Here is a 57,252-nt window from a genome sequence, read left to right as displayed (position 1 = left end):
AGCAAAGAACAAAAAACATACAATAGAGAAAAGATAGTCCGTTCAATAATGTTCCATAAACAGTTGCGTGCAAAGAAATAAAACTAGACCTTTGTCTTACACAAAAATCAACTCAAAGTGGATTAAAGACTTGAATATAAGACCTGAAACCACAAAATTCCTAAAATAAAACATAGGCAGTACATTTCTTGACATCAGTCTTAGCAACATCTTTCTATATATGTCACTTCAGGCAAGGAAAACAAAAGCAAAAATAATTGGTATGGCAAATATTAAAAAACTTGTGCACAACAAAGGAAACTGTCAGCAAAAAGAAAAGACAACCAATTGAATGGGAGAAAATATTTGCAAATGATATATCCAATAGAGGTTAATATCCAAAATATATAAAGAACTCATACGACTCAAACTACAACAACAAAACACAAACAACCCAAAAGAGCTAGATAGATATTTTCCAAAAAAGATATACAGGTGACCAATAGGTACAAGAAAAGATGCTCATCATCACTAATTATTAGGAAAATGCAAATCAAAACCACAATGAGATATCCCCACACTGGTCAGAATAACTATTATAGGGGTTTCTCTGGTAGCTAAGTGGTAAAGAGTCTGCCTGCCAAAGCAGGGAACATGGGTTCAATCTCTGGTCCAGGAAGATCCCACATGCCCCGAAGCAGCTAAGCCTGTGGGCCACAACTACTGAGCCAATGTTCTAGGGCCCAAGAACCACAACTACTGAGCCCACGTGCCCTAGAGCCTATGTTCTGCAGCAGGAGAAGCCACCACAATGAGAGGCCCCCACCCTGCCACCAAGAGTAGCCCCCACTCTCTGCAACTAGAATAAAGCCCATGCAGCAACGAAGATCCAACATAGCCAAAAATAAATAAATAAATAAAAATGATTTTTAAAAAAGAATATTATAAAAAAAAAAACAAAAAAAAATAAGAAATAACACTTGTTGACAAGGAAGTAGAACAAAGCAAATCTTTGTACACTATTGGTGGGAATTAAATTGGTACAGCCACTTTGGGATGAAGAATAAGTGGTATATATACACAGTAGAGGAGAAGGAAATGGCAACCCACTCCAGTGTTCTTGCCTGGAGAATCCCAGGGATGGGGGAGCCTGGTGGGCTGCCGTCTATGGGGTCACACAGAGTCGGACATGACTGAAGTGATTTAGCAGCAGTAGCAGCAGAGTCTTCTGGGGAGAAGGCAATGGCACCCCACTCCAGTACTGTTGCCCGGAAAATCCCATGGATGGAGGAGCCTGGTAGGCTGCAGTCCATGGGGTCGCTAAGAGTCAGTCACGACGGAGCGATTTCGCTTTCACTTTCCACTTTTATGCATTGGAGAAGGAAATGGCAACCCACTTCAGTGTTCTTGCCTGGAGAATCCCATGGACGCATAAGCCTGGTAAGCTGCAGTCCATGGGGTCGCACAGAGTTGGACACGACTGAAGCGACTTAGCAGCAGCAGCATACACAGTAGAGGGCTTCCCGGGTGGTGCTAGTGGTAAAGAAACTTGCCTGCCTGTGCAGGAGATATAAGAGATGTGGTTATATCCCTTGGTCAGGAAGATGCCCTGGAGAAGGGAATGGCTACCCTCTCCAGTATTCTTGCCTGAAGAATCCGCCAGACAGAGGAGCCTGGCAGGCTACAGTCCATAGGGTCGCAAAAATCAGACATACCTGAAGCAAATTAGTACACACATGTGATATACAATGGAATACTACTAACCCACCAAAAAATATGAAATTTTGCCATTTGTGAGATGGACCTTGAGGATATTATACTAAGTAAAATAAGACAGAGAAAGACAAATACCCTATGATTTCACTTAATATATGGAATATAAAAAACTAATAAACAAAAACAAATGAACAAACCAAACTGGACAAAAAATACAAATGCATAGATACAGGGAAAAGATTAGTAGCTTCCAGTTGCAGGGTGGGGGGTGGGGAGGGCCAAATGGATCAACGGCTACAACTGTGTTAGGAAGAAAACCAAACTTTTGGTGGTGAGCGTGCTGTAGTATATAGAGAAGTAGAAACACTCTTGTACACATGAAACCTATATAATGTTTTAAATCATGTCACCTCAATCTAAAAATAATAATAATAAATAAAAGGGGTTATTAGAAATCCTATATACAGCAATAGGAAACAAAAGCACCTAGAAACAAGCTTTTTAAATGTACTATACCTGTGAAGAAAAATAAAGTCTGCTAAGAAGCATAAATTAAGACTTGCATTAGCAGTTATAATGCATGCTTTAGATTGGAAAACTCAGATTGTAAATATGACCATTTTGCCCAATATAATCTATCAATCAACTTAATCTCAGTAAAATGCCCAGCTGCATTTCAGCATTGGGGTGGGGAGTTAGAAGATTCTTAAAGTTATCAAGAGGAATTAATGCAGAGGAGGGGAATTAAAATATGAAAAAGGTAAAATGAGTGGCCCTTTCTATCAAGTGTTAAATATATTACATAATTAAAACAATTTGGTACTAGCATTAGAAAAGACTAACCAATGAAAATACAAAAACAGATCAGACTACAGAGAAATTTGATTAATATGATAAGAGAAACCTTTTAAATAGGGAAAAGATTATTCAATATATGGTGTTGGAAAAACTAGCTAGTCATTCTGAAAATGTATTAACAGTAATAAATTTTTGGTGCTGACCAAGTATTAAGCACTGTTCTAAATGCTGTACACATATTAACTCATTTAATCTTTCTAAAAATCCTCTGACATTGGTAGTACTAGTCTACTCACTTTATAGATGAGCAAAATAAGATACAGAAAGGTTAAGTGACTTGGCCAAGCTACACAGCTAGTCAGTGACAAAGCCAGGATTCTATTAAGAGTTAAAAATTAAATATTTAAAGGCAAAAATTAATAACCATTAAAAATGCATTTCTTTTCCAAAGAAGACATACAGATGGCCAACAGGCCCATGAAAATCTGTTCAACATCACTAATCATCAGAGAAATGCAGATCAAAACCACAATGAGATCTATCACCTCACACCTGTCAGAATAGCTATCATCAAAAAGACTGCCAATAACAAATGTTGGGACAATGTGGAGGAAAGGGAAGCCTTGTACACTTGATGGAAATGTAAAACTGTTGCAGGCGCTATGGAAGACAGTGTGGAGGTTCCTCAGAAAACTAAAAAAAAAAGAACTCCCAAATGATTCAGCAGTTCCTATCCTGAGTATATATCCAAAGAAAACAAAACACTAATTTGAAAAGATACATGCACCCCAATATTCACAGCAGCATTATTTACTATTACCAAGATATGGAAGCAACTTAAGTGTACATCAACAGATGAATGGATAAAGAAAATGTGTGTGTGTGTGTATATATATATATACATACATACAATGAATTATTAGTTATAAAAAAGGATAAAAATTTGCAGCAGCATGGATGAACCTGTAGGTTATTATGCTTATAAGGTGCAATGTCAGACAGAGAAAGACAAATACTGTACATTATCACTTATATGTGAAATCTAAAAGATGAAACAAAGGAATGAATATGACAAGCTCTGAGGAAACAAAGATATAGAGAACAAACTAATGGATATCAATGGCGGGAGGAGGAAGGACAAGATAGGGGGAGGGGACTAAGAGGTACAAACCACTATGTAGAAAATAAATAAGCTACAAGGACATATTGTACAGCACTGGGAATATAGCCAATACTTTATAGTAACTTTAGTTAGAGGATAATCTATAGAACTTTTGTATCACTATGTTGTACACCTAAAACTAATGTAATATTGTAAATCAACTATACATCAATTTAAAAACAAAGCTGCTCCATCCGCGCACTGGGAAGGTGATGGGACCCTCTGTAGAGCCACACCTGCATCCTGCAATCGAGCAGCACCTTGTTGGCTGGGCAGCCTCCATTGTGAGGTAGCTCTGATTTCCCCCTTACCAAAGAGAGACAAGTCCTGAGCCTAGCCCCACATCCAGGCACCAGGACCTCCAGTCCAATGGTGTCTTCTTCCTCCCAGCCACACGGTTCACTTTGCCCTAAAGCACTGAGGGCTGAACTGGAAGCAGCTGAAAGTCCAGGCAGGTCCTGTGTGGCCGGGCAGTCGCAAGGGGCACTGAGGACCATCCTGAGATGAGACTCTCATAAGTCCCCAAAGCCAGGCAAGGCCTGTCATCAACATCAGCTTCCCCCTGTCACCAGCGCCAGGACCAGCTCAGGAATTGGGAGCCAGCTTCTCAGGCCTGCAGCCTTGGTTTCTCTGGAGAAAAACCCATGGGAGACTGGTTCAAGGCTGTTACAAGCCTTAACCGTCAGCCATCACCACCCACCCACCATGCTGAAGATCTCATTGCTTGCAAGGGACAACACCAGCAAGCCCAAGTCCTTGGATGACCGGTCCAAGTCACTCTCGGAGAGCAGTAGTAGTATCACTTCAGAGAGGATCCATCCTGCAGAGGAAGCCAATGGATTGTCGTAAGCGGCCCCACTGCCCTTCCCCACCTGAGGTCCGGCACTGCTGCCTCACGGCGCTGGGCCACATTTAACCCCACTGAACAGGACACGCATGGACTAAAGACGAAACCTTTAGAATCTGAAAAGTTATACCCATGTCAAACTTTTTCACAGGTTTTGCAAAAAACAGGTACTCATCTCCTACATGAACTTGTGGATTCCAGAAACAGTTTTCTATACCAGGCTGACTACTCTTTCTTCAGCAGTTTCTATCTCAGGCTGGCTGCTTTCCACTCCTTCGACAACTGCTATTATTCATATCCTCTCTCCCTTCTTCTCTCTCTCTCCACCGCCCCCTCCCTTCCTCATACAAACCCATCCAGAAAATAAAAGTTCACCTCCTAGCCCTATGTCCCTACTTTTACTGCCCTAAACTCAGACACATGGCTCTTTTCCTTAAGGCTTTATTGTCAATTAAACTATTATTTAGTAATCAGATCAGATACTATCCATGGCATGAAGAGATTGTAAATGACAATACCCAGTGTTGGCTAAGGATGTCAGGAAATGCCCACTTTCATGTTGTTTTGGGAAGAATTAAATTGGTAGCTTTCTAGATGGCAATGCTGTGATGTATGTCAAGTCCTAACACATATTTATATAAAACATACAAATATTTGACGTATGCTTTTTTTTAAGTACACACACACACACAACTGGCCTTAGTGGTTGCTTCTGGCTAAGAGAATTGGGAGACTGAGAGGCAGATAGAAGAGACGTTTATGTTCAGTATATAAGGTTTTTTTGGTTCTTCTTTTGTTTGTTTTACCTTTTAAACTTCATACTGTGTTACTTAGGGTTTTTTAAATAACTATAAATAAAAGTCCTTTGATCAATAATACCATTCCAGGAATTTTTCCTAATGAAATAACACAGGTATGCATGATAATTTTATTGAAGCCAGATCTTGACTTCAGATCTGGCTGTGATATTATTGATAGCTCAGACGCAATGAGTGATTATTTAAATAAAGTATGATAACATAAGGGTTTGGAGGGGCCTTCCAGGTGGCGCTAGTGGTAAAGAATATACCTGCCAATACAGGAGACCCAAGAGATGCAGGTTCAATCCTTGGGTCAGGAAGATCCCCTGGAGTAGGGAATGGCAACCCACTCCAGTATTCTTGCCTGGAAAATTACATGGACAGAGAAGCCAGGCAGGTTACAGTTTTTCGGAAGCCCAGAGTTATCCAGGCTTCCCAGGTGACTCAAGTGGTAAAGAATCTGCCTGTTAGTGCAAGAGACACAAGAGATGTTGAGTTCAATTCCTGGGTCAGGAAGATCCCTTGAAGGAGGAAATACCCACTCCAGTATTCTTGCCTGGGAAATCCCATAGAGGAGCCTGACAGGCTACAGTCCAAGGGGTTTTGCAAAGAGTAAGACACAACTGAGCACAGCACAGCAGTAGCAGCAGCAGGAAGTTATCCAGGATGATAGCAATGGTTATTAACTTTTTATTTAGAGCCTAGTGTGTGGTAGGCTTCCCTAGTGGCTCGTATGGTAAAGAATCCACCTGCAATGCAGGAGACCTGGGTTCAGTCCCTGGGTTGGGAAGATCCCCTGGAGAAGGGAATGGCAGCCCACTCCAGTATTCTTGCCTGGGAAATCCCAAGGACAGAGGAGCCCGGCGGGCTGCAGTCCACGGGGTCACAAAGAGTCGAACACAACTGAGCAGCTAAGCAGAGCACAGCACAGTATATGGTATATATTTCTTGAGTCACCTGAACTAGCACCAGCTCTGGATCAAAGGTTGCAGAACAGATCCTGGGAACTATTTGGCAAAACTAATACAATTATGTAAAGTTTAAAAATAAAATAAAATTTAAAAAAAACTAAAAAAAAAAACCAGAGTAAAATGGAGAGTCCATTTCATCTGATTTTGTCCATCTTCCCACCAGAGGGTGCTGGAGAGACTGAAAGAAGCCCGAGCGCTGGGTCACATTTTTTTCCACTAACATACCCTTTTGTTGCCCTGTGCTCCCCCTACAGGATGATGCAAACCTTGATTCACTTACTGAAATGCAACATTGGCACAGGGCTCCTGGGACTTCCTCTGGCCATGAAAAATGCCGGCTTATTGGTAAGATGGACTTGTGGAATGGGAACCACGTCTCCCCATTTAAGGGAAAGGGTTGGCAGGCTCCTACAGCCTTAGCATTGTTTATCAATTGGCAATTTGGGAGCACTCTTTGCAATGGGAAATGAACCTATTGGCATCAATCCTCTGGAGCCAACCTGGAGCTAAATGGAACATACCTAGAGGGGACAGGCCATATTTCCCCCAATTTTATTGAAATATAATTGAAAACCACCTCTATATTAATTTAAGGTATACTGCATATCCTGGAGGAGGGCATGGCAACCCACTACAGTATTCTTGCCTGGGAAATCCCATGGACAGAGGAGCCTGGCTGGCTCTATGGTTGTCCACAGGATCACACAAGAGTCTGACACAACCAAAGTGACTTACCACACACACTGCATATACTGTAAAATGATTACCATAATAAGTTTAGTTAATATCTATCTCCTCATAGGATTATAGAAATAGGTATTGTTTTTGCTTGTGATGAGAACGTTTAGGATCTCCTCTCTTTGCACCTTTCAAATATACCATTAACAGTGTTAACTACTGTTGTCATGTTGTGCATTACGTCCCCGTTACCTATTTATGTCATATTTGGAAGTCTGTTACTTTTGACCACCTTCATCCAGTTCCCCCTCCCCACCATATTCTTAAGGATTCACCATAACTCACATACTAATTCAGAATCTACTTTGCCACAGTTCTCCCAACTTCCTAGGATTATATCCTTGCCATTTCGTTCATTGATGTCAGTAGCCTGGCACCTCCAGGCATTTCAGTGTGTAACTCCTGTTTCCATCCATTTGACTGTGAGAAGGTAATTTTGGAAGATGAGGGTGACCAAGGCTCCACCAATCCCATGCCACCTCCTGTGCCCTCCCTCCTCTGTCCTCTACCTTATGCTGTTCCCATCTCCCTTATTTCTGTCTTTTGAAATCCCCCTCCTCTGTAAAATTTTAAAAATCCTGATTCTTTGTTTCCCTTTCTGAAGTCCTCTGAAATCCCCTTCCTCTGTCTATTAAAATTCCTTCACCTTGTGTTTTTCTAGAACTTATAGCTGTCTAACCTGGAATTCTTACAGCACTTACAAAGATGGAACATGCTTCATTTTTTACATTCCCAGCTTCCTCACTTACCTGAAATCTCTGAGGGCAGGAACTCTCTGATTCATCTTTACACCCTCCTTTACACAGTACCTGCTTGTAGATACTGCCACACTGAAAGTTCCAGTTTGTTCTACAGAGTTGAATAGATAGATGATTTCAATTTAGTTGAAGCAAATTTCCCCCTCTCTCCAAGCCTGTAAATGGCCCTCGTGTCTAAAAAAGTCACATTGAGACCCTGGCTTCTGACATGACTTCCAATCTGTATCAGTTCCAACAGAGATGGGACGTTTCCCCCTTTAGAATTCTCAGGGTTCTAGAACTTTTGAAGAACATTATTAGCACATGGCCTTCAGCCAGGCTCTCTTTGCTGGTGCAGTCTTTGCATTTTAAGACAACTCCTTTATCCTTTGATTTTTGCTTCCTAAGAGTTATTAGGTGATTTCTTTATCCTCCAAGTCCCATCAGAACCTCTAATCATGATTCATTTGAGAAATATATATTGAGCATCTATTATTCTTAAGCTCTGGCAATATAGATGTATGCAAGACCAAAAAACAGTCTTCTGCTATATGGAGGCTACATTCCGGTGAACTCTAGCGGTGCTCTTCATCTCTCATTTGTTTCTTCATGATACTGTTAGCATAGGTCACATCTATAAAGTCACAGGTGTCCAACACAAAGAGGGTGAGAGAGTCCCTCTTTGCTCTCTGCCCTGTGATCACACTTGGGAGATAATGATTAATAATGAGGCCTGCTTGGACTTCCCTGGTGGTCCAGTGGTTAAGACTCTATGCTTCTACACTGTAGGGGGCACAGGTTTGATCCCTGGTCAGGGAACTAAGATCCCACATGCAGCATGGCCAAAATATAATAATAATGAGCCCTACTTTTTAATCTTGTGTCTGGGCCACCAGGGAAGCCCTACTTTATAATTTCATCACATATTTAAAAAATGAAGACCATGTGAGGAGAAGACTTGTTCATTAGCTCAATTCTAGTAATCATTTCTGTGTGTATGTATATCAAATCACGTTGTTCACTTTAAGTACATACAATTTTTAGTTAAAAAAAATAAAATGGAAGGACTTCCCTGGTGGTCCATTGGCTAAGACTCTGCACTCCCAATGCAGGGGCCCAGGTTCAATCCTGTTTGGGAAACTGGATCCCACATGCTGCAACTGAGAGTTTGTATGCCACAACTAGGACCTGGAGCAGCCAAATAAATAAATAAATATAAATACTTTAAAAATATGCAAGAGACACGGGTTCGATCCCTGGGTCAGGAAGATCTCCTGGAGAAGGAAATGGCAACCCATTCTAGTGTTCTTGCCTGGAGAATCCCATGGACAGAGGACCCTGGCAAGATACAGTCCATGAGGTTGCACAGAGTTCAATGCAACTGAGTGACTAATAGACCTTAAGACATTTACTATGTCTAGAACCACTCTTGGTTGTGACAAATTGGGATAGAAAGAGAGGGAATGCTTCTGAAATCCAGTGAGTAGAGGCCAGAGATGTTGCTAAATAGCCCACAATGTACAGGACAGCCCCCTGCAACAGAAACATCAGCTGGCCCAAAATGTCAATAGTGCCTCTTTTGATAACCCCGTACTAGAAGAAGAAAACTAGTCCTTAAGAGGAACCTTGGTATTCAAGCATCTTGGAGGAGGTAAGGACTGGGATATGAAAAGGAATGAGGGTTCTCAAGTGGAACTAAAGGTAGATGAGGAAAGGCATGGCCTGTCTGGGAGGTAATGAGCTCTTTGTTATCAGAAGTATTCTAGCACAGGTTGGACAGCCACTTTGCAGTGATGCTAAGAAGAACATTCAAGCCAGAGCATCTAGGGGTACAAGGACATTCAGGCGGGGGCTGTCATCCTAGGGTTCTCATCCAAAAATCTCTGTTATAAGAGGGACCCCAGCACCTAAGCAGGGAGAGGGCCAGGTGTGGGAGCATCCATTTGTGGTTCACTGTGCCCACCTCTCCATTCCCCTGCAGGTCGGTCCTTTCAGCCTGCTGGCCATCGGGATCCTCACCGTGCATTGCATGGTCATCCTGTTGCATTGTGCTCATCACCTAAGCCAGAGGTGAGAGTTCTGCTTCTCTGTCTCCATCATCTCTCTCACCAAATGGCACCAGGCTCCAACTGAGGGTGTGCTAAGTTTCCCGGGATCACTGACCCGATTCCCAATTAGCTGGCCACTTCTCCAGGCCAGTGCCCCTGCTGCTCTGAGGCGGTGAAGGGAGTGAATAAAATCCTACTGGAAACTCCAAGTTCCAGGCACAGGTCTGCTGCTAACTAGTTGGAGCACTTTGCCAAGCTCCTATGAGCCCAAGTATCCATTCCTAGAAAGATCAGAAGTAATAAGAAATGCAAATTTGCCCTATACACACCCATGTGTATTCGAGATACTTCCTCTTAATCTCTCCACCTCCTATCTCCTGGTCTTCCCCCAGCTCCAGTACACACACCTTGGAAGGGAAATTTATTCCAAGTAAGTCCTTTTGGGGACAATTTAGTAATAGTGAAAAAAAACATAGTTAGCAATGAGATGAATAATTCACAGTGATTTCAATCTCTAATAAAGCATATATACAACACAGTGTTTGTATATTTAAAACTTTAATGTAAAACAAAATTCCAGAAAAAAAGGCAAATGCCGTAGAAGACAAACAATGCTGAGAATTTCATATATATAAACTAGCAACTCACAGTAATTAGCAATGCCTTACAGCCACAGCCTGGAGATTTTCTCTCCGCAGGACTCAGCTGCTCCCAAGGCAGGCAAATCTAAATATGTCCTCCTCATTGTGCAGAAAGGCCTTGTGAGTCAAAGCAGAGATGTTAAATGAAGCTCCTCATAAAGTCAAATTATCATAACCCAAGTTGGTGCGTTTGGAGTATGTATCAGTCACACCTAACTTGTGTAGTACTTTCCAGCTCATGAAACACTGTTAAGAGCATTTACACATTTAGCAATTAAATTTATTGCACAATTACATTGTTCCAGGTACATAGCAAGAGTTTTGCAAGCCTTCTTTTATTTATTCCTTACAGTAAAATTTTATGGTAGGCACCATTATTCCCATTTTACACATGAGTAAACTGAGGCTTGGGAGAGTTAAATGCCTTGCTGAATGTCACACAGCTAGGAAGTGGCAAAGCTGGTATTCCAAGACCTGTCTGACTCTACCCCTTAACTTATCTGCAAATCTTTTTCTTCCCTCAAGCCTCCTGGGACCATTTTACCATCATACAGCCTTTTAATATATGTCATTTATTATAGCCTTTCCCTGACTTTTGTTTTTGTTGATTTGTTTTTTTCTTTTCTTTTTCTAATATAGGGTTACAGACTCATGGTAGTTTTTAGATATATTATGGAGGACTTCTACAGTTTTGGGGGGTTTTTGTTTTTAGCCAACATTTAAAAACCTGGAGATTTCACATTAAAAAAAAAAAAATCTACACCTTCTTGCCAGTTAGACATTCTGCTACCTCTGTGACTTCATTCCTGCATCATTCAGCTAGAGCCACATCCTGATCAACCCCTTTTGGAACAGGACATGTACTAGAGCCTTGACCTCTGTCTCCACGATTCCCTGTTTTGTCTTACACCCAGTCATTCTCACCACAATACTGATAGCTTTCTGGTCCCCATTGCTTTTGAATCTGCAATCTTCAGACTAATATACTTGCCAGTCCTATGCAATGTAACCTCATCTGTATTTCAAATGCCAGGCACATTGAATAATAATAAAAACAGAAGCATCGTGCCATATTCCCAGTGCATCACCATATCCATCTCTCACTGTCTTCTCCCCAAAACCCAGTGAAGAAAAAAAACTGAAGCCCCAAAGTATAAAAAGACTTGCTCAAGGTCTCCTGGCCATCTGAGGGGGACGTGTTGATACTTAAACTCTGGTTTCCTGACAAGTCTGGGTCTCTTTCTCTCTCCAAGTTACTCCCCTCAGTCATGCAATTAACTCCAGGGACGTAGGCAACTTGTTTCCACTTGCTTGTCAGCAGTGCTCCAGAGGGCCTCCGCCTTCCTTTGGAAAGGCCACCTGGAGAAGGAGAGATGGGGGAAGAGGGATGGGCTAGAACTGGGGTGTCACATCTGACAGGGGTGCTGGGCAGGAGGCTAAAAGATCACCTTTGCATGGGATCTGGTCCAGGGAAAGCATCTTAAATGTTCAGCACCCTCAGAAGTGAAGAAGTGAATGTCAGTTCAGAAAAGGTAGAACCACTCTCTTGGCCATACTTACACCTCATTCCCCTCTCTCCCCTCCCCCTGACTAGGTCTGCACACCTCACAGCTTCCACATCCTCACTGTCCTTGTTTGCTGACCTAATCAATTCCAAGCTACTGTCCACCTAAATAATAATACTATCCACTTAAAAATTAGTGTTAATAAAGACAACTACAAAAAATAAGAGGCAGAATTCTAAAACTTTTAAAAGTGTACCATTATAAAATAACTCAATGATACCATTGCTAGAAAATTACCAAAATGTTCCATGTTAATACATGAACATATAGTAATTACTCCCTTTGGGAATAAATTGTACTTAAAAAAAATTAAGGTATGCATTGTTTGTCCGTTCTTCAGGCTGCAGAAGACTTTTGTGAACTATGGAGAAGCCATGATGTACAGTCTCGAAACCTGCCCAAATGCCTGGCTGAGGACACACTCAGTGTGGGGAAGGTAGTCGTCATAGACATCACAAATGAGTGAATGAATGAAAGTCGCTCAGTCGTTTCCGACTCTTTGCAACCCCATGGACTGTACAGTCCATGGAATTCTCCAGGCCAGAATACTAGCATGGGTAACCTTTCTCTCCTCCAGGGGATCTTCCCAACCCAGGGATCGAACCCAGGTCTCTGGCATTGCAGGCGGATTCTTTACCAGCTGAGCCACAAGGGAAGCCCAGATATCACAGGAGTAATAGTAATAATAACAACAACAGCAATAAAAATGCTCACCTGTTCTTCCTTTACTGCTAGTACATTGCATGGGCATGCTCAGTTGTGTCCAGCTTCTTTTTGACCCCATGGACTGTAGCCCACCAGGCTCCTCTGTCTATGGGATTTCCCCAGCAAGAATACTGGAATGTGTTGCCATTCCCTTCTCCAGGGGATCTTCCTAACCCAGGGATTAAACCTGGGTTTTCGTCTTTTTTGTCTCCTGCATTGTCGGGTGGAGTCTTTACCACCGCACCACCTGAGTAACAAAAGTTTTAAATGAATATGTTTTTATTGAAAGCTATTGACCAATATAAAGAATCTCCTCTGATAGCTTCATCCCCCATCCCACTCTTCATTCAAGAAGTAATCTCCAGGACTTCCCTGGAGGTTCAGTGGCTAGGATTCTGCGCTCTCACTGCCAAGGGCCCAGGTTCAATCCCTGGTCAGGGAAGTAAGATCCCACAAGCTGTGCAGTGTGGCCCAAAATAAATAAATAAAATGAAGTCACTGATATATAGTTAGTAAATATTCCTCTAGACTTTCTCTCTGCATGAACAGGATATATCTGTGCAAGTGGAAATATATGTTTTGTATTTTCTTGTATATTAATTGGAGTATTTATTGGAAATTTGCTCTTTCATCTAACATTATGTCTCTAATTTCTTTCCATATTGGGACATACAAATTGACTTCATTGTTTTGTAAGTCTCACAATGTTCCCCATCCATATAGATGGATCCTGTGGTTTTATTTAATCGTCCTCCTAATAGTGAACATTACAATTTAGCTTGTTCACTGATTGGATAAAAACTCTATGGTATACAAAATGCTTTCCTGTATCTGATCGCCTCTGATCATTTCCATGACCTTGTGAGGTAGGTGGTGCATCTTTATTGGGAAGAAATACAGTGACCAAGGCTCACAGAGATAGAATAACATGTCTAGGATCAAAGACACAGATAGTGGAGAAGCAGAGCTTCAAGCAAGCACCTAACATGTTAGCCTTTCCCAACAGAGCCCTCAAGGAGTTGTCAGTCCCTCACCTGCCAAGATCCCTCCTGCAACTCCTCTCTCGAGAATGTCAGGAATCACTCTGATTGTCAGACGGGAGAGGCACGAGGCAGTAATAACAGAGATCTCACAACTGTCCATCCTTTCTCACCAAGTTATCAGCTTCTGATGACACCCTGAATAAAACTTTCAGGCAAGAAGGCTCCTTAAAGATCAGTATATCTATATCTATTCAAATGGAAGAAAATTAAGACCAGATAGAGTCATAAGTTTGGTTTAAGTTACCCAGGAGTCTAATGGCAGAGCACAGACTGAAATCTAGAACATTCAGCTCTCGCCCACTACACTACGCCGTTTCTCTGGGGCAATGAGAAAGAAGGCCAGTAACTGAGAAAGAATTAGGAAACTATTTTATTTAAACCAATAATTTGTCATCTTTAGTGTGTTAAGAGATACCTGGGGAGTTTGATTAAAAATTATCTATTCCATGTAAGCAACTACCCTCATTGTGAAAGGTCATTGGAAAATGATAAAGGAAGAACACACAGGCATCACCTGACCCCTTCTAGTCATCTCATGTTTGGACACTGGACAACCAGACACAATGTGTCTTATAATAGGATTCAACAGGGAGTACAGAGAGCCACCTCTGAAATACCCTTGCCCGAAACAGAAAGGAAGAACCTCAATCTTATCAAGCCACTAGATCTAATATCAGCTTATAGGAAATACAGGGGATAGAAGAACAAGATAAATGACATTATGAATTCATCCACTGAATATAGAAAGTTAAACATACTACAAGGAAATTTTCTGGCATCTTCAACACCAATCAAAAAAATTAAAATTCCAAGAGAAAAAAATAAACAAGGCAAGGGGAATATACCAGATTAAAAAACTTGAGACATAATAACACAATGCAATGTAGAGACTTGTTTAGAAACCAACTCTGAAATATTTTTGAAAAAAATTGGAAAAATTTGACTATGGTGGAATATTAAATGATATAAGAAATTATTGTGGGACTTCACTGGTGGTCCAGTAGCTTAGGCTCCACGCTCCCCATTCAGAGGATCCAGGTTCCATCCCTGGTCAGTTCGATCCCTAGATCAGATGTGGGATCTAGTTCCCACATGCCACAACTAAGATCGAAGATCCCTCATGCTGCAGCTAAGACCAGGTGCAGCCAAATAAATGAGTAAATATTTTTAAAAAGAAAGAAATTATTGTTAATTTTGTAAGGGGTGATTAAGGGCATGATGGTTATATTTTATTTAAATTCTTGTCCATTAGAACCACGTACTGAATTATTTACAGGTGGAATACTTCAAATACTTTAATTTGCTATATTCCCCTCACCTTGCTTATTTTTTTCCCTTAACTTCAAATACTCCAACAGAAGAAGCTTGTGTGCAGTGGGGGTGAAGGAATAGATGGAAGAAGATTGCCTAAAAGTTAATTGTTGAGGCTGGGATGAGCTCATGAGGAGTCATTGAATGATTATCATTGCTTTCTTGTATGCTTGAAAATCTTCATTATAAAGAGAAAAAAAAAATCTCCCTTCTGAAGTCTCACATGACACTGCCAAGCTTCTGACTCAACAGGCTGATATGAGAGCCAGGAATCACCAACCTCAGATGATTCTGATGCATTGGTTACTACAACCCAGTCTTGGAAAACATGGATCTAAACATTAGAACCTAAGTAGAGGAACATACTTTTGATCTTTTGAAAAAAATAAATGGTGGGATAGAGGGGTTGGTGGGAGGGAGGCTTAAGAGGGAGGAGATATGTGTATACTTTACAGTTGATCCATGATGTTACACATCAGAAACCAACACAACATTGTTAAGCAATTATCCTCCAATTAAAAAGTTTTTTAAATGTAGAACTCTCAAAATGTTCTCACAAAAAAGTAAATAAATACATCTCCAAATTCAGGACAATTTAAGAATCCAGAAGAATAATGACAATGGCAGAATATAATAAATAAAGAATAATTAATGTGAATTTATTGTGATAAAAAAGAGGAAGAGAATGCATTTTTCTTAGTTGCTAGCTAATAAACTTAGATAAAATGACAGAACACCTTGCAACCAACCAATGAAATAACTGATGCAACAAAGATTATCAATGAATGTTAAAACCTTTGGCTTGAGGAAGACAGGCTCTTCATGCCATCTCATAGTTTTACCTACAGGTTGCAAAGCAGGAAATGTGTACTTATAATGGAGAGGCCTAGAATTCACATCACAGTAGAACCACAGGACATCCTGTGCCTCCCAGTATGATGAAATATAAGTACAAAGTGTCACCTGTGTGGTAGGCTTGCTTTTCTGAATCACGAGGAAACAGTCACGTAAGTCCACACGGTGGGACATTCTACGAGACAGATGGCCTAGACTCTTCCCCAAAAGCCAATGTCACGGGAAACAAAAAGCGTAGATATGTATAGGGCTGCTCTACCTGAAAAGAAAGACTAGAGAAACATAGGCAAATGCAACATATGAAATGTAATTAGATCCTGAATCCAAAAAAGTTTAAAAACAGCTATAAAAGATACTTTGGAGAGAATCGGGTTATTTAAAATATTTGGGAATTCCCTGGCAGTCTGGTGGTTAGGATTCAGAGCTTTCACTCCTGAGGACCCAGGTTCAGTCCCTAGTCAGGGAACTAAGATCCCACAAGCCCAGCAGCACAGCAAAAAAAAAAAAAAAGAAGTAAAAATAAATAATAATAAAGTAAAACATAGACTATATATTTGAGGATATTGAAGTTGGATATCATAGTACTAAAGAAGGTATTACAGTTTTTATTGACATGTTATAACATCTGCAGTTAATTTTAAAGTAGTTCTGAAAAAATGCACACACACACGTGTGTGTGTGTGTGTGTGTGTGTGTGTGTGTGTGTGTATGGATGAACACATTCTTCCATCTATACATAATGCAGTTAGACCTAAAAGTTAACAATCAGTAAGTCTAGTGAAAGGATATATGATGTTAATTATACTAGTCTTTCAACTTCTACTGTGGACTTGAAATTTAAACTTGAAAGTTAAAAAATGGGGAAATAGTAAAAATAATAACAAAAGAAATAATTGTCTCAAAAATAAAAATAAATGCATTAAAAATAATTCATATCTCCTCTGTCTGCCTCTTCTTTTCTTTCTCAGGTACACTGTCAGCTTCTTATTAATCATCACCCAACTGGGCTTCTGCAGTGTTTATTTTATGTTTATGGCAGACAATTTACAACAGGTAAAGAGGTCTCTTCTGGGCAGAGTGGGGGAAAGCAGACCTCTTGCTGCTAGGGTTGCATTAGCAAAAGTAAAGCTTTTGGATCATGGTAGGAGAGGCTTTATTTCTACTCCCTAATCAGGCTTTGGTTGGGAGTTCTTTCTGTCCTGGAAATCACTCTTTAAACAGATCATAGGGAAGCCAAAGCAACATCTGAGGAATGCAGCCAGGATGGCTTACAGTCATGTACAATCAGAAATAATTGAGAATTTTTAGCCTGGAAGTGTTGATGAGATTTTCTTTACGTATCTCAAGGTTGTCATGTAGAAGATAACTAAAGCAAACAAGTTGCAATCTTGCCCTCATTGCATTCCTAACAGGCATTACAAGTCAATCATAGCATTCTTTCTTGGCTTCATGAAATAGAAGTAGTATACTTGTTTTTGTGCATTCAAATAGTCAAAACTATGACAAGCGTTATGGATAGAATATTCAAGCAGACAGATTTTGCTCAAATTCTAGCTTTCTAACTTTTAGCACTATCTAAAGTTGAAGAAGATACTCCTGTGTAATCATTTCCTGTTCTCTGGATATATGAAAGAGAACTATTTGGTACATAAGAAGAGGTTGGGCTAGATGACAGAATGATGTTTTAGCCTTGAGATTTGATGATTCTAAGGGTTCCCGGTTGTCACAATCATGGGTACTACAGTTTAGGATTACCAAATGTGACAAATAAAAGTATAGGAAACCCAATTAAGTTGAAATTTCAGATAAGCAGCAATTTGTTTTTACTACAAGTGTATCTTTGTATAATATTTGGGACATACTTTTACTAAAAAGTTATCTGTTAATTATCTGAAATTGAAACTTAACTGGGTTTCCTTTGTTAATGTAGCAACTATAATTATACTGCCTTTCATTGTGCTTCACATCAGATGGTGGAAGAAGTCCACGTGACCTCCAAAACCTGCGAACCCAGGAAGATCCTGGTGCTGACCCCCAACGTGGACATTCGGTTCTACATGCTGATGATCCTTCCCTTCCTGATCCTGCTGGTGTTTATCCAGAACCTCAGGGTGCTGTCCATCTTCTCCACGCTGGCCAACATCACCACCCTGGGCAGCATGGCTCTGATCTTTCAGTATATCATGCAGGTCTGTGCCCAAAACCACTGCAGAAGGGTCAAGGTCCAGGGCTTCTGAGACACTGTCATTATGGGCAGATGAAAGCGAGAAAGGTGACCTGCTCAAGTGATGTCTGTGAACTCTTCTGCCCCACAGGCTATAAAAGCTACTCATCATCATCATTGTCATCGTCACATTAGATAGCAATGGGTCTTTCAACAAATAGTTATTGATACCTTCTGTGATCCACTCCAGTACTATTGCCTGGAAAATCCCATGGACAGAGGAGCCTGGTAGGCTGCAGTCCATGGGGTCGCAAAGAGTCGGACACTACTGAGTGACTTTACTTTCACTTTCTGTGATCCAAGCAATGTACAGGGGACAAGAGATTCAGTGATAAGTAAAACTGACAAGCTGTCTGCTCTCATGGAGGCTACAATCACTTGGGGAGATAAACCTCAGCCAAGTAACCAATGAAAATTGTAATAGTGATAGGTTGACCAGAGATATATGGATGATAAAGGAATTCAATTTACTTTGTGCCAATTTCTTTATGTTGATTAATTCACTAAATCTTCACAATGATGTTGTTATGGAAGTAGTGCTACTTTATCCCCAGTTCACAGACAAGGAAACTGATAAACAGTAGATGTTCCCCTAAATACAGTCATTTTGCCTCATGCTTTGCTATCATTATAGGCCCTGAAATTCCCTATTGCAGTTTCATTTCTTTGAAAGTCTCTGGGGTTGTATTAGTTTTCTGCTGCTGCTGTGACAAATGATCACAAATCTAGTAACTTTACACAGAATTATCTCAGAACTCTTGAGGTCTCACTGGGCACGGCTGCATTTCTTTCTGGAAGCTTGTGGGGAGAATCTGTTTCTTTGCCTTCTCCAGCTTCTAGAAGCCGCCCTCAGGCCTTGGCTCACGGCCCACTTCCCTCTTCAAAACCAGCAGCGTCAGGCCGTGTCTTTCTCACGCTGCCATCTCTCTGGTTCTCTCTCCTGGTTCCCTCTTCCACTTTAAAAGACCCTTGTGATTACACCAAACCCACCCAGATAATCCAGGGTAATCTCCTACTAAATTTAGTTGATTAGCTACCTTAATTCAGTCTAGAAACTTAATTCTCCCATGCCAAGTAATGTAACATACTCAAAGTTCCAGGGATTATGATGTGGACATTATTCTGCCCACAGGAATCTTATTAAAATAATCATTCCTTCTAGATCAGTGGTAGCTGCTGTGCCAATACTTCACAGCTCTGAGAGAAGTGATGGGAAAGAGGTATTAGAGAACGGAAAACACAAGACCTGAATTCATATCTGGACTGTGCCACTGACGGGTAGAGTGGCCTTGGGCAATTCCTTCTCCTCCCTGGGTTCCTTTTTCCATGTAAAGATGTGGTAAATCAAAATTAAACATATATAATGTATTCCTTGGAAAGGAATAAAATTCTGATCCATGTTACAACATGGATGAAACTTGAGGGCACTATGCTTAGTGAAATAAGTCAGTCACAAAAAGAGAAGTATTATATGAGTTCACTTATATGAGGTACCTAGAACAATCACATTTATAGAGACAGAAAGTCAAATAGGCGTTTCCAGGGGGACTGGGTAATAGGGAGTTATTATTTAATGGGTGCACAGTTTCAGCTGGGAATGATAATAATGTTCTGGAGATGAAATTGGTGATGATTGTACAACAATGTGAATGTTCTTAATGCCACTGAATTGTACACTCAAGATGTTTAAAATGGTAAATCGTATGCTATGTGTAAAAGAAGTAACTTTTTTAAAAGTTGAGAAGGCTGACTCAGCTTTAGATGTCTCATGGGTGCTTCTAATACTGTCCCTGCTGACGTCAGGCAAGCCTAACTCTCTACCAGATTTGGGGTGACTTCTATGCCTTGGAAAAACCAATGCCCTTCTTCTTCCTTTTAGGAGATTCCAGATCCCAGGAACCTACCCTTGATGGCAAGCTGGAAGACCTTCTTATTGTTCTTCGGTACAGCCATCTTCACATTTGAAGGTGTCGGCATGGTAAGATGGGTGTGGAATTTGAGAGTCCTCAGTTCTCTCTATGGAAGCCAGTCTTTGTTCCAGGTGTCTAAATAGTAGTACTTATGAAAAGTGCAGAATATGATCTCGTGGGAGAAGGGAAAGTCAGTCTCCATTTGCAGGATGCCGCCTGCTCTGTACACCACACCAAACCTTGAAGATGGGGCACTCTTGGCTATAGAAAATGTGGGAGGAGACAAAAGGGCATGTGGACCCTTCCTGACTCTGGGCCACCTGGAGAAGGATGTCCAACCTTGAGAGGAAACCTGCTTTCTCTCCTTCTACCTTTTCTTTCTTAACCTCCTTTCACCTCCAGGTTCTACCTCTCAAAAACCAGATGAAGCATCCACAGCAGTTTTCCTTTGTTCTGTACTGGGGGATGTCCCTTGTCATCGTCCTCTACATCTGCCTGGGGACACTGGGCTACATGAAGTTTGGGTCGAACACCCAGGCCAGCATCACCCTCAACTTGCCCAATTGCTGGTATGTCCCTGCCCATCTGGGACTGGGGGGAAGAGGAGGGGAGTCACAGAGTCTGAGTCTCAGCAGCAGAATGGGGCATCCTTGATTCATGATCAACAACAAAATATTGACTGCTAGTATCTGTGTTATAATAACAAGTACATTTAATAATCCAGGCATTGTGTATCATCTCATTTAATTCTCTCAACAGCCCTATGGGTTAGCATTATTATTATCAACTCCATTGAATTAGATCAGGAAGTTGATATGTGAAAAGGCTGTAAGTAACTTTCCCATTTCATGTTGTTCATGAAAAGTTGAAACTGAATTCTGTCTGACTCTGTGGTTCAAAGGCTTTCAAACAGGAACGATCTGGGAGAGCTTAGGGAACAGAAACAGCAACAACAAAAAGTATAACTCTGAAGTAGTGATTGAGAGTCCTGCGTGTGGACAACTACTCAGGTCCCCAGTTCCAGAAATGGGCCTAGACTGCCATTGCTGTACCCCACCTGGAAATTTGACTGAAGTTCTTGCATTAATCATTCATTCATTTACTCATTCATTCATTCATCCAGGAAACATTTGGGGCACTGCCATATAGCGTTCATCAAGTATTAGCCATTGCCTTTATTCTGGCAGTAGTACGTGCAGAATGACTAAGCTGCCAGTAGAACCAAGAGCACAGATTCTACATCTGAGCAATGGGATTTGATCCTGGTTCTCATGTGACCTTGGACAAGCTACCTAATCTTGCAGACCTCATTTCCACCCTCGGTAAAATAAGGATATTACTCTTGCCTATTTGTATCAGTCACGATTGGTTATGCTCTGGTAATAAACAAAATAAGCCACTCCTGAATCTCAGTGGCTGAACACACACAAATGTTTAATTGTATGCTCATGCTACATGTCCATTATGGGATGGCTGGGGCTCAGCTCTGCACCATCCCAACTTCCAAGACCCAAACTGATCAGCCAGCCACCCCTGAAACTTCGTTAGCTGCCATGGCAAAGAGCACATTGAATCACACCCTTCACCATGAAGGCCCTAAAATTTCTCTAGGAAGTAACCTGTCTCTTCTGTTCACACTTAATCAATCAAAGCAAGTGACCATGCCTCACTGCAGAGGACACGGAAGTGAAATTCTGCCACATGTCTGGAAGACTCAGAGGTGTTTGGTGAGCAGCTGAGCAGCACAAATGACTGCCACACTGTCTCTTAGGGAGTGACTGTGAGGGCAAATTGGCTTCAAATACATAAAACGCTTAGACAAGTGTCTGGTATGCAGTAAGTGCTCACCGAGTATTAGCTATTATCATTGTTAGTCTCCCCCACAGCCTTGGTCTTTTGGAAGTCAGTAGAACACAGGAGGTGGGGGGGTCGGGGCGGGTGGGAGGCGGGGGAGGGTGGGGGGGGTCGGGGAGGAGGGTGTTCATTTCCCATGAAGCCACAGCTATAACGTGAGAAAAATATCACCAGTCCTACCCATTTCACTGTGTTGTAATGACCGGATGAGATAATTCATGTGGAATTTCCTTGAAATTGTGACTTATTTTATACCAGTAAGATATCAACTTAATATGCTGTTCTTATTCTGGGGAATTCGGGTTGCCACTACCTTGGGCAGGGCACTTTCCTTCTGGGATATCAGCTGGAAAAAATGGGCATCAGGTGCCATAAGGACCTCACACCTTCTCTGAGCCTGGCTGGTGATGAAATTCTCCAGCCTTAAAGAAGGAATAAGCAAAAGACCAAGAAGAAATGGATGTGAACAATAGTTCGCAGGCAAATTAAAACAAAAATAACAATTTATATATTTGAAAAATTGCTCTGTCTCACTCCTAATAATAGAAATGTCAGTTTTACAAAACACAATGGCACAAACCAACATGTGTTCACACACTGTGTTTTTCCAAGGATGGAGCACTCCACTGTACTCGGACAACAAATGAGCAGTATGTCAAGAGCTATCAAAATTTTATTTTTTATTTCTTTTTATTGAGGTATAGTTGATGTACAATGTTGCATAAGTTTCCAGTGTATAACATAGTGAGTCACAATTTTTATTAATAAATGTTATGTTCCATTTATAGTTATTATATAATATTGGCTATATTCCCTGTGTTGTACCATATATTCTGTAGCTCACTTATTTTATACACAGTAGTTTGTACCTGTTAGTTCCCTGCAACTATCTTGCCCTTCCCTCCACCCCTCTCCTCACTGGTAACCACTAGTTGGTTCTCTGTATCTGTGAATGTGCTTCTTTTTTGTTATATTCACTAGTTATTTTTTTTATTCCACATATAAGTGATGCTATACAGTATTTGTCTTTGTCTAACTTACTTCACTTTAGCGTAATACCCTCCAAGTCCGTCCACACTGTTGCAAATGGCAAAATTTCATTCTTCTTTATGGCTGAGTAGCATTTCATTATGGGCTTCCCTGGTAGCTCAGCTGGTAAAGAATCCGCCTTCAATGCAGGAGGCCCTGGATGGATTCCTGGGTCAGAAGATCCCCTGGAGAACAGATAGGATACCCACTCCAGTATTGTTGGGCTTCACTGGTGGCTCAGATCCACCTGCAGTGCAAGAGACCTGGATTCAATCCTTGGTTTGGGAAGATCCACTGTAGGAGAGCATGGCAACCCACTCCAGTATTCTTGTCTGGAGAATCCCATGTACAGAGGTGCCTGACAGGCTACAGTTCATGGGGTCACAAAGAGTCAGACACGACTGAGCAGCTAAGCACAGCACAGCATTCCATTATATACATAAACCATGTCTTCTTTATCTTTTCATTTGGTGCTTCCATATCTTGGCAATTGTAAATAATGCTGTGATGAACATAGGGGTTTCCCTTGTGGCTCAGCTGGTAAAGAATCTTCCAGCAATGCAAGAGACCTGGGTTTGATCCCTGGTTTGGGAAGGGAAAGGCTACCCACCGCAGTATTCTGGCCTGTATAGTCCATGGGGTTGCAAAGAGTTGGACACAACTGAGCAACTTTCACACAAACATGGGAGTGCATGTATCTTTTTGAATCAGAGTTTTAATTTTTTTCAGTTACATACCCAGGACTGGAATTACTGAGTGATATGGTAGTTCTGTTTTTAGTTTTTTAAGGAACCGGTATACTGTTTTCCACAGTAGCTGCACTAATTTACAACAGTGTGTGAGGGTTCCCTTTAATGAGAGTTATCAAAATGTGAAATCACATATAATTTTACTCAGCATTTTTACATCTGGGGTTGTATAGTATATGTGCATAGGTATATGTACAAGCATATTCTCTGCTGCATTGTTTACTGACAGAAGACTAGGAATAATCTAAATGTCTATTAATTGGGGAGCAGTTAAAGATTATAAAAATAGATAACTAGCAAGAACTTGCTTTATAGCACAGGGAACGTAATTCAGTACTCTGTAATGGCCTATATGGGAAAAGAATCTTAAAAAAAAGAGGGGATATGTGTGTGTGTATATATATATATATATCTGATCCACTTTGCTATATACCTGAAACTAAAACAACATTGTAAATCAACTACACTCCAATAAAAATATCTTTAAAATTAAACAAATCATAGTATATCCATGCAATTGGAATATCAGCAGCTATTAAATAGAAGAGCCAGATCTATGTGTACTGATGGGGAACAATATCTAAGAAATATTTAATGAACAAAAACAAATCAGTGGTACGTAAAGGGTGCTTCTGTATGTGTACCTACTTTCTGTATAAGTTTGTGTCTACAGTATTTCTGGAGGGCCGTCAAGAAAACTTAGAGGAGTTGCTTGTGGAAGGAGGAACTGGAGACTGGGAATCAAAGGTGGGAGGGAATATAATCTTTGTACTGTGAACTTTACTCTATGCAGATATACCTTTAAAAAAAAGAAGAAGAAGAAGAAGAAAGAAGGCACAGATTCCTAAGCTACAAGCCTATTAAATGAGAATCTCCATGAATGTGCACTTTTAATAAACTTCCCAAGTGGCTCTAATGACGTCAGGCTGAGTCAGTGGAAGTTAGGTAGTGATATAACTTAACAATCCCAGCTTCCAAGCAGTGAGCAAATTCTGCATGGCCCTGCCCTGGAGCCACATCAATTTTCATGTGCTGTCCCTCTCTCTCTACAGGTTGTACCAGTCAGTCAAGCTGATGTACTCCATCGGCATCTTCTTCACCTATGCCCTCCAGTTCCACGTCCCAGCTGAGATCATCATCCCCGTCATCATCTCCCAGGTGTCAGAGAGCTGGGCGCTGTTTGCAGACCTGTCTGTCCGCACAGCCTTGGTCTGTCTGACCTGTGAGTAGGACGAAAGGGCTCTCTTTGCCCAGTGCTGTGGCTTGCAGCCACACTGACAGCTACCCCACTATCGCTGGCTCGGCCACCAGCCAAGCAACATATTTTACCTCCCTGAGCCTCAAGTTTCCAGCTGAAAAATGGGTTAACAAAACTGTCACAGAGTAAATGTTACAGTAATCTCTACTATCTACACGTAGAATACATTGGCTGGTTTGTGGGAGAAAGAAGTGTCATTTATTCATTCCTATATGCCTCCTATATGTCAGGCACAACACTGAGATTATGTAATACTCAGGACAGCCTAACTATGTAATATTATCAGCTGAAGGAACTGTGACCCAGGAAATGAAGTAACATGCTCACATCATATAGCTGCTAAGTGACACAGTTGAGATTTGGATGCAGGTTGAGTGGCGCCAAAGTCTGGGTTTTCCACTGTGCCATATTCCTTCCTATCAAAAATTAATGTGAAGTCCTCTTAAGGCGGTGCTTAACTATAGGAAGAACCTCAAAGGGCTGCTTTGTTAAATTCTTGGAAGTCATTTTCTCCTCCCTTCCCCCATCCCTCCCTTTCTTCCTTCTGTTCATTCATTTCCTAGTTCATTTGATATCAGGTGCCATTGTAGATGTTTGGGAAACATTGTGAATAGGGCTGGGAAATGCTTTCTCTAAGAAAATTTAAAATGCTGGCCTGTGAGGAATGAAGGAAAGAACTAGGGAGGTTTTGCCTGGAGAAACAAAGGCTTGGGTTAATTCTGTATCTGTATCTCAAACAACTGTAGGATTGTTGTGCAAGAGAGAGAGTAAATTTCATCTTAAAGTCTCCAGGACTCTTTTACAGTTGAGGGAATCCCGTCTCATTGGATTCTCGTCTCAGCTGTATGTGACCTTGGGCATGACCCATTCCCTCTAGAGTTCTAGACTTCCCCAACTCTGCAATGAGAAGATCATTACAGATGGGTGATAGAGAATCCTTATCAATAAATATTATATGTGGAAAAACTCAATAGATAAAGCATGAAAGGAGAGCATGTAAATTGGTGTTAAAACAAATGTGGAAGTCCAGAGCCACAGTGCTTGATCGCTGCTCAAGTTCACAATGAGCTGCTTTCCCACCTCTCCAGATGGTGTCTCAGGCGTCTGGGAATTATAAGGCTCCAAACAAATGGTTTGTTTCTGGGCTCCCTTCCTGAAGGAACATTCCATGATTCTAAACCTCTTCTCCCCCCACAGGTGTCTCAGCCATCCTCATCCCCCGCCTGGACCTGGTCATCTCCCTGGTGGGCTCCGTGAGCAGCAGTGCCCTGGCCCTCATCATCCCTCCCTTCCTGGAGCTCATCACCTTTTACCCTGAAGACATGAACTGTATTACCATTGTGAAGGACATCATGATCAGCATCCTGGGCCTTTTGGGGTGTGTATTTGGAACATACCAAGCCCTCTATGAATTGACCCAACCCATCAACCATTCGGTAGCCAACTCCACAGGTGTCTATGCATAATTATCTATTTTTATTCTGATAGTTCTCCCATATTCCCATTCCCAGTTTGACTTCTTTTGTGGATGTTATATACATTCATCAAACCCCAGCATCTCTATATTAATTAGTGGCTTCTTTATCTTTCCAAGAGAAATGTAGATGATACTAGTCAGTACTGGTACCTCTCAGGCTATGTCTTTTCTGGTTTTTGGATTTCTCTGGAGGCCTTTTGTACCTGTGAACCAAAACCACATTCAACCACTCATATTATCTGCCTCATTTAATGGGGAAAAGGATGCCATTTGCCCACGTCCTTGAAACAGGCCAAGCACAAATATAAATGCAAAAGCAGTTCTTCTCCCTATTCTGCCCTTGAAGTATCAGGTTTAGAAAAGTATGTTGGGTGAAGATGAGTTTCTATGGTTTCTAGATATGGTTCTAAGTGAAGAATCACAGAACAAAAATAGAACTTAGTAGTAATTTTGTCTAGCCATTGGCTCTGCCACTGATTTCCTGTGGGATCTTGAGCAAGTTTCTCCCCCTCTCCATCTCATTTTCACATTCTTTGAAATGAAGGATTGGACTGATTAGCTATTAAGGGCTCTTCCAGCTCTGACATTCTGAAAGAGAAAAAAAAAAAAAAGAAATGGGCTAATCCTTTAACCACATGTGTGAAAATTGAAGGGCTTTCCATCAGCAATTTACCCTGTTGCCCTGGAGATATGGGATCCCAGAAGTAAATTAAGGGATAAAAACATTTCTTGGCAACCTTTCATTACAAATGACTTTCCTGCTTAGAAGGATATCAGCTTTCTCTCTCCCTCTTCCTCTCTCTCTCTGCACCTCTCTCCCTCCCGCCCCCATCCTACCTTCTCAGATACCTTAAGACCACTTAGAGCTGATTTAGGCTAAAGAGACTGAGCAGTTTGTGTGATGGAAAGGATTTCATCATGTACAAGGACTACTGACCTTTTAAAAATAATACTTACTTTTGGTAAGGGTTTGGAAAAACAGACAATCTTATATTCTGAAGATGGCAGAACACATTTTTATGACTTTTCTGGAGGGAAGTTTTACACTATATATCTTAAAATGCATAGCCCTCTGACTAATTTCACTTCCAGGGCTTTATCTTAAGAATCTTTTATGTCTTCAAAAATGTATGCATTAAAAAAATTTTTTATATTAATTTTATTATTTTATTTTTAATTGCACTGAGCCTTTGTTGTTGTACACGGCCTTTCTCTAGTTGTGGTGTGCAGGCTTCTCATTGTAGTGGCTTCTCTCGTTGCAGAGCACAGGCTCTGAAGACACGTGGGCTTCTGTAGTTGTGGCATGCAGACTCAGCTGCAGCTCACGTTTTCCAGAGTTCAGGCTCAGTATTTGTGGCACATGGCTTTAGTTGCCCCATGGCATGTGGAATCTTCCTGGACCAGGGATTGAACCCATATCCCCTGCATTAGCAGGCTTACTCTTAACCACTGGACCACCAGGGAAGTCCCTGGATGCATTGTTTATAACAGTAAAGAGTTGGAAACAAATATCCAACATTAGGTTAAACTATGATTCATCCAAAATAAAATGCTGTGATGCCCCCCAAACATTGCAAAATACAACATTAAAATGCCTATGATATATTTGTGATTTATTAGTTTTTAAAAGCTGGTTTAAAACACTATGTGAACCAAAACTAGGCAAAGACATTGTAAGAAGATAAAGCTACAGAACAAAATTCTTCATGAACATAGATGTAAAAATGCTAAACAAAATTTTAGCAAATCAAATTCAGCAATATATTAAAAGAATAATGCATCATGACCAAGTGGGGTTTATCCCAGGAATAGAGGGTTGGTTTATTATTTGAAAATTTGTGACTGGGAACAATTAGAAACTGCACTTACAAAAGCACCAAAAACATGCAATAGTCTGGGTTAATTCCGATGAAAGATATGAAACACATGTACACTAAAATCTATTAAATACTTCTAAAAGAAATTAAGACCATTCAGTCCCATTACTTCATGGCAAATAGATGGGAAAAAAGTGGAAACAGTGACAGACTATTTTCTTGGGCTCCAAAATCATTGCAGATGGTGACTGCAGCCACAAAATTAAAAGACGCTTGCTCCTTGGAAGAAAAGCTATGACAAACCTAGACAGCATATTCAAAAGCAGAGATGTCACTTTGCCAACAAAAATACATATAGTCAAAGCTATGGTCTTTCCAGTAGTCATGTGCGGATGTGAGAGTTGGACCATAAAGAAGGCTGAGCACTGAAGAATTGATGCTTTCAAACTGTGGTGCTAGAGAAGACTCTTGAAGGGTCCCTTGGACTGCAAGGAGATCCAACCAGTCAATCCTAAAGGAAATCAGTCCTGAATATTTGTTGGAAGGACTGATGCTGAAGCTGAAGCTCCAGTACTTCAGCCACCTGACAAGAAGAGCTGACTCTTTGCAAAAGACCCCAATGCTGGGAAAGATTGAGGGCAAGAGAAGAGGGCGACAGAGGATGAGATGGTTGGATGGCATCATTGACTCAATGCAGATGAGTTTGAGCAAACTCAGGGAGATGATGAAGGACAGGGAGTCTTGGCGTGCTCCATGGGGTCTCAAAGAGTCGGACATGACTTAGTGACTGAACAGCGCAAAAATGGAGAGATACACCTCATTCATAGCTCAGAAGACACATTATAGTTAAGATGTCAATTCTCATCAAATTCAGCAAGGTATGTTAATTTTTTATAAATTAGCCAGCTGATTCTGAAATTCACATGGAAATGCAAAGACATTTAGAATTGCCAAAATATTTCTTGAAAAAGAGCAAGGTTGAAGAGCTAACACTGTTTGATTTCAAAAATTATAGCAGAGCTACTGTAATCCAAACTGCATGATGTTGGGACTTCCCTGGTGATCCAGTGGTTATGACTCTGTGCTTTCAGCGCAGGGGGCATACGTTCAATTCCTGGTCAAGGAACTGAGATCCCACATGCCATGCAGTGTGGCCAAAAACAAACCAAAAAAACAACTGCATGGTGTTGGCACCAAAATTGACAAATAGTTCAGTGGAAAGAATAAAGAGTTCAGAACTCTACACATATGTGGGCAACTTATTTTTGACAAAGGTTCAGAAGAAAAGGCAAGGTAGTAGAAAAAGGATCACCTTTTCAAGGAAGTTGTGTGCAAGAATTGGAAATCTTTATGATCCCCTCCACCAAAAAAAAAAAAAAAAAAAAAACTTGGATCCATACTTTACATTACATATAAAAAAATCAACTTAAAACGTACCTTAGGTCTAAATGTAAATGTAAAACCTAAAATTCGTTAGAAGAAAATATAGGAGAGAAAAATGTTGTGACCCTTGGGCTAAGATCTTCCTTAGACATAACACCAAAAGCACAATCCATAAAAGAAGAAATTACTAAAGTGAACTCCATCAAAATTGAAATCTTTCTTCTTTAAAAGGTGCTGTTAAGAGGATAGGAGGAAAGTCACCATCTGGGAGAAGATCTTAGAGAAGCCTGTGTTTAATGAGATACATTCAGAATACATAAAGAACTCTTAAAGCTGAATAATTAGGAAACAACTTTTTTTTTAATGGGCAAAGAATATGAATGCATTCTTCACCAAAAAAATATACATGGATGGTAAATAAGCATTGAAGAGATGTCCCAACATCATTAATAATTAGGGAAATTCAAATTAAAACCATACATGGTACTACTATATACCCATTAGAATGACTAAAATTTTTAAGACTGAGCATACTCATCAAGGATATAGAGGAACTGGAACTCCCATATACCGCTATTGTGGACAGACATGGTGCAACCACTTTGGCAAACAGTTTGGTAGTTTCTTAAAAAGTTCAACACACCTACCATATAATCCAACTATTCTACCTCAAGATATTTACCTGAAAGGAAAGGGATTTTCTACCTATAAAAAGACCTATAAAAGGAATTTCCTGGCAGTCTAGTGGTTAGGACTCCATGCTTTCACTGCCAAAGGCACAGGTTCAATCCCTGGCTGAGGAGTAGGATCCTGCAAGCTGTACGGCACAGCCAAAAAAAAAAAAAAGAAGAAGACTTGTACCCACATGTTTATGGTAACTGTATTTACAGTAGCAAAAAGGAAACAACCCAAATGTCCATCAACAAGTGAATGGATAAACTGTGGTGTATCCAAGCCGTGGAGTACAATTCCATGATAAATAGGAACAAACTATCAATTCACACAATAACATGGATGAATCTTTTTTTATTTCTGGCTGTGCTGGATCTTCATTACTTCGCAGGCTTTCTCTAGTTGTGGTGAGCAGGGGCTGCTCTTTTTTGTGGTGCACTTGGGCTTCTCATTTTTGTGACTTGTCTTGTTGTGTAGCACAGGCTCTAGAGTGCATGGGCTTCAGTACTTGTGGAGCGCAGTATGTGCTCCCACAGTATGTGCTCCCACAGTATGTGGGATCTTACGGGACCAGGGATCAAACCTGTATTCCCTGCATTGGCTGGTGGCAATTTGTATCATTCTATTCATAAAAAAAAAGCAACCTAACCTGTAGCTACAGAAAGAAAAATCAGGTTCCTTGAAGGTGAGAGAGGTGAGCATGGGCATGAGGAAACTTGCAGAAGTGATGGATAATATGGTCACTACTTTGACTGTGAGGATGGTTTCCCAGGTGTGTATGTCAAATTTTATTCAGTTGTACAATATATAAGTTTCATTATATATCTGTTAAAACTAGAATGTGAAACCTGATGGCATTTTGGTTCTTTTTTAAAAAGCATGTATGCATATAGTCAAATCGTTTTGAAGGATATGTGCAACATATTGGGTTTGCAAAATAATTCATTCCCATTTTTCTGAAGATGTTATAGAAAAACCTGAACAAACTTTGTGGCCAACCCAGTAAAATATTACAGGAATTTTCTCCAAGTGGGTTCAATTATGAGTGAAGTTTTATAGGTTTTTGTTGGTGGTGGTGGTTTTGCTTTTGGGTGGGTTTTGGGGTTGTAAATTTATTTATTTATTTTTGGCTGCTCTGCGTCTTCGTTGCTGCACGCATGGGCTTTCTCTAGTTGTGGCGAGCGGGAGCCACTCTCTAGTTGCTGTGTGCAGGCTTCTCATTGTGGTGGCTTCTCGTTGCAGAGCACGGGCACATGGGCTTCAGTAGTTGTGGCACACGGGTTTAGTTGCCCTGTGGCATGTGGGATCTCAGTTCCTGGACCAGGGATCGAACCTATGTTACCTGCATTGCAAGTTGGATTCTTAACCACTGGACCACCAGGGGAGTCCTATGTTTTTCCTTTTTCTTACCTGTGTTGTTACATTTTTAATAATAATGTGTTGATTTTATAACTAAAGAAACTTCATGTAAGGGAAACTTTTAATGATCTGTTTCACTCTAATGGAAGCACCACTTCTTAAAAACATTTTATAGCAAACTATATTATTATATGGAAAAGTATGCAAAGCATAAATCTACAGAATAATGAATATTTCTAGGTAACATCACTTTTCAGCCTTGCCTTCCATGTGATGATTGGGTGTATGGCCTAAATAACAGGAATCCCAGCTGGAATTGGCAGAGTTCTCACCCTGCAATGCGCCTTCATTCATTTAGCAATGGTCAGATGTCAAGGAACAACCTCTTGGAGATGTGAAGTAGCTATGGCATCATGAGGGAAGAGGAGGTAGGGAGGACCATCCTATCAAGATGTAAGAAAGCTATTAATATATGCTAATTATAAAATCTTTGCTCTTTGGGGACCCAGACCATAAGCCTAGAGCAGGTGAGGCTTTATGGCATATATAGAAGCCTTACTATAGAATACAGAACAATAAAATGCAAATAGGACAGTGGTTTATAACTTTTGGAGGGGTCATACACCTTGTTGAAGCTAATGAAAGCCATGGATCCCCCTTCCATACAACTCACATATATACATACTAAATTTTGCATGCAACTTTAAGAGCCCTCGCAAACCCCATGAAACTAATAGACTCTGGGTTGCAAAAGAACCTCTGGAAAAATGAATGCAAGAATTTCTGCTCCTTGTAGCACTGAACAGTCTGCAGATGGTGGGTAGCCAACCCTGGCACTAAGGTTTGAGTGCAGAATAGAATGATATGCAAACTCAGATTGGGGAAGTAAGTTACCAGATAACGAGACTCAGGCCACCATATGACTGGTACAGAACAGTTTCTGGTTGCAGCCAGCACTCTGAGATCCCTGTTAGGACCCAAATTGGCCTTTCCAATTTCAGCAATGTGTAGTGAATTTTCTGCTGCCATGTGCTTCCTTGGCAAAAACTGGGACCTGGTCGTTGGAATAGAGATATTTGGGAGGATACAGAGGCTCTAGGAGGATTCCTGACCCCCAGAACCTTCAGAATCATTTCCCACTGCATTTCTTGTCTCCAAGAACGTGATTCACCTTAACATGACTGAGATGGACTGTGATGGGGCTTTAGGGGGAATGTTATACAGAACCATTTTAAGGAGAAGCTGAATTTGGATCTTCAACAAGCCCACTAAAAGAAAGAGGAATGAGAGAGTTGAGATGGCTATAGAACGCAGATTGAGATTGCTAAGCAACACGAGCCCTGCATGGGGGTGGCAGTGGAAGCTGTCCATCAGAAACTGGAGCATCAAGAGTTGGCTCCCAAGTCAACACAAGTGACATGAGTGATTTATAAGCCACTGTGACCCTGGGAATGAAACTGACAGGCAACACTCTAAGGAGTCATGAGATTCGTTACTAGCAAACAGCATCCAGACACAGTGCCAAACTCAAACCCACATAGGAGCCCCTCAAGCAATTCTCTGATCTAAGATTAAAGGCTAAAAAAAAAACCTGGGGCAGTGGGGAGAGCATAACCTCTGCTTGGCATGCTGACACCTCTTGGAAGTGAAATTACAGTGATATGAGCCTCTTAAGGAAAAATGTTCAAGTGGACCATAACTTAGAAAGTTGGACTTGCTGGTCAGAGAGACTCACATGTGAACCACAGGCCCTGTGATCTGCTCTTCCCCTTCCTCTCTCACTTTTTCTAGCACCTTTCCCCTCCAGCTGCACCTGCCTTTGTCCAGTTTCCAAAAAGCAGCTTCACCTTGCTGCAGAGCCTACACATATACTGTTCCCTCCACTTGGAACTCTTTCCTCCTGTCTCTACCTGCTTAACTCCTACTCATTTGTCAGATCTGTTATCACTTCCTCAGGAAAACCCTCCCTGACTTCACCCACTGACAAAGACTCTGCAAGCCCTGATAAGCTTCTATTTTGTAACACTTATCAGTTGTCATGGAGAAACTTCTGCAATATACTTTTACAACTTTTTATCTTATTGTTGTTTTTGTTCAGTCACTAAGTTGTGTCTCTTCATGACCCCATGAACTGCAGCACGCCAGGCTTCCCTGTCCTTCACTATCTCCCAGAGTTTGCTCAAACTCGTGTCCACTGAGTCGATGATGTCATCACACCACCTCATCCTCTGTCACCCTCTTCTCTTGCCCTCAATCTTTCCCAGCATCAGGGTCTTTTCCAATTAGTCGGCTCTTCGCATCAGGTGGCCGAAGTACTGGAGCTTCAGCTTCAGCGTCAATCCTTCCAATAAATATTCAGGGTTGATTTCTTATAGGATTGACTGGTTTGATCTCCTTCCTGTTCCACGGACTCTCAAAAGTCTTCTTCAGCATCACAGTTTGAAAGCATCAGTTCTTCGGCCCTCAGACTTCTTTATGATCCAACTCTCACATTCATACATGACTACTAGAAAAACCATAGCTGTGACTATATGGACCTTTGTCCGCAAAGTGATGGCTCTGATTTTTAATATGCTGTCTAGGTTTGTCATAGCTTTTTTATTTTGAAAGAACTTTAAATCACCTAACTTTCACTAATGTTAACATCTTACCCAAACATAACACAATTATTAAACCTTAATAGTTAACCCTGGTGAAATCCTATTTCTGATTCTTTTTTTTAATCCAGCATCTAATCCGAGATCTCACAATTCCTATTCTCTTCTGATCTGTCTGTTCCTCAGTCTTTCCTTACTGTTCGTGGCCCTGACATTTTTGAAGAGGACTGGCCAGTTCTTTTGTAGTGTTTCTCAATATAGGTTTGTGTGATCTTTCTTGTGATAAAGTTGAGATTACACATTTTGGGCAATACCAGAGAAGTGTCACTGTCCTTTATCAGTACACCGTATTGGGAGGTGCATGATGCCAGTTTGTCTTATTACTTACTGGTGATGTTAACTTGGCTCACTTGGAAGTGTTGTCTGCCAGGTTTCTCCACCATTACATTTCCCCCTTTGTAATTGTATCCTGTGAGGAGGTATCTTGAGACTGTGCAAAATCCTGTTTCTCATCATACGTTTATCCAATAATTTTAGCATCCATAGATGTTCCTTATCTGCAACAGTTCTGACAGTAGCATTTACCTAATGATTTTTTTTCCTAGTAACACCATTCCTTTTACATTTAGTTGAGATTCTGTTGTGTACAGACTCATGGATGTTTGTTTTCATTCAAAGGATTAGAACCTATTACTGTCATTATTTATTTTCTTGCTCAAATTGTCCAAGACTTGGCCACTGAGAGCTCCCTCCAGTTGGTTCCTGTGTCCTTTCAGTAGGCCCCCACGCTCTCATTATCCACATTTATTTTCTCAGTCCTAATATACACAGGAAATACTTTTAGAATTGCTAATGCTATTCCTGTAAAAAAACAAACTATAGTATATACAGTATTTGTGTGCAGTTCCTTTTTTCTGTTGCTTTACAGTACCCCATCAAAATACTGTAACTTTGTTTTCCCACCCACTTCAGTGTTGTTGTATTATTTATTGAAATATATTTTGTTACTGTTTATATTCCATGTTGAATTTCCCTCATCTCCTGCTTGATTTATGATTTGGGACTCGGAAACATTATTATGGTTCTAAGAGTCAGATATATAACAAGATATACTCAGAAGCATCCCATCCTCTTCATCCTTTATACCCTGTTATCATTTCCCTCTTCTTTCCACTCTCTGTAAATAACCAGTTCATTAGTTTCCAGCTCATTTTTCCTTATGTACATATGAGCAGACACATGTATATTTTTCTTACATGAACAGTGTGTGTGTGTTTAGCCACTCGGTCATGTCCAACTCTTTGCAACCCTTGGACTGTAGCCCGTCAAGCTCCTCTGTTCATGGGATTCTCCAGGCAAGGATACCGGAGTGGGTTACCATTCCCTTCTCCAGGGGATTTTCCTGACCCAGCGATTGGACCTGGTTTTCCTGCATTGCAGGCGGGTTCTTTACCTTCTGAGCCACCAGGGAAACCTACATGAACAGTAACACTGACAAATTCCCCTCATGCAGGACTGAACCAGTCTGTATTCCTACCCGCTATGTTTGAGGGGACCTTTTTCCACACAGCCTGGCCTAGTGGTTTGTGGTCGTGTGCTTATTTTCTTACCAACCCAGGAAATTGACAAATGTTATGCTAATATTGTTTCAATTTACATTTTTCTGATTTTGAAGTGAGTTTCCATATCTTATGTTTAAGAGTCATCTTTATATCTTTATGTGAGAGTTAATCTGTTCATTTATTTTTCCAATTTTCCTATCAGGTTTTTGATCCCTTGATACTTCATTCTTTATAGTAGGAATATTATTAACCTTTTGTCTATGATATGTGCTATAAATATTTTCTTCCAGTCTTTGACTGCATCTCTTGCCAAGCACATTATTTCTTATGCAGTCAACTTTATCAGTGTTTATTTTCTCTGGACATTTCACCCATGTTTCTTTTTAGTATTTGTATGGTTTCATTTTTAATACTTAGACCCTGGACTCATTTGAAGTTTATTCTTTCCTATGGCATTAAGTATGGATCCAATTTCAACTTTTTTCCAAATGGCTTTCCATTTGGCCCAGCACCATTTGTTAAAAAGTTCACTTTGCTCTGTGATTTGAGATTCTCATCATTCGCCACCCCTCAACAAGACTTGGAGGAGCATCTGAGCCAAAAGCACAGCATACACAAAGACTAACCAAACTACTGAACGTCCTTCCCTGCAAAGATGGGAACTAAAATATGTCTGTGAGAAAAATGCCCAAAGAGCCAGGAGAGAAAATAAAAGCTGGAGAGGCCATATTGTGAGGGGGAAGGTCAAAAACAAACAAACACACAAGGAGGCTGGATGGTGCTAGGACAGAATGAAGCAGAGATGCTAAGCAGCACACAAGCCAGAAACAGAAGAGTCAGTCCCTGGCATTGCTTCAGCTCTTGTCTGGCCGCTATAAACTCTTCCAGCAGGAACAACCCAGTAAACGAGCTCTGGAAACCCTGAGATGTGATCAGTGGAAAAAATATGCAGCCACAACAAAGGAGGAATTCTCAGAAAGTTAAAAAGATTTATTACCATTCCAGGCTTCACGTGAGCCCCGAACCTGAGGCTGGTCACAGGAAGACAGGATGATGAATAAACCCAGGCACCTGATAAAAATCCACCTCTCATCATGGATCCCTGCTCCACAGAATGGCTGCTGGTGGGGCCACCTCTTCAGCTGCCTCCCTCACCCTGACAACACCCTGGGCCAGGGAAGGAGGCCCTGAGCTTTTAGCTCTGCGGCCACCTCACTCCCCCAGCATCGGAGGAGCCTACGGGGTCAGGCACTGTGGATTTGACCCCACAGAAGGAGAAACAATGCTGGAGTTGTCTCAAGGTTAAAAGGACAAGGCATGAGTGTTCTTACATCCAAGGCCACGAACTGGCCTCCCATGAGCCAGATTTCCCTACTGACAACTCTGTTTGGCCCCTTCTGCCTGTGCAGTGTTTAAAAAAAAAAAAATTCACTCTCAACATTTAAAAATGGATTTCATATAAAAGTCTGGATTTCTGGCCTCTTGAGGGGAAAAATGTTGAGAATATTTCATAATGCTGGGCCCACAATCTCCTGTGGAACTCACTGGCAATAGCTGGACAGCAACTGCCCCTACAGACTGCAAGTACCCTTTCTAACTCAGCCCAGATTTCACATCCCTGATTAGAGCTCCAGCTCGAGATGGAGCAGCAGCTGCCTTAGATCAGTGCTGTTGAACAAAGGCAAGATATGCCTGGAAACAACATGCTTCTCGTGGCCCTCATCACTCACGGATGCCCCGCGCTTTGCCCTGAAAGCACCTGAATTTGCAAACTACCTTAAATACACAGAGCATTCTCCATTGTTCTCCCACATGCCCTGCCTCTCCAGGATACGCTATGCCCCACTGTTAACTGGGCAAGTCTAGAAAAAGAACACTAAATTATCGAAGTTAATAGAGGAATAGATTTAGATCAACTCCTTAAGACCCTTCCTTGTAAGAGGGCGTGGGAGTAAATGAAAACTGTTAGTACTTTCACTGTGCTTTTAGGTCAGTGACACACAAAAAATCAATGAGAAAAATCATAAAGGTACTTCAGGAGACCAAGATTGGGTCACTCTGAAAGTGGGGGTCATAAAACATGTTAGCCTCCTTAGAAAGTGAGTTAAGATTTTAGAGAGAAAGCCATGGGGGTGAGGCTGAAAGTGCAACAGCCACCCCAGTAGGTGTCCTGGGCTGTCAAAAACCACCAGGCTCATCCTCCCTTAGGTCAGGGCTGCTGGCCCACAGTTAAAACCTCTGTAGGTGGCATAAGATGACTTTCAGCAGGGGAACATCATCATTGTAGAAAAGGGCTTGAGAAAGGACAGAGAGTAGAATCTGGCCTTGGCCAACGTAAGACAGAGGAAGAGGATGCCTTCCTCACACCCTCTTCATTCTGGAGTGGCAGGTGCCACCTTATTTGCCTTTAAGGGAGGCGGAGATATTGACACAAGCCAGCCGCTTCTCACTGTTGCTCAGGATGGTCTGCAGGCGGTAGTTCCCCGTGCTGAGCCAGCTGGGCAACTCCAGGTGGGGCAGCATGAAGTCGGACTTGGGCAGTGAGTAGGCACCCTGTGGGAAAGACAGTGTCAGTGGGAGCCTACAGACGGGACTCTCTCCTGGAGTGACCTCTAAGTTTGCAGCTTCGAACTGCCCCTCTTCCCACTCTCCTAAGAGTCATGTAGAGCATGGAATGTAATAGCAGAAGGGCACTGGAGGTCAGATCGAGCATCAAGTTTCCCATTTTACAGATGGATAAACCGAGGCCCCCAAAAGGTAAGTGATTGAGGATAGATCGGGTCAATTTACACCCACAGATGTCCAGGTCTGCAAGAGAATGTCTCCCAATGCCACGTCTCTACCCCAGTCACAGGGAAATGCTCTCCCCTCCCTGTACTTACTTCTTTGAAGGGACAGTGACAGGGAAGCCCATAGGTGTGCAGTGGTTCCGGGCAGGGTTCCTCAATGGGAATTAACATTTCAAGTATATTACAGAAGTTGTCATAGGTGCAGCTACCAATGTTGTCCACACATGGGATTTTGACCCAGAAGCCGGCTATGTGCTTCTCCACAGTTAATTCCACCTGGTGAGAGAGTTGCAGAAAATGTACAATTCCAAGGCAGATGAACCAGTTCCTCTGCCTCTTTCAAAGGTCAGCAGTTTCTTTTAACACAGAGTTTTTAATTGAATGGGATCTTGGCAATACTCTGATCCAGAAATGACAATATTGTGGTACATGCCCCAATATTATCCTTTCCTGTGCCCACAGCAGACCATTAATAATCAAATGTGACTTTGTTTCCCCCTGCACTGAACACACTGTCTTAGCATTCTTTAGGTATTTACTATCCATTGGTTGAAGGTGAAATGCTCTTGTCATGTAACTGCTAATTGGCTAACTATGGCATTGCTTCTAGACTTCCCTTCCAAGCCCGGTCTTGGCTTCAGAACCTTTTCCTTCCTAGGACCTCAGGCAGCTACCACCAGTTGACTGGAGTTGCTTACCAAGATGAAACCTATTTGCTATTCCTGGATCCTATTTCCTCCATGTAGCCATAAAAGACAGAACTGAAAACAATAAGAATTTACAGGGATATCACTTTGGAGGTTGGTATGAGGAAGATCTTAACAATCTTAGTGAGGTCACAAGGGATGGAACTACTTCAGGAAGAGGTGGGGTCCTAGACCCAGTTGAGGAAGCTGGAAGACTTCCTGCACCCAGAGAGAAGCTGGGTACGGAGACCTCTGAGTGCTGCACACCTCCACACGGCCATGATTCTGCTCCCCTTCTGGAGGCTGGGGCTGACCAGTTGTGCCTGGCATGGGCTAAGCATTCACGAGGTATTAGCTGCCTAAGAACCAAATGAGTTGTCCCTTAGGGACCATGTTCTCGCATCCCCCCGAGGTATCAGAGAAAACTGTCGGCAAAGGGCAGAAGTCTGATTCTCTGTGGGTATTACAGCAAGAAATCACTTGCAGTTGTAACATCACAGCATTCCATGAATCCCAGCCTCCAGGCTCACTTGATCTAGTATTTCCATTTCGAAGAGGCAAGTCCTGGGCAGGCATTTATTCCCCTTGAGCCTGCAGGGCTCAGGCTGGCTCTGCAGGCTCTGGACTCAGCATTCCAACTACCCACACGTCAGGGCCCAGGCCCACGACAGAGCAGTCCACGCACCGTGTATCCTGAGTGGACAGACTCAAATGTGCCTCCTCCCACTCTGCTGCCCCACATATTACCCCCACCCCCAGTCATACATAGCCCCCTCTCAGCCCAACTCTCTCCTCTCCTGCCAAGCCTGCTTCAGTGAACCCTTTGCCTAGAAGAGCCGAGGGCTTGAAAGTGAATGCTACTTCAGCCACTTCCTAGTATGGTGTGTGCTTAGTCGCTCAGTTGTGTCCGACTCTTTGCGACCCTATGGACTGTAGTCAACCAGGCTCCTTGGTCCATGGTATTCTCAGTCCATGGGATTCTCTGTCCATGGGATTCTCCAGGCAAGAACACTGGGGTGGGTTGCCATGCCCTCCTCCAGGGGATCTTCCCAACCCAGGGATCGAACCCAGGTCTTCCGTATTGCAGGTGGATTCTTTCCCATCTGAGCCACCAGGGAAGCCCTAGTATGGTACCTTGGAGAGTTTCTTCTGTCTCCATTCCCTCATCTCCAAAATGAGATCTTTATAGAGTGTCAGAGTCTCGCAGGGTCCCACTGAGTGACACAAGGCCTGTCAAATAGTTAGCACACTGCCTGAAATCTAAAAATTCTTCCTATGGGACTTCTCTCCTCTTAGCCAGTACCACTCCTGGTTTTGCCAACATCCCAATGAAAATGGTTAAGCCAGTTCTGCCCTGAACAAGAACACCCAGCTAAGGGGACCACTAGGGACCAAGTCCTGCCTGGGCTCCTCCTACAGGAGTGGAAGCCTGTGGGCTGCATCTACCAGGTGCTAGGTGTCCCCCAGCCAGGACAAGCATAGCACAGGAGGTACTTGGTAGGGGCGCCTGGAACTTAAGCAATAGCCAAAGCCTGCTACTGCTACTGGGGGATTGCAAACCATGACTGATTTTCCAGTCTTTCTCTCAGTCTACCTGCTCATATGGATCAGAAGAGAATGCAAGGAGAGTTCCCTGATGGTCCAGTGGTTAGGACTTGGTGCTTTCCAGCCATGCACCGGGTTCAGTCCCTGGTTGGGGAAGTAAGATCTTGCAAGACACCCAGCGTGGCCAAAAAAAAAGAGCAAGCAAGGCTGAGTAACAAGGGAACCATCAATCCCTCTAGTCCAGGACTTCCTTAGCACCTCCACAACTCAACCTAAATAAACCCCTGTATCACAGGACCTGGCAACACAGGACAGACAGAGCCACTGGCAGGTAATGGAATCAGGATTTCCGTACCCACCAGGGTGCTTGGGCAAGTCCCTTCCCCTCTCAGGCCTCTGCTCCTCCATTTACCATGGAATATTTGGGTGTCATAATCTTGAAGAGACCTACCAGATATGACATCCTAGGAGTAAAGTGTCTTGCAAGTTGAAAACAATGACTTTTCTCTTGGTCTCTTCTAGCTCAGGGATAGTAGCTGTAGGTAGAGACGCACTGACTTGAAGGGGGGCCATTTGATGAGACTGGGGACAGGCACTTACACCTCAAACACAGGGCTCAGGCAGAGGCACTGTGGGTACAGGACTTGAGAGAGAGAAGAAAGCTAACCCATCAGGCCTAAACACCATGTGTCTAAAAGCCTGAAATAAGTACATGCCAAACATGGTGGCAATTTACCACTCCTGAGGATGGGGAAACCAAGGTCTCAGACACTGGAACTTGAGAGCTCAAAGAAGGGAGTTCTAAATTATGCCAAACCCTATGGAACACATCAAAAGAAAAAGGCATTCCTGGACAGACTCCAGTCTTGCCCATGGCTCACAGAATCTGGGACATCCAACTTCTAAAAATTGCAGTCAGTTAGTTCAGTCGCTTAGTTGTGTCCGACTCTTTGCGACCCCATGGACTGCAGCACGCCAGGTTTCCCTGTCCATCACCAACTCCTGGAGCTTACTCAAACTCATGTCCATCAAGTCGGTGATGCCATCCAACAATCTCATCCTCTGCCGTCCCCTTCTCCTCCCGCCTTCAGTCTTTCCCAGCATCAGGGTGTTTTCTAGTGAGTCGGTTCTTCGCATCAGGTGGCCAAAGTATTGGAGTTTCAACTTCAACATCAGTCCTTTCAATGAATATTCAGGACTGATTTCTTAAGGATGGACTGGTTGGATCTCCTTGCAGTCCAAGGGACTCTCAAGAGTCTTCTCCAACACCACAGTTCAAAAGCATCAGTTCTTTGGTGCTCAGCTTTCTTCACAGTCCAACTCTCACATCCATACATGACCACTGGACTGCTCTATTACAGTCAGCAAAAACAAGACCAGGAGCTGACTGTGGTTCAGACCATGAACTCGTTATTACAAAAGTCAGACTTAAATTGAAGAACACAGAGAAAATCACTAGGCCCATCAAATCCCTTATGATTATACAGTGGAAGTGACAAATAGATTCAAGGGATTAGATTTAACAGTGCCTGAAGAACTATGGATTGAGGTTAGCAACATTGTACAAGAGGCAGTAATCAAAATCATCCTCAAAAAAAGGAAATGAGAAAGGCAAAATGGTTGTCTGAGGAGGCCATAGTTGAGAAAAGAAGAAGTGAAAGGCAAAGGAGAAAGGAAATATATATCTATCTGATTGCAGAGTTCCAAAGAATAGCAAAGAGAGATAAGAAAGCCTTCCTCAGTGATCAATGCAAAGAAATAGGAAAACAATAGAATGGGAAAGACTAGAGATCTCTTCAAGAAAATCAGAGATACCAAGGGACCATTTCACGCAAAGATGGGCACAGTAAATGACAGAAATGGAATGGACCTAACAAAACCAGAAGATATTCAGAAGAGGTGGCAAGAATACAAAGAAGAACTATACAAAAAAGATTTTATTGACCCAGATAACCACGATGGCACAGGACTGGAAAAAGTCAATTTTCATTCCAGTCCCAAAGAAAGGCGATGCCAAAGAATGTTGAAACTACTGCACAATTGCATTCATCTCACACTCTAGCAAAGTAATGCTCAAAATTCTCCAAGCCAGGCTTCAACAGTACGTGAACTATGAACTTCCAGATGTTCAAGCTGGATTTAGAAAAGCCAGAGGAACCAGAGATCAAATTGCCAACACATGTCAGATCTTCGAAAAAGCAAGAGAGTTTCAGAAAAACATCTATTTCTGCTTTATTGACTATGCCAAAGCCTTTGACTGTTTGGATCACAATAAACTGTGGGAAATTCTTAACGAGATGGGAATACCAGACCACCTGACCTGCCTCTTGAGAAATCTGTAGGCAGGTCAGGAAGCAACAGGTAGAACTGGACATGGAACAACAGACTGGTTCCAAATAGGAAAAGGAGTATGTCAAGGCTGTATATTGTCACTCTGCTTATTTAACTTATATGCAGAGTACATCATGAGAAATGCTGGGCTGGATGAAGCACAAGCTGGAATCAAGATTGCTGGGAGAAACACCAGTAACCTCAGATATGCAGAAGATACCACCCTTATGGCAGAAAGTGAAGAAGAACTAAAGAGCCTCTTGATGAAAGTGAAAGAGGAGAGTGAACAAGTTGGCTTAAAGCTCAACATTCAGAAAACGAAGATCATGGCATCTGGTTCCATCACTTCATGGCAAATAGATGGAGAAACAGTGGAAACAGTGGCAGACTTTATTTTGGGGGGCTCCAAAATCACTGCAGATGGTTGACTGCAACCATGAAATTAAAAGACGCTTACTCCTTGGAAGAAAAGTTATGACCAACCTAGAAAGCATATTAAAAAGCAGAGACATTACTTTGCCAACAAAGGTCCGTCTAGTCAAGTCTATGGTTTTTCCAGTAATCATGTATGGATGTGAGAGTTGGACTATAAAGAAAGCTGAAAGGCAAAGAATTGACGCTTTTGAACTGTGGTGTTAGAGAAGATTCTTGAGAGTCCCTTGGACTGCAAAGAGATCCAACCAGTCCATCCTAAAAGAAATCAGTCCTAAATATTCATTGGAAGGACTGATGCTGAAACTGAAGCTGTAATACTTTGGCCACCTGATGCGAAGTCCTGACTCACTGGAAAAGACCCTGATGCTGGGAAAGATTGAAGACAGGAGGAGAAGAGGACAACAGTGGATGAGATGGTAGGATGGCATCACTGACTCAATGGACATGAGTTTGAGTAAACTCCGGGAGTTGGTGATGGACAGGGAGACCTGTCCACGTGCTGTCCAGGTGCTGCAGTCCATGGAGTTGCAAAGAGTCAGACATGACTGAACGACTAAACTGAACTGACTGAATGTGTACTGAGCTGGTCATGTGTGTCAGGCCCTGTGCAAAGCACTCTCCATGTTACTAATTCAATAATAGCTCAGAAACATATGAGGTAGGGGCTGTGATTAACCAAGTCAAAGGGCAGTTTCAGGGACACAGATTTCAAATCAGAAAACTTTTTAAAGAGTCCAGTGGAACTGGTGCCAGCATAGATCTGCAACAGAACAGGCTGAATGCATATAAGCATTATGGTATAAAGGTAGCAATGAGGAAAGGACTATGATATATATAATTGCCATGGATACACAGAAAGCCTTTGTTGTTTTGTATGAAAACAAATATCCACCCCCAAAACAGGCAGCAGGCATGAATGAACTGGTTACGCTGAAACAAAAATACAAAGGCAAACTTATGAAATGACATTTAAACAAATCTATGTTGTTTTTGCTGCTCTGGGATTACAGGATTCCAAAAATATTAAATTCCCTGAGTGTACACGCCTCAGGGCCCTGCCTTGGCCCACAGCACCTTCCTTCCAGTGCCTCCCTGACTCTGGGCTCACCTTCAGAGGATCACTGAGGACAGCAGTGGTCTTGGCCTCAGCAGTGATGGTCAAGTTCCCCGGAATGGCAATGGGGTCAGGTTCCACAGTCAGGCTGTTGATCACCGCAGGGTCCTTCCCTGCATCGCAGTTATCCCAGGAAAAGCTACCCAGCTGGGAGAGCCAAGGACACATAGCAGCAAGGAAAGAAAAGAGTTGACAAAAGGTTAGAAGAATTAACAGAGCGGTTACTGACCATGTGCCTATGGATGAGGTACCTGCTGGCTCTGAGCTTCATCTGCAACTCCACATCTGTAAACCTAGGATAACTCTGGTCCTACCCATTTTGTAGACAGGACTCAACTAAAAGACTTAAAAGACCATCTCCCAAATGTGTGCCATGAACTGTAGAGGACAGTATCACAGACCCTGAACTTCAGAATAGGTGACTGGCCATATCCACCTTCTGTGATCCCTCACCTCCCTGCTCCACCCACCTCTCCTCCGCTAGTCTTGGCATCTTCTCAGAGGGAAGTTTTTGGAGGATTTACCTTTACAGCCCATGCCCAGAACCTGATTCACATCACACCTCGGGCCCAGTCCAGGACCAGGAACAATAAGGAACACAGAACAATGGGGAACATAACGGCATGGAACACTGCACCCTCAAGGAGGGACAGTTAAGTCAGGAAGGGACTAGGACACACATGAAAAGATCCCCAGGGGGCCACTTGTTAATGAACAATCTCCAGTGAACAAACTTCCCAATCCTAACCAGTGCATTTTTACTCCCATCCCACTGCTCATGCCCTGCCTGGTCCCACACCCCAAGTCATCCCCCTGCCCTCTGCTGAGCCATATCCTCTTCCTCCTCCTCCACATGCCCCAAGAGGTCTCCTGATTCCTGACTCCACCATCATGTCTAACTACAAATAACCATTGACTCCCCATTCCCACAGAACCTTGTCTGTGACCACACTCCCCACACCCTGCAGGCTCTGCCCACCCACTCGCACTTTTCCCAGCCCCCTGAAGGCCATCTATGAGAGACTTTCAGTATTGCCCCCATGCACATCCCATCTGAAGGCCATCTACAAGAGACTCTCAGTAGTTCCCCCAGGCATATCCCATCTTAGAAGGAAAACCTGCCAATCCCCACATCCCCAAGTCAACCTCCATCATCAACACAGCCACAGGTAGGTGGACCAGAAGACAATACCTAACACAGACTAGGCTGACAGAGTCTCTCTGCCTCCAATTTGGGAAGTGAGACAGAGGCAAATTCACTCAGAGGATTTTGGGCTTTGAGCGGTCATGGGGTCATAAACTTTAAGATGGAACCAGAACACAGACTCGTGACCAAGTCAAAGGGTCAAGAACTAAGGGCTCTGCTGGTCTGTAGAAAAGAGAACAGATAGAGTCACCCCTTCCCCTGCCCCCTATCTAAATAGGCAGTGCAGGAGAGTAGCCAAGAGCATGTTTTTAGAGTGAGACATGGGGTATATAAAGGCTTTAGTCAGTAGACATGGCTTGAAACCCTAGCTTGACCACCATATCATGTGATTCTGTAGGCCAGTTTCCCCTTTGGAGCTGCAGTTTCCTCATCTTTTAAGCGGAGTCATTTCTGCTTTCCTCTCAGACCTGTGACAGTGCCGCGAGGGTGACAGCGTGTAATACATAAAGCTCATAACCCAATGCCAGACACAAAGCATGAGCTGGCTCCCTAAATGATAGCCATTAGACATCCCAGCCCCTGCTTCCTGCCATTAGTTCCATGCGATTCCTTGTATACCTGAAATAAACTTCCCTTTACCTGAGCTTCTTGGAATGGGCTTCAGTTCCTTGGAATGAAGCATCAGACCATGACTAAGAAAGGCCTGATTCATCCCTGTGTTCCCCACAGCCCCTTAGTGTAGGTACCAACAAATGTTTTCTTCAGTGTTCAATCCACAGGTATTTATGGAGCAATGATCACAGGCCTGGGGCCAAGTGCTATTCACAGAGGTAAACAATTGGAGATGTGCCTGCCCTGCAGTGAGGAGCTTACAGTCTAATGTAAATAAATATTACCCACTATGATCTCTGGGTACCATAAATGAAACAGAGGGTCATGTTAAGAGTAACAAAGGACTTACTTAAATAGGGTCCTGAGAAGAGATAATCCTGCAAGATGAGGAGCCAGCCATGTATGTACTGAAAGAAGGTTCAGGCAGAGGGAACATGAGCAAAGGAACATGTGCCCTGCGTTGGGAAGACACTCAACTGCTCTGGGCCCTACAAGGCCAGTGGGCTAGATAGAATGGACGAGGCACCTAGTTAAGGGTAGAGTGGTGGCAGGGTTGTTTAATAAATGCAAGACCTCGTAGGTCATCATCAGGAGGCTGGATTTCCTATAAATGCAATGGAATGCCATTGCGGGAGAGTGCCCTGCTCTGGTTTATGGTTGAGAATGGATTACAGAGGGTCCTGTTTGGTAAGGGGAGACCAATTAGGAGGCCAATATCAAATGAAAGAGTGCCTGGGACTAAGAGTTGGCCTGGAGGGTGGGTAGCCGGACTGGCCATTTTCTAGAGCCGCTTTCACAGATGCCAAGGCAGCCTGACTCACCGTGAGGATTGATTCCACGTTGAAGTGTCTAAAGTGTCTTGCTTCTCCTTCCCCCAGTCCCTGGGGAGACTTAACAAAGTGATTTCTCAATGACTGACTAGAGGCTTCTGTCATAGTAAATTCTGCAGCCAAGTCCAGGCTCATCAGGAAAAGGAGGTATGATGCCTTAGCAGTGCCCACTAAGGGCAGACCTGGCACCAGATATCTGTCATCCCAGCCCAGGCTAACATATGGGAAGAAGCAGCATATGGAAGAGGGCAAAGGTACAGCTGTGGATGCAGAAATATGGATGCAAGTCACAGACCTGGATTAAAACCACACTAGCTGAGAACAGGGGTCCAGTGACCCTTCTTGAGGCTCTGTTTTTTCATCTAATAAGTGGGCATAATTACATCTTCTCACAGGGCTACTACGGTGGGACATTTGTAAACAGAAAGAATACAAATTCTCAAGGTCCCAACTCCTCAACACTGTCACAGCCGTGAGAACACACGACTGAGAAACTGTCACAGAGCAGAGGAGGCTGGAGCGACAGGACAACACATGCAACGTGGTGCCCCAGACTGGATCCCAGAACCGAAAGAGGACATCAGTGGGAAAATGGGTAAAATCCAAATGTAAGTCTGAAAGTTGAGCTAGTAGTAACGTACCTCTGTTGGTTTCTCATCTTGACAAACGTACCATGGTAATGCTTGTGTGAAAGTGAAGTCGCTCAGTCGTGTCTGACTCTTTTCGACCCCGTGGACTGTAGCCTACCAGGCTTCTCCGTCCATGGGGTTTTCCAGACAAGAATACTGGAGTGGGTTGCCATTTCCTTCTCCAGGGGATCTTCCCAACCCAGGGATTGAACCCAGGTCTCCCACACTGTAGGCAGACTCTTTACCGTCTGAGCCACCAGGGAAGTCCAATGCATGTGTACGTGCATGCTAAATCGCTTCAGTTGTGTCCGACTCTGCGACCCCATGGACTGTAGCCTGCTGGGCTCCTCTATCCATGGGATTCTCCAGGCAAGAATACTGGAGTGGGTTGCCATGCCCTCCTCCAGAGGACCTTCCTGACCCAGGGATCAAACCTGCGTCTCCTGCATTGACAGGTGGTTTCTTTACCACTGAGCCACTGGGGAAGCCCCACGGTGGTAAAAAGATGTTAGCAGGGGAAACCAAGTGAGGGGTATGTGGGAATTCTATACTTTCTTTGCAACTTTTCTGTAAGTCTATAATTATTCCCCTAAAGTAAGCTTATTAGGGGAAAAAAAGCACATGGCTCAACACATAGCACATAGTGTGTGCACAGTAAATGATATCAGACAGTATCAGAGTATCTATTAAGCACATATTGTATGCCCAATCTGGGGCAAGACATTCTCCCCTGTTATCTAAGGCTCACCACAGCCTAGGGCCATGAGACCCACTTAATGCTAGAAGAGGAACTGGAACTCAGTCTAGTTTCCTCACGCTCACTGCTCACTGTCACCTCAAGCCTTCCTGTGGCCCAGGGTCTCAGGGTCAGGGTTCCAAATCACATGAGCCCGGAGAAAACCCAGACGATAGAAGATAAGGATGGAAAGAAGTACCCATTACGGTGGAATCTCAGATGAGCACCATCCTCCCTGGGGCTGAGTAAGGTGGGTTAACTCCCTGATGTCTCATGGCCTCTCCAAAACTGCCAACCTAAGACACCGGTCTGGGATGGCATCCACAGCCAAGATATGCAGGAGAGCAGGAACACAGGGAAAGTTCCAGCCTTAGCTAGATTCCACCCCATAGTAGTCAGATCTGGAGCCCAGAGAAACATTCGCAACCTACACTCAGGGACTAACTGTGAATTCTCTGGGACAATAAAGCCAAGAGCTCTTTGCTCCTCCATTCAATTGGCAAAATAGACTCTTTGCCTTTAGGGAGGGTGAGACTGAGCACACTGGCTTCTATCACTTTCTAAGTTTAAGATTTAAGAGCTTTTCCATCCAGGGAAGCATTTCCCTTCATCCACAACCACTGAGAAAGGCAGGCTGGTGTTATCAAGCCCATTTTACAGATGAGGAGACCAAGGCTTAAGGAGCCCAAATGCCACACCCATGGATTAGAGACAGAGGAGGGATCAGAAGCCAAGTCTCCTAGTCCTATTCCTCTTTCCCCTATACCGCCCTATTCCTGGCTCTGACAAACATTTCCAAGCTGGTTGGAGGGAGGGTACCTAGGGTAGGCCTCTCTGCTGCCAAAGACATCAAGTGTCTGACCCCTAGCTGTGCAGCAGAGGCCATGGAATTAGGCTTCTCTATTTCTCAGAATGACATAACTTCCCTTTCCCAAGGATCTACAAGTGTCTGACCCCTAGCTGTGCAGCAGAGGCCATGGAATTAGGCTTCTCTACTCAGAATGACAGAACTTCCCTTTCCCAAGGATCTGGAGCACAGTGACTGAGATGACAAGGGGGAAATTTGTAGGTTGGACCCTCTCCATGACTCACACCCAGGAGTGGGGCCTCAGCTTTGTTGCCAGAGGAGCAAGTCTGGACCTTCTGGCCTGAAGAGCCTCTCAGAACCACCCACCCACCAGAACAGGCAGCGCCTCAGAGAAGTACAGAGGGGAGCAGTTGGGTGCCAGGCCTTCTCATGGGGTAAAAGAGGGGACATGTAAATGGGGCTAAGTCTCTGGGCCTGGGAGTAGAGAATTGGTCTTGCAATTCTACAAAACTTCACTCAGACATTTGGAAAGAGGACAGGAGAGTACAGGAGAAAGTGAGATTAATCCTTCCCAAACAGTCTGGAACAGAGCAAGGCCTTACAGCCCGCCCTCTGTCCAGATAGGGAAACCGAAATCCAACTGAAACGCGCAGAGAGAAAAGGACACACTCAGAGTCCCACGATTAGTGACTTTGGGAAGTTCTACTGCAAAAAAGTAATTCTAGAGACCGGAGAGGCCACCTCCTTATCCCACCTTAAGCCGCACAGCCCGAGCTCGGCAGGGATGCCGGCTGCAGCCTCCTAAAGGAGAGAGCACTCACCCGGTTCTGGAGAATGCGTGCAGGAAGCGCTGGGCCGGCAAGAAGCAAGCCCAGGGAGATCAGGAAGGGAGCCTGCAACAGGGGGCTCATCGTAAAGGGTAGGTCCTCGCCTGGTTAACTGCAGTTTCGTGCAGGCGACGACTCTGTTAAATACCTGCCCGTGTTGGTTATGCAAAGCTGTGCATTGCTATGCAAAGCTGAATGAGGCCACTTCCCAATGTGCCCCGCCCCCTCCGGATCTGCGATTTCGGGGCCGGGGATTGGACAGAGCTCTCCCGGCCCCACCCCCTAGAGGTTCCTCGTTTAGACCCTAGCTTCACGCGTGGGCGTCAGGCCTCGCCTGCAGAGGATGAAGGCGGTGCCTGAAAAGGAAAGGGGCGGGGCGGGGGCGGGGAATGAGTGCGCGACCGGGGAGGGAACTCGAGGGAGGGACGAAACTTGAGTGGGATGGGCCAGAGTGCGAGGGAGGGGCGGGGTTGTTGCTTCTGAACTCACCGCTGTTACCGTCACTGCTGGAAGCACCATCATATTTTCACATCCAAGTCTTTCTTGACAAAAATGTCTTGCTCCCTGTCTATACTACGCTTCCCCATAGCCGCGTTACAAATCACTGTTTTTTTAATAATTATTATAATGATAACTAACAATTTATTAAGTGCTTTAATGCATGCCAAGCATTGTAAAATAGGGACTCTATTTTTTTGCTCCATTTTACCACTGAAGAAACATACACGATATGGTAAGTTAGCTTTGCCAAGCTCACATGACTAAAAACTGATAGAGCAAGGATTCTGCTTATATATGTCTCAGCAGCCAAGATTTCCTTAAGCTAGTACACTTTGTAGTTCAGGTTCGATTTTTTTAAAAAGCAGTGGATATACTAGTCCTGCCAAATTACTACTAGATTGTAAACCCCACAGGGGGTAAAACCGTGGCTTATGGTCACCAGTAATGTGTACCCAGTGCCTGACACATAAGAGGCAATCAATCTTTATTGAATAAATGAACGCATGAATAGAATTTAAAACAACCTAATCATCTTTTGGAGAAGGAAATGGCAACCCACTCCAGTGTTCTTGCCTGGAGAATCCCAGGGATGGGGGAGCCTGGGGGGCTGCTGTCTGTGGGGTCGCACAGAGTCAGACACGACTGAAGTGACTTAGCAGCAGCAATCATCTTTTAAAAGAAATACTTTATTTTGGAATTAATTTACGTTACAAAAAAGTTGCCAAAATAGCACAAAACTCTCTCCTAGTTTTCCCCATTGTTAACATTAAGATATAAGGGTATTTTTTATAAAAACTAAGAACTCGCATTGATGTATTAACTAATCTCCAGATTTCACCTAATCTTTTAATATGTTTTTGTGATTGCACACCTTCCTCCCATTCTGATAACCCCTTCCCTCTCTCATCTAGCATAACCTCTTCATTATACATAAGTGCAATTTCAGGCCCCCTGAGTGAGAGGCCTTGTCTAATGTCACATGCATGCATTCTAAGCCACTTCAGTTGCGTCCGACTTTTTGCGACCCTGTGGACTGTATGTAGCCTGCCAGGCTCCTCTGTCCCTTGGATTTTCCAGGCAAGAATACTGGAGTGGGTTGCCATGCCAAGGTATGCTATGTCATGCCATGCCTCCTCCAGGGGATCTTCCCAACCCAAGGATAAAACCCGAGTCTCCTGCAATTCCTGCATTGCAGGCAGATTCTTAACCACTGAGCCACTGGGGAAGCTCCCAATGTCACATAGCAGGAACAAAACTAGAACACACTTCTCCTGAAGCTGTTCTCAAAGAGGTATAAGAGGTGTCCTTGGGACTGTGCTCCTTGGTGGACGTGTAGGTGGTGGATGACCTGGAGCCTCACTGGGAAGCCACAAGGGGGCTGTACAACTCTCTTCCAGCAGCATTCCTGCTTCCTCTTTGCACCTGTCAAGGCCCCACCACCCTATTATCCACTTGTATGGTCAGGCCCCATATGATGGCTCCTCTCTTGCTTCTGTATATCCCCTGCCCGATCTGGCCCTGCCTCACCCTTATATTATCTGGATGATTATCTCCCCTTCCTAAAGTGAAAATTATTTTATTTTAAAAGTTTTTAATTTTGGAGTAAAGTTGATTAGCAATATTATGATAGCCTCAGGAGTAAAGCAGAGTAATTCAGTTATACATATATCGTATCCACTCCTTTTCAAATTTTTTTCCCATTTAGATTATAACAGAGTATTAAGCAGAGTTCCCCTGTACTGTACAGTAGGTCCTTGTTGATTATCCATTTTAAATATAGCAATGTGTACATGTAAGTTCCAAACTATCCACACCAGTCCCTGTAACAATAAGTTCTTTCTCTAAGTCTATGAGTCTGTTTCTGTTTGGTAAATAAGTTCATTTGTATCATTTTTTTTTTAGATTTTGCATATAATGGATATCATGAGATATTTCTCTTTTTCTGTCTGACTTACTTCACTCAGTATGACAATCTCTAGGTTCATTCATGTTGCTGCAAATGGTTGTTTTTTAATAGCTAAGTAATATTCCTATATATATATATAAGGTGAAAGTTTAATCAACAGTTACCTGCATGATCAGCTGGTATGCATGTTCATGCTCAGTTGTGTCCGACTCTTTGCAACCCCATGGACTGTAGCCCACCAGGCTTCTCTGTCCATGGGGTTTTCCAGGCAAGGATACTGGAGTGGGTTCAAACCCATGTCTCCTTCCTCTCCTGCATTGGCAGGCGGATTCTTTACCAATGAGCCACCTAGGAAGCCTGCGTGATCAAGCTAATAATGTTTTTAGTCCTCTAACCAGAACAGCTCCAGCATGTTCAATCATTCACGGGAAACAGTGACTGCCTGCAAGGATTGTGTACCAAAAGACCTGTGGGAGAGGTGAATTACAAGTCCCCCTGGCATCCAAGGAGCCCTTTTGATGTCATGCCCACTGCAACTAGTAACCTCCTCCTCCCCTGTGTAGTGGAGATTGCAGCTGTGTCATGCCTTCTGCCATTGGTACTCTGTGGGGGATCGTTCCAGGTCCTTTGCCTCTGATTTATAAGATTCCCTGTCCAATAGTTGATGTCTGTGTCTCTGACTCCTTCGGGGTTCCTTCTTCAGTCTCAGAGCTAGGTGATGGCAAAGATTGCAGGACTGCAGAGTGCAGCCCTACACCATTTCCTTCCAGCTCCTAAAGACTCCATTCCCTCAGCCTCAGGCACACTCCTTCACACAAGATGTCAATCAGTTCTGTTCAGTCAGTCAGTCATGTCTGACTCTTTGCGACCCCATGGACTGCGGCACGCCAGACCTCCCTGTCCATCACCAACTCCCGGAGCTTGCTCAAACTCATGTACATCGAGTCAGGATGCCATCCAACCATCTCATCCTTTGTCATCTCCTTCTTCCACCTTCAATCTTTCCCAGCATCAGGGTCTTTTCCAATGAGTCAGTTCTTCACATCGGGTGGCCAAAGTACTGGAGTTTCAGCTTCAGCATCAGTCCTTCCAATGAATATTCAGGACTGATTTCCTTTAGGATTAACTGGTTTGATCTCCTTGCAATCCAAGGGACTCTCAAGAGTCTTCTCCAACACCACAGTTTAAAAGCATCAAATCTTTGGCGCTTAGCTTTCTTTATAGTCCAACTCCTACATCCACACATGATTACTGGAAAAACCATAGTTTTGACTAGACAGACCTCTTTTGGCAAAGTAATGTCTCTGCTTTTTAATATGCTGTCCAGTTTGGTCATAGCTTTTCTTCCAAGGAGCAAGTGTCTTTTAATTTCATGGCTGCAGTCACCATCTGCAGTGATTTTGAAGCCCAAGGAAATAAAGTCTGTCACTGTTTCCATTGCTTCCCCATCTATTTGCCATGAAGTGATGGGACCAGATGCCATGATCTTAACTTTTTGAATGTTGAGTTTTAAACCAGCTTTTTCACTCTCCTCTTTCACTTTGTTCTAGAGACTCTTTAGTTCCTGTTCGATTTCTGCTATAAGGGTTGTGTCATCTGCATATCTGAAGTTATTGATATTTCTCCCGGCAATCTTGATTCCAGCTTGTGCTTCATCCAGCTCAGCATTTCACATGATGTACTCCACATATAAGTTAAATAAACTGGGTGATGATATACAGCTTTGACTTACTCCTTTCCCAATTTTGAACAAGTCTGTTACTTCATTTCCTGGTCTAACTGTTGCTTCTTGACCTGCATACAGATTTCTCAGGAAGCAGATAAGATGGTCTGGTATTTCCATCTCTTTAAGAATTTTCCACAGTTTGTTAGATGTCAATGGGGTCTTGGGCAATTAAAGGCCAAATCTCCTGGCCACCTAGGAGAACCTCGCAATGAACAAACAGGCACATTCCTTGGGGATTAGAGTGACTGACATCTCCACCTGAAGGGCTTTGGATGCAACTGTGAAAGGCTAGAGACAGTGACTGGAAACAAAGCAAAACTTGCTTCCTGAAGAACAACTCCAAGGTGTCTACTTAAAAGAAAATGTGCACAATGTGAGAGTTCCAAGTGAAGGTTTACAGGAGGCAAAATGAGGACTGCAGCCCATGGTACAGCACCTAGGACAGCTCTGAGAAACTGCTCCAAAGAAGCAGCAGGGAAGGTCAGTATATATGAGATTTTGGTGAAGAGGGAATACATGCAGTCATGCACATATCTTTCCAGAAGATTTCTGCTAGTCTCCTGAAGCTTTTTTTTGCTAGTCATAAGGAACAGTCATCGCCGTGAAGAATTTTAGTGCTTTTCTAGATGTGAGGAGATACAAGAAGAGGAGTGTGAAAAAGCTGGCTTAAAACTCATTGTTGACAAAAACGAAGACTGTGGCATTTGGTCCCATCATGTCATGGCTAATAGAAGAGGAAAAGTGGAAGCAGTGACAGATTTTCTCCTCTTGGGCTCTAAAATCACAGCAGATGGTGACTGCAGCCATGAAATTAGAAGACATTTGCTTCTTGGAAAGAAAGCTATGACAAACCTAGACAGTGTATTAAAAAGCAAAGGTCTGTCTAGTCAAAGCTATTATTGTCTTTCCAGTAGTCATTGTATGGATGTGAGAGCTGGACCATAAAGAAAGCAGAGAGCCGAAGAATTGATGCTTTGTAACTGTGCTGCTGTAGAAGACTTGAGAGTTCCTTGGACAGCAAGGAGATCAAACCAGTTCAACTAAAGGAAATCAACCCTGAATATTCATTGGAAGGACTGATGTTGAAGCTGAAGCTCCAGTACTTTGACTACCTGATGCAAAGAGCTGACTCATTAGAAAAGACTCTGATGCTGGGAAAGATTGAAGGCAGAAGAGGGCGACAGAGGATGTGATGATTGGATGGCATCACCGATTCAATGGACTTGAATTTGGGCACACTCCAGGAGATAGTGAGGGGCAGAGAGGCGTGGCATACTGCAGTCCATTGGGGTCACAAAGAGTCAGACACGACTTAGTGACTGAACAGCAACAACAAAGAACTGGGCTCATAAAATCAGCTTCTGAAAATATCTAACTCTCTGACGTCCTGTCCTCCCAGTCTCCCCCTCCCATCACCACCCCACCTCATTCCTGATCTCCATTCTAAACTCCTTTCAGAGCGTGTTGAAGGTCAGAGGCATATGATTTAATTCTTGTTGAGGTAGATGGCCAGTACCAATTTATAGTTGATAAAGGTATGTATGACCTTGCTGTGCACATACCCTGCGGAGCTAGGACTCTGTTTCCTTACTGAACTGTTGTTTTTCTTTGTTTTTCCTTTGTTGTTGCATTCCCTCTCTTTCCTGATTAGTAACTGATTAAATCTGCCCTTTGGAACTCAGGGAAGGTCTAGAACACTAACGACGTTTCTCTATAGACAAGCAATGGTAAACATGGAAAGGTTTTTATATCTAGGAGGGTCCTGCTCATTTTCAGATTTAGCGAGGAATGCTGCTGCTGCTGCTGCTAAGTTGCGTCAGTCATGTCCGACTCTGTGCAACCCCATAGACAGCAGCCCACCAGGCTCCCCCGTCCCTGGGATTCTCCAGGCAAGAACACTGGAGTGGGTTGCCATTTCCTTCTCCAATGCATGAAAGTGAAAAGTGAAAATGAAGTCGCTCAGTCGTGTCCGACTCTTAGCGACCCCATGGGCTGCAGCCCACCAGGCTCCTCCGTCCATGGGATTCTCCAGGCAAAAGTACTGGAGTGGGTTGCCATTGCGTTCTCCAAGTGAGGAATGCTTACCTCCTCAATTTCATAGCAGTGTGAAGAGGTCACAGACAGCAACACAAGCCTCAAGCATCATTTGTCTATGTGGTGTTAATTTTTGCTTTTTTTTTTAACTGAAGTATAGTTGGTTTTGGAGAAGGCAGTGGCACCCCACTCCAGTACTCTTGCCTGGAAAACCCCGTGGACGGAGGAGCCTGGTAGGCTACAGTCCATGAGGTCGCTAAGAGTCAGACACAACTGAGCGACCTCACTCTCACTTTTCACTTTCATGCATTGGAGAAGGAAATGGCAACCCACTCCAGTGTTCTTGCCTGGAGAATCCCAGGGACGGCGGAGCCTGATGGGCTGCCGTCTATGGGGTCGCACAGAGTCGGACACGAGTGAATCAACTTAGCTGCAGTAGCAGCAGCAGCATAGTTGGTTTACAATGTTGTGAAGGAGGAAACAGACAGAGCTGGACTCCATCTTGGGCCAGGCTGTGGACATTAGGCTACAAGCATGGTCACCTTCCCAGTGGACTCTGAACTTTGTGCCCGGTGTCTATAGAAATGGCATAACAATGGAAACCAGACCTCCAGGATAAAATAGCCTCAGGACTTGTACTTGGACTCTCCATTGCCTAAAAGAATATGCTAGTTATCTCTGTAACAGAACAAAGTGGTAAATTCCATTATGTTTATCGGGATATGACCACAGGCCTATTGATAAATATCCACTGCTTATCTAGCCTTGCGGTACATGAATCATGGGTTA

General features: G+C 43.0%; 2 protein-coding genes across 2 annotated transcripts; one reads left to right on the top strand and one right to left on the bottom strand.

The window, feature by feature from the left end:
• The first annotated feature begins 4,360 nt into the window (after window positions 1-4,360).
• On the top strand, window positions 4,361-26,406 carry SLC36A3 (solute carrier family 36 member 3). The gene is made up of 10 exons (XM_055551644.1): window positions 4,361-4,500; window positions 6,528-6,618; window positions 9,730-9,818; window positions 12,343-12,438; window positions 16,885-16,969; window positions 17,887-18,105; window positions 20,020-20,118; window positions 20,453-20,619; window positions 24,735-24,904; window positions 26,138-26,406. The coding sequence occupies exons 1-10, from the start codon at window positions 4,361-4,363 to the stop codon at window positions 26,404-26,406; spliced, it is 1,425 nt and encodes a 474-aa protein (XP_055407619.1).
• A 10,367-nt stretch (window positions 26,407-36,773) lies between these two features.
• Window positions 36,774-50,545, bottom strand: GM2A (ganglioside GM2 activator). The gene is made up of 4 exons (XM_055558902.1): window positions 50,291-50,545; window positions 44,702-44,854; window positions 38,690-38,872; window positions 36,774-38,360 (listed from the first exon to the last, which is right to left on the bottom strand). The coding sequence occupies exons 1-4, from the start codon at window positions 50,378-50,380 to the stop codon at window positions 38,205-38,207; spliced, it is 582 nt and encodes a 193-aa protein (XP_055414877.1). The 5' UTR covers window positions 50,381-50,545; the 3' UTR covers window positions 36,774-38,204.
• Between the last annotated feature and the right edge of the window lie 6,707 nt (window positions 50,546-57,252).

The sequence above is a fragment of the Bubalus kerabau genome, chromosome 1 (assembly GCF_029407905.1).
Source record: "Bubalus kerabau isolate K-KA32 ecotype Philippines breed swamp buffalo chromosome 1, PCC_UOA_SB_1v2, whole genome shotgun sequence".
In the NCBI taxonomy this organism is placed as follows: Eukaryota; Metazoa; Chordata; class Mammalia; order Artiodactyla; family Bovidae; genus Bubalus; species Bubalus kerabau.
Note: the sequence above shows the minus strand (reverse complement) of the source record. Positions and strands in the feature narration are given on the sequence as shown.

Excerpts from the sequence above, each read along its gene's own strand:
- GM2A (XM_055558902.1), bottom strand. The coding sequence starts at position 50,380 with ATGAGCCCCCTGTTGCAGGCTCCCTTCCTGATCTCCCTGGGCTTGCTT. Across the intron at positions 44,855-50,290 it reads CACGCATTCTCCAGAACCGG|CTGGGTAGCTTTTCCTGGGA; the intron begins GTGAGTGCTCTC and ends TGGCTCTCCCAG. Across the intron at positions 38,361-38,689 it reads GTCACTGTCCCTTCAAAGAA|GGTGCCTACTCACTGCCCAA; the intron begins GTAAGTACAGGG and ends TCTTTCCCACAG.
- SLC36A3 (XM_055551644.1), top strand. The coding sequence starts at position 4,361 with ATGCTGAAGATCTCATTGCTTGCAAGGGACAACACCAGCAAGCCCAAG. Across the intron at positions 4,501-6,527 it reads GAGGAAGCCAATGGATTGTC|GATGATGCAAACCTTGATTC; the intron begins GTAAGCGGCCCC and ends CTCCCCCTACAG. Across the intron at positions 9,819-12,342 it reads GCTCATCACCTAAGCCAGAG|GCTGCAGAAGACTTTTGTGA; the intron begins GTGAGAGTTCTG and ends TCCGTTCTTCAG.